The sequence below is a fragment of the Schistocerca americana genome, chromosome X, assembly GCF_021461395.2.
Source record: "Schistocerca americana isolate TAMUIC-IGC-003095 chromosome X, iqSchAmer2.1, whole genome shotgun sequence".
Taxonomy (NCBI): domain Eukaryota; kingdom Metazoa; phylum Arthropoda; class Insecta; order Orthoptera; family Acrididae; genus Schistocerca; species Schistocerca americana.
The window spans coordinates 338,143,005-338,215,093 of NC_060130.1; positions in this window are offsets into that span (position 1 = coordinate 338,143,005).

Here is a 72,089-nt window from a genome sequence, read left to right on the forward strand (position 1 = left end):
AACAGTAGAACAACCATAGACAATATTTTTGTTCACTCGTCATTATTAGAAGGGCATTCTGTTAGCAAAAAGGTGAATGGCCTTTCAGATCATGATGCACAAATTTTAAGTCTAAAAGATTTTTGTGCTGCAACACATGTTAAATATAGTTACCAACTTTTTAGGAAAGCTGATCCAGTTGCTGTACAGACTTTTGTAAACCTTATCAAGGAACAAGAGTGGCAAGATGTTTATAGTGCTGATACAGTGGACGATAAATATAATGCTTTCCTCAAGACTTTTCTCGTGCTCTTTGAAAGTTGCTTTCCGTTAGAACGTTCAAAACAGGGTACTAGCACAAACAGGCAGCCTGGGTGGCTGACTAAAGGTATAAGAATATCTTGTAGAACAAAGTGGCAATTATATAAAAACGTTAGAAACAGTCAAAATCTAAATGCAGCAGCCCATTACAAACAGTATTGTAAGGTGCTCAAAAAAGTTATTAGGAAGGCAAAAAGTATGTGGTATGCAGATAGAATAGCTAAGTCTCAGGACAAAATTAAAACCATATGGTCAGTCGTAAAGGAAGTGGCTGGTCTGCAGAGACAGGTCGAGAATATAGAATCAGTGCGTAGTGGGGATGTCCGTGTTCCTGATAAGTCGCATATATGTACAGTACTTAATAATCACTTTCTGAATATAGCAGGTGAACTAAATAGAAACTTAGTCCCAACAGGCAATCGTATAGCGCTCTTAGAACCATGATACTGACAAGAGGGAGATTGAGTTAATAATTAAATCTCTAAAGACCAAGAACTCTCATGGATATGACGGGGTATCTAGCAGAATACTGAAGTATTGTTCCACGTATGTTAGCTCAGTACTTAGCCATATCTGTAACTATTCCTTCAGGAGTGGTCGGTTTCCTGACCGATTAAAGTACTCGGTAGTAAACCCACTTTATAAAAAGGGAGACAGGGATAATGTTGATAATTATAGACCTATTTCTATGCTATCGGTGTTTGCTAAAGTTATCGAGAGGGTTGTATATACAAGGTTACTGCAGCATTTAAATTCACATAATTTGCTGTCAAATGTACAGTTTGGGTTTAGAAATGGCTTAACAACTGAAAATGCTATAGTCTCTTTTCTCTGTGAGGTTTTGGACGGATTAAATAAAAGGTTGCGAACGTTAGGTGTTTTCTTTGATTTAACGAAGGCTTTTGACTGTGTTGACCACAAAATATTACTGCAGAAGTTGGAACATTATGGAGTAAGGGGAGTAGCTTACAAATGGTTCGCCTCCTACTTTAAGAACAGAAAGCAGAAGGTAATCCTCCGCAATATTGAGAGTGGTAATGATGTTCAGTCCCAATGGGGCACTGTTAAATGCGGCATTCCCGAAGGGTCGGTGCTGGGGCCACTGCTGTTTCTTATTCATGTAAATGATATGCCTTCTAGTATTACAGGTGATTCAAAAATATTTCTGTTTGCTGATGACACCACCTTGGTAGTGAAGGATCTTGTGTGTAATATTGAAACATTATCAAATAATGTAGTTCATGACGTAAGTTCGTGGCTTGTGGAAAATAATTTGATGCTAAATCACAGTAAGACTCAGTTTTTACAGTTTCTAACCCACAATTCAACAAGAACTGACATTTTAATCAGACAGAATGGGCATGTTATAAGCGAGACGGAACAGTTAAAGTTCCTAGGCGTACGGATAGATAGTAAGCTGTTGTGGAAAGCCCATGTTCAGGATCTTGTTCAGAAACTAAATGCCGCTTTATTTACCATTAGAACAGTATGTGAAATAAGTGACATTTCAACACGAAAAGTAGTATACTTCGCATATTTTCATACGCTTATGTCGTATGGTATTATTTTTTGGGGTAATTCTTCTGATTCAAAAAGGGTATTTTTGGCTCAAAAACGGGCTGTGCGAGCTATGTATGGTGTAAGTTCGAAAACCTCTTGTCGACCCCTATTCAATAGTCTGGGAATTGACATTGCCCTCACAGTATGTATTTTCTTTAATGTCGTTTGTTGTTAGCAATATTAGCTAATTCCCAAGAGTTAGCAGCTTTCACTCAGTTAATACTAGGCAGAAATCAAATCTGCATGTGGAATACACTTCCTTGACTCTTTTGCAGAAAGGAGTGCAGTATTCTGCTGCATCCATTTTCAATAAGCTACCACAAGAACTCAAAAATCTTAGCAGTAGCCCAAACACTTTTAAGCCTAAACTGAAGAGTTTCCTCATGGCTCACTCCTATTCTGTCGAGGAGCTCCTGGAAGAGCCAAAAAATTAAGCAAATTCCAGTGTTACATTCTTTATTTTCTTTATTTAAACTAACGACTCGTCGCCTGAATATGTTTCTTATATTTCATTTTATCTGTTTCTACAATCGTGTTATAATTTCATGTATTGACTCGTTCCATGACCATGGAGACTTCTAAATGTGGTCCCACGGAACAATAAATAAATAAATAAATAAAATAAACGTCCGTACATGTAGGAACGACTGTGTACTGCACCCTGACTGGGTGACCACAAGCGGTCTACATTGTTCAGTAGACTTTACACTGTGACACCTCTTCCCCAAAATGAATCAAGGTGAAGGGACGAAGCATTGATGCAGTAGAGCAGAGTGCAGTTGACATCTGAGGATAACAAGAACCGCACCAAAGAGACTCATGATGCAATTAAAGTGGTAGGAGCGTTGGGATCGTCATATTCGTTTTAAGTGGACTAGTTTCTACGCTATTTTACATAGTAAGAACTGAGTAACACGCATATTTTGGATTCCATCTCATCTGACAACGATGTGTGGCAAATCTATGTACACATTTGGAGGCAGCAGTTCTTTGTGTTACGTCTGCTGATCGGTTACTGAGGAGCGTGTTGATGCACTATACCCAGTGTATCCGCTCTTTCAAGCACTGGTTGGCCTAGCCGTTTATTGGCGGCTGTTGTCTCCCTTTAATCAAGGTATGGTGCAACCATGGCGATTGTGTGTGAATCTCTCATTACCCGTATGCCATTAGCCATGTAGCTACGGCCTCGCCATGAACAAATGCGCTACCATCTTGCGCATTGTGATTCCTGCGCTGGACTCTTACGCCGACGGTCAGTTCAAGATCTGACGACCCTTGTCTTGTTACTTGCTAAACTCTTGCAATCTAAGTAACGACAGAAACGCCCTCCTACCACCAATTTAGTCGCCCACGGATGGAACTGTAGTTACGATATTTGACCTTTTTAGACTGAGCGTGTTTATTTTGCACTACACAACGCCTGTAGAAGAAATTAGTCCACATAGAAAATATAGCATTTTTGCAACTAGAATAAAAACTTTGTAGCCGGCAGAGAGTCTCCGGTTATTCAGGGTGCAGAATAGTACTAACGTTGTGTTCCAGGTAAACGTTACACAACCATTAGTAATACGCAGTGATTTAGGGTGCAATATCAGTTGCCATTCCTGCATTTTCATAGATTCAGACTATCATGACATGGTTTACAGATCTTAACAGTATCCAGACTGAGGCACAGTGGCAATTATCTTCAGATAAGCAGAATATTTCTGCAATTTATGGAATTTAGTCATTCAGTAGAGGAAAAAATGACTTCAGTCATGTAATAGGAAGGTTCGAGTGTGAGTGCCAAAATCGTGACGGGAGTAACTGATCAAATAGTGTGAACGGAGGATCCATCAAGGAGGCTTCTGGGAAACTGCCGCTCGCCTATTAATGTTTTTACGAAACTATTTCCACTAATACTGAACTACTGCTGTTGGTTGGGACTTCTATTAGGAGTAGAATGAGCGTATACATGGAAGTGTAGTATATATACTCGATGGTTCGACTGGGATAGCCTAGCTAATATTTAAATCTTTACTGTAAGACAGTAAGGCATGTACCGGCTTGTTATAACTGAAGCTCATCTACTCGCCGAGGTCCAGTGTGGGCTTTAATTTCCTTACGTCAGTGAAACTTCAAAGATATTCTAACTCTTAAATGAGGAACAGATGTACGCTGTAAAAAGATTATTTCCAATTAGGCCCATGGCCACCCAAATGCAAATATGGCGTTTTGAATGGAACAAAGACATATAGAAATGTTTCGATATGTAATGGATTAGAAACGGGACGTGAGAATTAAAGGTCGAACAAGAAGAGAGGCAAAAGGTTTTATTATTAACCGTCGTTTACACAATTTGTTCAGTAGTGGCACCTCAGACAAGATGCTGCACAGCGCCCATCTTGCATCTTTCGGCCAAAATCTGAACTAATTTTTTCCATGGTAAATTGTTTCCGTATTAACGCATTAGCATATATACTAAGTTTCTCTGTCGTAACAATTACAGCCCACACTGAACTTCCGTAAGTAGCTGCACTTTATTACCACCTTGCAATATGTACACTCTTTGACATAAAACTCGCCTGGCGGCCGGCCGCTTCAGAGGCTAAGTCCGCGCCGATCGCGACATGGGACAAATAAACTGGCCACCTCGCTAATTCTCTAAGTACGGTTATCTGCACAATCTGGCAACACTGTAGACTGCGGCACTTCCTGGAGGAAAACTTGTCCCATGATAGAGAAACCATAGGCTGATTACGCCTGTGGTCTAGCGGTAGCGTGCGCTGTTTCTGTTCATAATGTCAGTGGATCGAGAGCAGCTGGCATAAAATATTTTTATAGCCTCTTCTGTCTGAATGCTGAAGACGTGAATGTAATAGTAGCGCAGATTCAATCTATTTCGCTTTCTGACACACCGATATCAAAATTTTGTCCAGTAACCATTTTGCGGCAGATTTCCTGCAGACTGTCCTCCTCTGGACGCCGTAATCGGCAAAGCTCCGGGATCCACTTGCTGGCTACCGGCAGTGGCCGTTGCGACAGCTGCGGCGCTGCACTCCCCCGTTCTTTATCGAAAGCGCCTGCTACCGCTCATCGCTTCTGATGATTTAAAACGCTTTATTATTAAATGTTGCTCCACAGATAATTTCTACGATTTCCATTCACACTCAAAAGCAACGGAGACAGACGCCGTGATTAGTAAACGGGTATTATATTACATTAATCGGCGAGAGCGGAGTATGGCCCGAAATTGTTTATAGACTGGGACGAAATTAAACCACGTCATTACATTAGATCAATTAATAACTGCTTCATACCTCGTTTCTTTTCCTTTCAAAGTCAATTATTTGTGCAACTTTTGGCCAATATTCGGATGTTTTCGTCAAGCCAGAGTGAGCGTCTGTGGTGTAAAGTGTATTACAGTCTTGTTTCATTCCTTATGGTAAGACTATGTGATAAATTGTGTGAATACCTTGCAACGCATGCTCTGTAGCAGTGCAGGAACACTGCACATTTGGTGTTCCATATATGGTTTCATGAACTATTTAACGTTGATCGGAAGTGATATATGACGAACAAAGCTCAAATTCGTACCGTTGACAGTCAATTTGAATCTTTTCAGGAACCATTTTACAGTGAAGCATCTTGGCATTCGGAAAGCAGACATCCATGATATTAACATAATTTACTAAGTTGAAATTGCACGAAGATTGATGTGTAAAGGCATTGTTCAGATTTCGTATAAGGAATTTTTACTAGCAGTTTGCAACTCCATTAATTAAAATTGAAAAGTTGTACTCAGCGGCTTTCATCGAGATTGGAACTGCAATCTCATATAGCCCAAGCATCGCAGCACACAAGGGAACCATTTTTTTTTTTTCCCCCACTGAGCTAACGACACACTGCCGGCAACAAGCCCACGATAGTCATTGCGATATTGCCTGAGCCTCAAAACGCAACCTTAAACCCACAAACAGGTGTTATGTATGTGAAGAACGCCGTTCTTGGAGTCCAGAAATTAAATACACTTTATAGGTGTCTCATCTTACAGTGAATTATATCGTATGAATCTTCGATGTGGAAAACGAATGTCAAGTGAATTTAGCGAAGTAATGCCGGGCTACACCCGGAAGTAAATGCTCTATCACAGTGTTGACAAATACTTGCTACGACGGTGCCAATTCTCGCCTCTCTTACGAGGCAGCTCTTCAGCGAAATGCTTGCCGTGATTCTCCGATACGGTTCTTCAAAGGGGAGACGCGCGTGCACGTTCGGTTTTCCTGCGGCGTTCTCCCCTGACAGTTTCTGACGTCGCCTTGTGGGCTATGTATACATTTGAGGCTTTCAATCATCATTAATCCAGAATGATACACGTTTCACCCTCCGGCGTGGAAGAAGGCTGTTGACGCTGACATATCATTTCAACGTTGGGAAAGCAAAACGGATGGTTCAGTGTTCCTCATTCAGCGTAAAGCATGTGAGATAATTTTCCGTAACGTTCGTAATCACCTCAAAATTCAATCGAAGTAAAAATACATCGGAAGCTTATTTGAACGGAATATAATGTAAGATATTAAACGCTTTGCACCTCGATGTCGAATGTATCCACGTGCAATCTTTTGCAGCAACGTATAGAATGTCATGATTACCACGACAATGAAGAAATATGTTGGTAGGGATGGAAGCAAGATGAGACTCGGTCAACAAATATTCGATTCCTCATGGCATTCATTTCATTTGACACGTAAGAAAAGGTAAAACGGGATATTACTTTCGTCAACGCGAAAGATATACCAGACACATGGATAACGAGAAAGTATGCGTCTTCATACGTTTCCTCCTTGAAATCTGTATGCTCTATTATATACTAAGTAGCTTGATTATTGTTTCCGTAATGTTACGCTCTCGTTTGGCCCCTTAAAGATGAACAGGTTCCAAATGCGTGTCTCTGAATGAAAGTAGTTGTTTGAACCCTTCCTGTATTGTTTGTGTTTTTTGCTTGGAATTCATGAGGCAGACCACTGTGCCTTCTCCCCTCGAGGGTTAGGTCTCAAAACTAAACCGTTTTTTATCCAATGGCATAATTTATTCAGACAACATCAGCACAAGACTATCAGTCAGTCATCCATTTACAGTTGCAACACTCTAACCAGCAGCTGACCGAAGGGTAATCCACGGTCATGGTCCGAAATTAGCAGCTCTCTGCCACTGTGGCAAAGTCCGTAATACATTTTCGATTCCGCAGCACCTGTTTATCTGGTAACGCTGTGTTAAAACAACAGGAATAGTTGCAGAGTTGTGCCAGCATATCTGTCCTCCATTGTCAACTTTATGTATCTCTTTTCTCCTGTAGCGTTGATCACGAGAAGTAGAAGTAAATGAGTGTATTCTGCATAACGTAACAGTCAGTATTCCCTTCTTTCATAGCCACTCTTCATGTGAAAACTCTTGCGAGTGAGAGAATGACAATAATAATCGTAACAAGAACAAGCAAATAATGAATGATGTTTATTCCAACGCAGAACGAGAATGGCTTTAAATATAAGAATCTATATCTATATCCATATCTATTGATCTTTGAGTTGGCTCAATGCAAATATATTCTTAGCATTTAGTTACTGAATTTAGTTCTGGATGTTTGCAGAGAAAAGGGAAAGTCGGTACTTCTCGCTAGTGTAATATAATGTGAACCAGCAACTACCCTTTCCTTAGAACACGACTCAAGCAGGTCCTCAAGTAGGTACCAAGGCACTGCTGCATTCTGTTCCCTGACATTGCTCTGATGACGGTTAATGCAGATAGTACCGATTATGAAATACAAAACGTGTTGCAGGTTAGTTCCTAGGATAGTAACATTAAAATTGCGTTGTAGACGGCACATGAACGTGACGACTATCCATATTACTCATCAATATAAAAAGACAATATTTTGGGAATTTAGCAGGATTACTCAAAATGAATTCTGAAATTGGGTGACTGACCGCACAGGTGCTAAACGTCGTCAAGAGTATACGATGTCCTAATCGCATTAGGAATATGAAGATCGTCTTCGACAGCTCGTAACTTTCACATTGTTATCTCCACCCTACTCCAGACAGCCCTCGGTGGAGTTGCACTACGTTGCCGATGTTATGGAAGGCCTTCAAACCGACAACAGACCACATATTCAAAAATACAGGTGAATTCTCTTGCAGCGTAAGCTTATTGTAACTAATCTAAAAATTATTGGAGAGGCACATTGTCCTATTCAAAAAAAGTAAAATGTTACACACTGTTGACGTCAAACGGACATTATGTCCTGTCCTGTGTCCTACTCATCTATAATATCAAGTGCACTATGAAAATGATTATATATAATGGATTATAAGGTAATGCATTGATACCAGATGGTGGGGGCAGGCCGGTGTGGCCGTGCGGTTCTAGGCGCTTCAGTCTCGAACCGCGTGACCGCTACGGTCGCAGGTTTGAATCCTGCCTCGGGCATGGATGTGTGTGATGTCCTTAGGTTAGTTAGGTTTAAGTAGTTCTAAGTTCTAGGGGGCTGATGACCTTAGAAGTTAAGTCCCATAGTGCTCAGAGCCAATTGAACTATTTAACACAAAATGACATTAAAAATTTAAGTTATTCACAAGCAGCTAGTTGAGAATATGTATTAACATTAAATGACACGACGAACCGTCTTGTTCTGCATATGGATTCAAACCCAGCGCATGCAGACTAAGCAAAGATTTCGTGACTGACGGAAACTAACCGTCATTCCTGATAAGGCATACAGAGAGTGATATACCTCGATTTTAGACAGTATCAGTTAGCAAATATCAACTTTAAATTGCATAACGCAAACATTTTTAACAGACGCGAATTCCTACCCAGCATCTATTGTCCCTGTTAACGAACGACGAGAGATGTTAAATATTGCTTCTTCACAAGTAACTTACTTGAAATGCCGTGAGGTGGACACGGATTCGAACCCGGAACCTAATCGGATTGCTATCGAAGCACAGTCAAATGTGACATATCAGAATTTTGCGGCAGTAGCTAGATGTTTTAACTGAAATGACGAGACGAAACATTAATTTTTTTCCTTCCCAGGACTCCAACCCGGCACCTATCGCTGTTATATTCTAGAGAAAACGAACGTTAAATATGGGTTTGTTGCACCAGCAGTGACATGTGAGCATGTTTGAACTGAAATAATATGACGAAGAGTTCAGCGCTCACTGGGAATAGAGCCCCACACATGTCGTTGTTGACTACACACAAAGAGAAGTCAGCTACCGAATTTTTCTCCACCAGTTGCTCAGAATAGCATCTTGAACTTACAGTCATTTCGCAAATAGTTCTGTGTCTCACTGGGAGTTAAGAACGTCAGATATCGTTAGTGTTGACAGCGAATGAAAATACATTAAAAATCAAAAGTATTATCCACCAGCAGGTAGGTGTTCTCATGATAGAGCTTGATAATACATAATTAAATCTTTAGTGCCGGGCCATGATTCGATCCCATTCACGCGTAATATGTGAAGGTGTTGAGGAATCTGCAGTTTTGAACAAACAACAAATTGTAGCCGAGCTGTATTGCCACGAAGGGATCAAATTCCGCGTTAAGGGCGGTCTGAGTTGCATTCCCAGTTCAGAACCAATTTTATCGACATACAGAAGCTCAAATAAAAGATGGAATAAGTGTCCTGTGACCATACATAGCGTTTGTGTCGTCACTTGAAATAAATAACTAGTATAAGAAAGGTTACTGGTGAGAGTTTCTACATGTCGCCACTCCAGACTTTATTGTGGTTCAACCTACCGTCTACTTGGTAAAGAAGGAATATCATCTTTAATGTGAATTTTCAGAACACGCAGCCATTATATCTCCTTCACTTGGTGTAGCCAGGAGAGAATGGAATCTGTCTCTCCCTATCTAAAATCATTGACAGAAGTGGGAATCGAACCCAGACCATAGGTATAACAACCTACCATCCGTCCAACAGACCACGAAATCCTCTTCTCTGCGAGTCATTTTTCTATCGTAACGCAGTTGCGCCACACTGGATTCATTTATTTGGTTGACCGAATCACCGTGAACTAGCTGCCTCGGCTACCCAGTGCATACATTCGACTATTTTGTAATCACAGAAATAAAATCACGTAACTGCCACCTACACAAAACTGCCAACAGTGTAGGATGGAGAAGTTTAAATAGGAAGTGTTCCTTTCCACTTGAGCTATTCTATTGCGCTATCTGTTACTAGAAAACGTCGCTCAGTCCACAAGAAAAGCTGTAACTGTGTCTCTCAGAAGTCAAGACCTGGCCATATGCATAATCTCTGTGCTGTGGAATCCAAAAGTTCTGGAGGAATAGTTGCCGAGCTCTGGAGCTGTTGTAGCTACGTGTCAGCTTGTAGCATAGATAAGATGTCGCGAGTTCGAATACATTCAGTGCTACATTTAATAAAACGCCATTCTGCTCTCTGCTGAAGTTATCAATCTAATGGAACTTCGAACATAATTCCCTTCACTTCTCAACCCAAAGTAGTCGCATGTGGAAAAAGGACTAACTACTGTGACATTTTGTTCTATTCAGGTTTAATAGACAGCAGGCAGCAGATGCATCTCGAAGATGTGCAGGGAGAGCGCATCGTGCCATAATATGTCAGAAAAGTATTTTCTACATTAGCCGTCGTGTGGTAGTGATATTCTTCTTCAAACTTTGACAGCTTTAACTCGGAACAAGTTTTCTACATGCATGTAATCAATAAACTGCATGTGCATTGTCAGACTGTCATAGGTAACATCAGAGAATTCGCATATATCGTTGATGATTAATTTCTCTCATGTTTACTATTGTTTTAACAACACTAATGGAAACCTTACGAAAATTGTGCACTGTATTATAAGAAATGAAATAAAACTAACCATGATAGCCTTACGACGAAAGTATCTGTGCACAAGCATGCCTCTATCGACACGAATTAGTAAAATACTACTCACTTAGATTTTGATTGGGTCTGTGTTTAATTGGTATGCTGTGTCATACTCAAGAGGTATGCACATGTGGCATTTCAGAAATATAGTTACGTATTCCTAGAAACCCAAAATTCGCTTGTCAGCAGCGGAAAGAGGCGTTACCTGTTGTGCAGCATTGTAAGTTTTTCAACATTGCACTATGAGCTGAAAGCGTTTTCTTGCGATTTCCTTATTGATGTTCGATCTGACTGCTTGTAGCTCTTTCACAGAAGGGATAAAAACGTTACAGTCAGTGAGACTGGAACTGTGAACCGTAACAGACGCTGTTTCACAGGTCAGCACGTTACCACAGAGCTGGCGAGGAGGTATGGGTCTCAGCTTCCTATTTCGAGGGCAGTAGGAACTAGAACTCGTAAACCGCTATTTAAAGGTCGAGATTAGTTGCGATTTCCACCTGCAACGACTTTCCTGGGCTGAAAACCGTACATTTTCAATCTTTTGTTACCCTTCAAGCGATAATAACTCAGATTATTCAATGGAAATGACAGGTAAAAATCAAGTGAACTTTGAGGCTTAATTCCGTGCACACCAGGAAGTAACTCGTCGATCACAGAGTTGCCAAACATACGTTGCCTTGTTGCCAAATCTCGGTTACAGTACCAGCAGGAAGACGAAGAACCGATGTGATCCTACAGCGGTCTGGGAAGTGACCATAGCTGGTGTCTCCAAGTCGCGGCCGTATTACGAAATGTCGTATTCATGATCTATGGAACAAGAGGTAATCTAATGTAATCTAATCTCATGTAATGTAATCTAATCTCATGTAATGTAATCTAATCTCATGTAATGTAATCTAATCTCATGTAATGTAATCTAATCTCATGTAATGTAATCTAATCTCATGTAATGTAATCTAATCTCATGTAATGTAATCTAATCTCATGTAATGTAATCTAATCTCATGTAATGTAATCTAATCTCATGTAATGTAATCTAATCTCATGTAATGTAATCTAATCTCATGTAATGTAATCTAATCTCATGTAATGTAATCTAATCTCATGTAATGTAATCTAATCTCATGTAATGTAATCTAATCTCATGTAATGTAATCTAATCTCATGTAATGTAATCTAATCTCATGTAATGTAATCTAATCTCATGTAATGTAATCTAATCTCATGTAATGTAATCTAATCTCATGTAATGTAATCTAATCTCATGTAATGTAATCTAATCTCATGTAATGTAATCTAATCTCATGTAATGTAATCTAATCTCATGTAATGTAATCTAATCTCATGTAATGTAATCTAATCTCATGTAATGTAATCTAATCTCATGTAATGTAATCTAATCTCATGTAATGTAATCTAATCTCATGTAATGTAATGTAATCTCATGTAATGTAATGTAATCTCATGTAATGTAATGTAATGTAATCTAATATAATGATGATTAGCCATGAAGAGTCATGAATTACCGAAATTTTTGCCAATACCAGTAACCAAATGTAGACTTGAAAATAAAAGACGACAATTTTTGTAATAAACCGTTACTCCTATCGAGACCCTTTCATCCCTGTTATCTAACCGCGAAAGATGTCTGATATACCTCCATTCTGAAGTAACAAAGTGTGCATGCATTTAAAGATGAAGTGCATGATGTGAAGTTCTGTGACGGAGATACGAACCCAACACGTAATCCGATGTTAACTAAGAAAAATCAAATGTTATGTATCTGTTTTTCTTACGAGCCGCTAGGTGTCTGAATCTAAAATAAGGATACAAACTTTTGTGCCTAAGCGACAATCGAACTGCACACCTACCGTGCATCCACGAATATAGCTTAAGTATCAGTTGCTTACTCATGAACAGTAAGATGTGTGCGTGTTTGACTAGAAATAACGACACCTGTTGCGATTGTTGGCAACACATGAACAGACATTGAAATTGCGCGTTAATTTTCACTAGCAGGTCGGTGTGCACTTGACAAAGCTAGAAATGAAATTATGAATATTTTTGTACTGGATCAGGTTTCAGACCCACATACTTACCTTTGGAGGAGACCTAGAGAAGATTGCAGTCTTGGGAAAAGGAACGAAATGACTGAACTATACTGTTCCGAGAGATTCAGATCCTCGAAAGAGGAGATACGAATTCGAATCACAGTCCAGCACCAAATTTTTAAACGTCTCTAGTTCAATCAAGTACAAGTAAAATAAGAGCCCTGGCCCTGTAAATGGCTATCGGTTCATCAAATAAAATAAAATTTGCTGATGTAAGTAAGCTTACTGGCGACTGTATTTCTGTTTACCATGACTTCTGCTGTGTCATTTCCCAACGTAAACCGGCTCTGCCCAGTTGGTAATGAAGGAACGTGATGTTTAATGCGGATTCTGGATTATAAGGTCTTTCTCTTTAGGTTACCAGAGGTAAAATAAATGTTTGTGCCTCTTAAAAGTAAATGCCTGAACCCACGCATTGCACCTGTGATAGCTCGTTCCACCAGACCATTGTGGTCACATTACCCAGCCCCAGGTGTGTGCTGTAACGGATGATGTGCTTAGCTTACAAAATTAGTCACGGTGGAAGAAATGCGAGTCTATTAAATGGTCAAGTAGAAGCAAGCTTCTGACGCAGAGATTATGCTATTCTCATGTCAGCAGGATGTAAAGACTCTTCTAGGCATCATAGGCAGGATGTGAAGCCATTTTGATTTTTCACAAATTCAGCAAATTTCTTAGTTCGAGAAAATCCACTGTGAAGTGTGAAGTTGCCGGATATTCGATTATTACTGTTATTAATATCATTTTATTCATACCGCTGCTGTAACGCAAGTGCTTGAACATCATTTAATGCCTTTTGGTCACTATAGAAGTAGTTTCCCAAGAACAGTTTCTTTCCCTGTCTACGGAATCCTTTTCATGTTAATATCAAACACCAGCAATTAGTCTTAGATTACATTAAAACTAAAGTAATTGACCAAGACGTTACTTAGTAACAAAATCGCACTGCCTTTCTTCATTTACTTTCGCCTAGAAATGGCTATCGAGTACTGACAAACCAAAAGGCAAGTGATCTTACTGCCTTCCGATATACGTTGCTGTTAGTTCTTCCACATGATTTGTTCGACATGACCTGTTTCAAGTAGTGTATGACACAGTGTTTTAGAAAATCTATTGTTTCCCTTTGCAATAAACAGAAGTATTTTCATTCTAAGCTGTCCAAGTACAAAATTTTCGCAATATTTGTTCAAATTTAATATTCGCTTCTATAATGTAGGGAAGTATTTAATAGTCGCAAACTCGCATCCGAAACGTTGACCTTACACTTAGTCGCTGACCATAAATTCTAGCTCAGAGTGACACCAGTTTAAATAACCTAATGTAGCGTAGACTGTTTGCCAGTGCTCTTTCTTACCGGAAAATACGCAATTCACTCATTTGGCTCCATAAGTACACTGTAACAGTAATTTCTGTGTGAAATTTGTCAGTAAGCTTTCGCCTTCCAACCGGCAAAATACGGAAGAGTACGGCCGGTAAACAATTCACAAACCACGATTTAGTGCCGATAAGACGATTTCTTTAAACATTGTCGAAGCTGAGGGAATTTAGTTTCTGCTTAAATCGTCTTAAGCAGCAACGTTCACAGATATCTCAAATAGGAAAAAGCTGAATATCCAGGTACGAAGGTTGTAAAACAAACTTCCCACAGATTTTGTCAGGTTGATCTTTTCGTCTGATAACACTGCTTAAGTATTCTGTGTAAGAGGTATTACAAGTAGTATCCCTGTAGCTGTGGGAATCATTGGTTGAAAACGAGTTTAACACCAATGGGTACAGGGCTGCTAAATTTTCAAAATTATTATCAACGTAAGTCTGAGTTCATCCACAAACTGAAGCGTATTCATAATATTGAAGCTATACTGTGTATCCTTGTCTTTCTTGAGTGGTCATTGGAAGGAGTTTACACAGACGTATACAATACTATGAATACTTCGAACGTTATGGTTAACGTTGCTCTCTTAAAAAATACTTCTTTTTTAAATTCTTCTGGGTCTTAAGCGTACAATATGTGTTGTAGATACAGTCTCAGACCAAAAAATTGACCGCCGAGTCGTTCACGTAAGTTGGACAATAGTCATGCTCCTCTCAGAATTCTATGTCTGGCAATATGCTCGATCTGGCAACATGTAGACTGCGGCACTTCCCAGAGGAAGTCTTGACTCCAGTCTTAGTACATTACTCTTGACAACGACCGTAGTCGTGAGGTAAAGCGCGAGACCAGCTAATATGATATTGTAGATTCGCTTGAATTACACTCATAGCTTCAGCACCGGGAGGAAAGGGGCGATAACAATTTTGTCGGTATGTGCTTTTGGTCGCCAGACGTCATATTAGCTGGTCTCGCGTTTTACCTCAAGACTACGGTCGTGTTCCAGCAGCGGTATGAATAAAATAATATTAATAATAACAGTAATAATCGAATTATCCGGCAACTTCACACTTCACAGTGGATTTTCGCGAACTAAGACATTTGCTGAATTTGTGAAAAATCAAATGGCTTCACATCCAGCCTTTGATGCCTAGAAGAGTCTTTACATCCTGCTGACATGAGAGTAGCATAATCTCTGCGTCTGAAGCTTGCTTCTACTCGACCATTTAATAGACTCGCATTTTTTCCACCGTGACTAATTTTGTAAGCTAAGCACATCATCCGTTACAGCACACACCTGGGGCTGGGTAATGTGACCACAATGGTCTGGTGGAACGAACTATCACAAGTGCAATGTTTGGGTTCAGGCATTTACTTTTAACAGGCACAAACAGATTTCCTTTACCTGTGGTAACCTGAAGAGAAAGACGTAATAATCCAGAATCCGTATCAAACTTAACGTTCCTTCATTCCCAACTGGACAGAGCCGGGTTATTTTGCGTAATGACATAGGTGGCGGTCATGATAAACAGATATACTGTCGCCAGTAAGCTTACTTACATTATAAAATTTTATTTTATTTGATGAACGGATAGCCATTTAAAGGAATAGGGCTCTTATTTTACTTGTACTTGATTAAACTAGAGACGTTGAATCATTTGGTGCTGGATTGTGATTCGAATTCGTATCTCCTCTTTCGAGGATCTGAATCTCTCGGAACAGTATAGTTCAGTCATTTCGTTCCTTTTCCCAAGACTGCAATCTTCTCTAGGTCTCCTCCAAAGGTAAGTATGTGGGTCTGAAACCTGATCCAGTACAAAAATATTCATAATTTCATTTCTAGCATTATCAAGTGCACACCGACCTGCTAGTGAAAATTAACGCGCAATTTCAATGTCTGTTCATGTGTTGCCAACAATCGCAACAGGTGTCGTTATTTCTGGTCAAACACGCACACATCTTACTGTTCATGAGTAAGCAACTGATACTTAAGCTATATTCGTGGATGCACGGTAGGTGTGCAGTTCGATTGTCGCTTAGGCACAAAAGTTTGTATCCTTATTTTAGATTCAGACACCTAGCGGCTCGTAAGAAAAACCGATACGTAACATTTGATTTTGCTTAGTTAACAATCGGATTACGTGTTGGGTTCGTATCTCCGTCACAGAACTTCACATCATGCACTTCACCTTTAAATGCATGCACACTGTTACTTCAGAATGGAGGTATATCAGACATCTTACGTGGTTAGATAACAGGGACGAAAGGGTCTTGACAGGAGTCACGGTTTATTACAAAAATTCTTATTTTCAAGTTTAGATTTGGTTACTCGTATTGGCAAAAATTTTGGTAATTCATGACCCTTCATGGCTAATCATCAATATGATGTCATTAGATTAGATTTGATTACATTATTTTACCTCTTGTTCCATAGATCATGAATACGACATTTCGTAATGATGTGTAACGTGTCATTTTAATGAAAGATTTCTTTAAATACGATGATTCAATTTCTTTACAACACACACCCACACCCACACCCACACCCACACCCACACCCACACCCACACCCACACCCACACCCACACCCACACCCACACCCACACCCACACCCACACCCACACCCACACCCACACCCACACCCACACCCACACCCACACCCACACCCACACCCACACCCACACCCACACCCACACCCACACCCACACCCACACTCACACTCACACTCACACTCACACTCACACTCACACTCACACTCACACTCACACTCACACTCACACTCACACTCACACTCACACTCACACTCACACACACACACACACACACACACACACTCACACACACACACACACTCACACACACTCACACACTTTTTTTTTATTTTGTTTGTTGTGCTCGACTATCGGCGAGGCACGAAAACGCCTGTGAATGACTTTTAGTTTTGAGTACACTTACGAAAGAAATATAACAACAACAATGATAGTTACTGATTTATGATGCTCAGTTTGCAGTCAGTTGTGAGTATTATTAGTAACTACGCTCCAGTCCCTAAACCTAGTTACAGAAAGCGAATTAGACGCATTACGTATTCCAGGCCGTAGCAGCCGCGACTTGGAGACACCACCTATGGTCACTTCCCAGACCGCTGTAGGATCACATCGGTTCTTCGTCTTCCTGCTGGTACTGTAACCGAGATTTGGCAACAAGGCAACGTATGTTTGGCAACTCTGTGATCGACGAGTTACTTCCTGGTGTGCACGGAATTAAGCCTCAAAGTTCACTTGATTTTTACCTGTCATTTCCATTGAATAATCTGAGTTATTATCGCTTGAAGGGTAACAAAAGATTGAAAATGTACGGTTTTCAGCCCAGGAAAGTCGTTGCAGGTGGAAATCACAACTAATCTCGACCTTTAAATAGCGGTTTACGAGTTCTAGTTCCTACTGCCCTCGAAATAGGAAGCTGAGACCCATACCTCCTCGCCAGCTCTGTGGTAACGTGCTGACCTGTGAAACAGCGTCTGTTACGGTTCACAGTTCCAGTCTCACTGACTGTAACGTTTTTATCCCTTCTGTGAAAGAGCTACAAGCAGTCAGATCGAACATCAATAAGGAAATCGCAAGAAAACGCTTTCAGCTCATAGTGCAATGTTGAAAAACTTACAATGCTGCACAACAGGTAACGCCTCTTTCCGCTGCTGACAAGCGAATTTTGGGTTTCTAGGAATACGTAACTATATTTCTGAAATGCCACATGTGCATACCTCTTGAGTATGACACAGCATACCAATTAAACACAGACCCAATCAAAATCTAAGTGAGTAGTATTTTACTAATTCGTGTCGATAGAGGCATGCTTGTGCACAGATACTTTCGTCGTAAGGCTATCATGGTTAGTTTTATTTCATTTCTTATAATACAGTGCACAATTTTCGTAAGGTTTCCATTAGTGTTGTTAAAACAATAGTAAACATGAGAGAAATTAATCATCAACGATATATGCGAATTCTCTGATGTTACCTATGACAGTCTGACAATGCACATGCAGTTTATTGATTACATGCATGTAGAAAACTTGTTCCGAGTTAAAGCTGTCAAAGTTTGAAGAAGAATATCACTACCACACGACGGCTAATGTAGAAAATACTTTTCTGACATATTATGGCACGATGCGCTCTCCCTGCACATCTTCGAGATGCATCTGCTGCCTGCTGTCTATTAAACCTGAATAGAACAAAATGTCACAGTAGTTAGTCCTTTTTCCACATGCGACTACTTTGGGTTGAGAAGTGAAGGGAATTATGTTCGAAGTTCCATTAGATTGATAACTTCAGCAGAGAGCAGAATGGCGTTTTATTAAATGTAGCACTGAATGTATTCGAACTCGCGACATCTTATCTATGCTACAAGCTGACACGTAGCTACAACAGCTCCAGAGCTCGGCAACTATTCCTCCAGAACTTTTGGATTCCACAGCACAGAGATTATGCATATGGCCAGGTCTTGACTTCTGAGAGACACAGTTACAGCTTTTCTTGTGGACTGAGCGACGTTTTCTAGTAACAGATAGCGCAATAGAATAGCTCAAGTGGAAAGGAACACTTCCTATTTAAACTTCTCCATCCTACACTGTTGGCAGTTTTGTGTAGGTGGCAGTTACGTGATTTTATTTCTGTGATTACAAAATAGTCGAATGTATGCACTGGGTAGCCGAGGCAGCTAGTTCACGGTGATTCGGTCAACCAAATAAATGAATCCAGTGTGGCGCAACTGCGTTACGATAGAAAAATGACTCGCAGAGAAGAGGATTTCGTGGTCTGTTGGACGGATGGTAGGTTGTTATACCTATGGTCTGGGTTCGATTCCCACTTCTGTCAATGATTTTAGATAGGGAGAGACAGATTCCATTCTCTCCTGGCTACACCAAGTGAAGGAGATATAATGGCTGCGTGTTCTGAAAATTCACATTAAAGATGATATTCCTTCTTTACCAAGTAGACGGTAGGTTGAACCACAATAAAGTCTGGAGTGGCGACATGTAGAAACTCTCACCAGTAACCTTTCTTATACTAGTTATTTATTTCAAGTGACGACACAAACGCTATGTATGGTCACAGGACACTTATTCCATCTTTTATTTGAGCTTCTGTATGTCGATAAAATTGGTTCTGAACTGGGAATGCAACTCAGACCGCCCTTAACGCGGAATTTGATCCCTTCGTGGCAATACAGCTCGGCTACAATTTGTTGTTTGTTCAAAACTGCAGATTCCTCAACACCTTCACATATTACGCGTGAATGGGATCGAATCATGGCCCGGCACTAAAGATTTAATTATGTATTATCAAGCTCTATCATGAGAACACCTACCTGCTGGTGGATAATACTTTTGATTTTTAATGTATTTTCATTCGCTGTCAACACTAACGATATCTGACGTTCTTAACTCCCAGTGAGACACAGAACTATTTGCGAAATGACTGTAAGTTCAAGATGCTATTCTGAGCAACTGGTGGAGAAAAATTCGGTAGCTGACTTCTCTTTGTGTGTAGTCAACAACGACATGTGTGGGGCTCTATTCCCAGTGAGCGCTGAACTCTTCGTCATATTATTTCAGTTCAAACATGCTCACATGTCACTGCTGGTGCAACAAACCCATATTTAACGTTCGTTTTCTCTAGAATATAACAGCGATAGGTGCCGGGTTGGAGTCCTGGGAAGGAAAAAAATTAATGTTTCGTCTCGTCATTTCAGTTAAAACATCTAGCTACTGCCGCAAAATTCTGATATGTCACATTTGACTGTGCTTCGATAGCAATCCGATTAGGTTCCGGGTTCGAATCCGTGTCCACCTCACGGCATTTCAAGTAAGTTACTTGTGAAGAAGCAATATTTAACATCTCTCGTCGTTCGTTAACAGGGACAATAGATGCTGGGTAGGAATTCGCGTCTGTTAAAAATGTTTGCGTTATGCAATTTAAAGTTGATATTTGCTAACTGATACTGTCTAAAATCGAGGTATATCACTCTCTGTATGCCTTATCAGGAATGACGGTTAGTTTCCGTCAGTCACGAAATCTTTGCTTAGTCTGCATGCGCTGGGTTTGAATCCATATGCAGAACAAGACGGTTCGTCGTGTCATTTAATGTTAATACATATTCTCAACTAGCTGCTTGTGAATAACTTAAATTTTTAATGTCATTTTGTGTTAAATAGTTCAATTGGCTCTGAGCACTATGGGACTTAACTTCTAAGGTCATCAGCCCCCTAGAACTTAGAACTACTTAAACCTAACTAACCTAAGGACATCACACACATCCATGCCCGAGGCAGGATTCAAACCTGCGACCGTAGCGGTCACGCGGTTCGAGACTGAAGCGCCTAGAACCGCACGGCCACACCGGCCTGCCCCCACCATCTGGTATCAATGCATTACCTTATAATCCATTATATATAATCATTTTCATAGTGCACTTGATATTATAGATGAGTAGGACACAGGACAGGACATAATGTCCGTTTGACGTCAACAGTGTGTAACATTTTACTTTTTTTGAATAGGACAATGTGCCTCTCCAATAATTTTTAGATTAGTTACAATAAGCTTACGCTGCAAGAGAATTCACCTGTATTTTTGAATATGTGGTCTGTTGTCGGTTTGAAGGCCTTCCATAACATCGGCAACGTAGTGCAACTCCACCGAGGGCTGTCTGGAGTAGGGTGGAGATAACAATGTGAAAGTTACGAGCTGTCGAAGACGATCTTCATATTCCTAATGCGATTAGGACATCGTATACTCTTGACGACGTGTAGCACCTGTGCGGTCAGTCACCCAATTTCAGAATTCATTTTGAGTAATCCTGCTAAATTCCCAAAATATTGTCTTTTTATATTGATGAGTAATATGGATAGTCGTCACGTTCATGTGCCGTCTACAACGCAATTTTAATGTTACTATCCTAGGAACTAACCTGCAACACGTTTTGTATTTCATAATCGGTACTATCTGCATTAACCGTCATCAGAGCAATGTCAGGGAACAGAATGCAGCAGTGCCTTGGTACCTACTTGAGGACCTGCTTGAGTCGTGTTCTAAGGAAAGGGTAGTTGCTGGTTCACATTATATTACACTAGCGAGAAGTACCGACTTTCCCTTTTCTCTGCAAACATCCAGAACTAAATTCAGTAACTAAATGCTAAGAATATATTTGCATTGAGCCAACTCAAAGATCAATAGATATGGATATAGATATAGATTTTTATATTTAAAGCCATTCTCGTTCTGCGTTGGAATAAACATCATTATTTGCTTGTTCTTGTTACGATTATTATTGTCATTCTCTCACTCGCAAGAGTTTTCACATGAAGAGTGGCTATGAAAGAAGGGAATACTGACTGTTACGTTATGCAGAATACACTCATTTACTTCTACTTCTCGTGATCAACGCTACAGGAGAAAAGAGATACATAAAGTTGACAATGGAGGACAGATATGCTGGCACAACTCTGCAACTATTCCTGTTGTTTTAACACAGCGTTACCAGATAAACAGGTGCTGCGGAATCGAAAATGTATTACGGACTTTGCCACAGTGGCAGAGAGCTGCTAATTTCGGACCATGACCGTGGATTACCCTCGGTCAGCTGCTGGTTAGAGTGTTGCAACTGTAAATGGATGACTGACTGATAGTCTTGTGCTGATGTTGTCTGAATAAATTATGCCATTGGATAAAAAACGGTTTAGTTTTGAGACCTAACCCTCGAGGGGAGAAGGCACAGTGGTCTGCCTCATGAATTCCAAGCAAAAAACACAAACAATACAGGAAGGGTTCAAACAACTACTTTCATTCAGAGACACGCATTTGGAACCTGTTCATCTTTAAGGGGCCAAACGAGAGCGTAACATTACGGAAACAATAATCAAGCTACTTAGTATATAATAGAGCATACAGATTTCAAGGAGGAAACGTATGAAGACGCATACTTTCTCGTTATCCATATGTCTGGTATATCTTTCGCGTTGACGAAAGTAATATCCCGTTTTACCTTTTCTTACGTGTCAAATGAAATGAATGCCATGAGGAATCGAATATTTGTTGACCGAGTCTCATCTTGCTTCCATCCCTACCAACATATTTCTTCATTGTCGTGGTAATCATGACATTCTATACGTTGCTGCAAAAGATTGCACGTGGATACATTCGACATCGAGGTGCAAAGCGTTTAATATCTTACATTATATTCCGTTCAAATAAGCTTCCGATGTATTTTTACTTCGATTGAATTTTGAGGTGATTACGAACGTTACGGAAAATTATCTCACATGCTTTACGCTGAATGAGGAACACTGAACCATCCGTTTTGCTTTCCCAACGTTGAAATGATATGTCAGCGTCAACAGCCTTCTTCCACGCCGGAGGGTGAAACGTGTATCATTCTGGATTAATGATGATTGAAAGCCTCAAATGTATACATAGCCCACAAGGCGACGTCAGAAACTGTCAGGGGAGAACGCCGCAGGAAAACCGAACGTGCACGCGCGTCTCCCCTTTGAAGAACCGTATCGGAGAATCACGGCAAGCATTTCGCTGAAGAGCTGCCTCGTAAGAGAGGCGAGAATTGGCACCGTCGTAGCAAGTATTTGTCAACACTGTGATAGAGCATTTACTTCCGGGTGTAGCCCGGCATTACTTCGCTAAATTCACTTGACATTCGTTTTCCACATCGAAGATTCATACGATATAATTCACTGTAAGATGAGACACCTATAAAGTGTATTTAATTTCTGGACTCCAAGAACGGCGTTCTTCACATACATAACACCTGTTTGTGGGTTTAAGGTTGCGTTTTGAGGCTCAGGCAATATCGCAATGACTATCGTGGGCTTGTTGCCGGCAGTGTGTCGTTAGCTCAGTGGGGAAAAAAAAAAAAAATGGTTCCCTTGTGTGCTGCGATGCTTGGGCTATATGAGATTGCAGTTCCAATCTCGATGAAAGCCGCTGAGTACAACTTTTCAATTTTAATTAATGGAGTTGCAAACTGCTAGTAAAAATTCCTTATACGAAATCTGAACAATGCCTTTACACATCAATCTTCGTGCAATTTCAACTTAGTAAATTATGTTAATATCATGGATGTCTGCTTTCCGAATGCCAAGATGCTTCACTGTAAAATGGTTCCTGAAAAGATTCAAATTGACTGTCAACGGTACGAATTTAAGCTTTGTTCGTCATATATCACTTCCGATCAACGTTAAATAGTTCATGAAACCATACATGGAACACCAAATGTGCAGTGTTCCTGCACTGCTACAGAGCATGCGTTGCAAGGTATTCACACAATTTATCACATAGTCTTACCATAAGGAATGAAACAAGACTGTAATACACTTTACACCACAGACGCTCACTCTGGCTTGACGAAAACATCCGAATATTGGCCAAAAGTTGCACAAATAATTGACTTTGAAAGGAAAAGAAACGAGGTATGAAGCAGTTATTAATTGATCTAATGTAATGACGTGGTTTAATTTCGTCCCAGTCTATAAACAATTTCGGGCCATACTCCGCTCTCGCCGATTAATGTAATATAATACCCGTTTACTAATCACGGCGTCTGTCTCCGTTGCTTTTGAGTGTGAATGGAAATCGTAGAAATTATCTGTGGAGCAACATTTAATAATAAAGCGTTTTAAATCATCAGAAGCGATGAGCGGTAGCAGGCGCTTTCGTAAAGAACGGGGGAGTGCAGCGCCGCAGCTGTCGCAACGGCCACTGCCGGTAGCCAGCAAGTGGATCCCGGAGCTTTGCCGATTACGGCGTCCAGAGGAGGACAGTCTGCAGGAAATCTGCCGCAAAATGGTTACTGGACAAAATTTTGATATCGGTGTGTCAGAAAGCGAAATAGATTGAATCTGCGCTACTATTACATTCACGTCTTCAGCATTCAGACAGAAGAGGCTATAAAAATATTTTATGCCAGCTGCTCTCGATCCACTGACATTATGAACAGAAACAGCGCACGCTACCGCTAGACCACAGGCGTAATCAGCCTATGGTTTCTCTATCATGGGACAAGTTTTCCTCCAGGAAGTGCCGCAGTCTACAGTGTTGCCAGATTGTGCAGATAACCGTACTTAGAGAATTAGCGAGGTGGCCAGTTTATTTGTCCCATGTCGCGATCGGCGCGGACTTAGCCTCTGAAGCGGCCGGCCGCCAGGCGAGTTTTATGTCAAAGAGTGTACATATTGCAAGGTGGTAATAAAGTGCAGCTACTTACGGAAGTTCAGTGTGGGCTGTAATTGTTACGACAGAGAAACTTAGTATATATGCTAATGCGTTAATACGGAAACAATTTACCATGGAAAAAATTAGTTCAGATTTTGGCCGAAAGATGCAAGATGGGCGCTGTGCAGCATCTTGTCTGAGGTGCCACTACTGAACAAATTGTGTAAACGACGGTTAATAATAAAACATTTTGCCTCTCTTCTTGTTCGACCTTTAATTCTCACGTCCCGTTTCTAATCCATTACATATCGAAACATTTCTATATGTCTTTGTTCCATTCAAAACGCCATATTTGCATTTGGGTGGCCATGGGCCTAATTGGAAATAATCTTTTTACAGCGTACATCTGTTCCTCATTTAAGAGTTAGAATATCTTTGAAGTTTCACTGACGTAAGGAAATTAAAGCCCACACTGGACCTCGGCGAGTAGATGAGCTTCAGTTATAACAAGCCGGTACATGCCTTACTGTCTTACCTCGTGGTTATTACTAAATCCTGCTTTCTAAAGTAACTACGAACATTCTTCATTTCCTACGGATCACTTCCGTGGAGCTCCTGAAATTAAAATGTCAATATCAAAAGTGCGCTTTGGGACGCAAGCGACCATTCTTATATTTCGACTCAAGTCACTAACTTAATTCTGAAATTGGGAACCTCGTAATGGGGTATAATCCAGTTACTGCCTCGTTAACTGGGGTTCAGGAATAGGCCTACTACTGTATTTCAGCTATGATGACACGCCGATTAAATCAAATGTCAATCGATCCTACAAAATAAGCAGCTACAACATTTGGTGGAAAGGAATAATGTGATCAGCGATGTGTAATTTCTCACCAATTTAAAGACAGGTGAAGGAGCCCTATATTACCATTGTTTCACCGTTTTAAATCTCTAGGAGTAAAAGCTGTAGCAGAAGACTAATACATCCAGCAAATACTTGACGTAGGTTGCAACTACAACTGAGATGAAAATATTGGCGCAGAAAAGTAATACGTTGCGGGTCGCAATGGAACCAGTCTGGATATTAATTACTAAAAAGAAAGCAAGATGTGACGAACGAGACAACGTTGAGGCATTTGGAGTACAGGTTTCTGTGCTTCTGTAAAATACGAAGCCATATTTCTTCAGACAGTATTTTCATACTTTCATCCAAAATTAGAATCGAGCAAAAAATTATGAAGCTGCCTAAACACTAAGGTAACATTTTTAATAAATCAAAACTATTGTCTGAAGAGTTATCTGACAATGGGTTTGGAACTCTACTATTCTGTTAGTAAACAGTGATCGCGAATTTTCACCTAATAATGTTACTCAACATTACTTACTACACTGGTTACTGCGTTTTTAGTAGTGAACACATGATTCACTAAGAAATCCAACTCCCGACCATCTAACAGCTTCATACATCTGATTACGTTACAAATCAGTTACTGACTATTCTCAGACTAAGCATGTAAGCTACAAAAAAATTTAGAAAGGTTTGGAATTATGCCTGAAGTTTGTATGAAGTCGTTAAGGGCTGTTATTTTCAAATGCTGGATAGATATTCTTATGATCTGGGTATTTGCACGCCGTCAGTTACACTGCCTCAAATGGTTTAAAATGGATCTGAGCACTATCGGACTTAACATCTTAGGTCATCAGTCCCGTAGAACGTAAAACTACTTAAACCGAACTAACGTAAGGACATCGCACAAATCCATACCCGAGCCAGGATTCGAACCTGCGACCGTAGCGGTCGCACGGTTCCAGAGAAGCGCCTAAAACCGCTCGGTCACAGCGGCCGGCTACGCTGCCTCAAACAGGCGGTTTCTGTCCATTACTTACTGCATTGTGTTGAATTTGTAACACATGATTAAGCTACTAACTGAACTGATAGCAGCATCTTAAACTTTAAAATTCTGTCAATAATTATGCGAAAACTGTAAATTAAATATCTGTTGTCCCTTTAAGATGTAAAAACCTGCAACTGGGATGTCCGAGATAGTGATTTAGTAATACAGATGAGCATCCAGTGGACAAATTTAAAAGTGGCAACTTTTCTTAGTAGTACTTTTAGTGTTTATTCTGTAAGGCGCTCGGTGTAAGTTTTATATCGGTTGTTTTTGATAAAGTCCAAGCCAACATTATAATAATTTGTCTGCACTCCGGTATAATCAAACTGCAGTAGGTGCTTGCCTGGATATTTTATAAAAATAGAAATTCTCACCACCTCTTGTTATTTCTCCTAAAATAGCCCCATAAGCGAGGCAGAAAATACTTTTGCTGTGAAGCAGTTAAAGTTAAGTTTCTAAAATTACTAGGATTTACCAAAACATCTTAGTTCTGTGCAAGGAATCAGGGGAATGGCATAATACAAGCTACGAACTCACTATGCATGCCCCAGTGTTTCGGTACACTCCGTTCAGCGCACATTGCTGAATATGGGACTTCCCAGCAGACGACTCATACGTTGAATCGACATCGCAAACTACAACTGTAGTTGGCACGGTCTCCTCGCGATTGGATCGTGGATCACAGTATCACCTAGTCGAATGATGCACGCTTCTTGTTAAACCAGGTTGATGGTCGTGTCCAAATACGCCGTCAGCCAGGCGAACAACTGCTCGAAACAACCACCGCGCCATGGACATAAGCCGGCTGCAGCAGTATTATACAGTGGTATAATTCACCTGGGCTTCCATGGTGTCTGGGATCCGTGGTAGTTATCTCTACAAGGGGATTGTGCCTATTTCTCACGGATTTCTCTTAAATTTATTGTACATGCAGGGCTTGGCCATAAAAGAAAGTGACAGAAGTGGAGCTCCAGATGCCCAAGCCTTTAGATAAAACGATTTTTTTTTTTGGCGTGAGTAGGGTGAGGCATGAACTATTAATGTTACGGTACCGTAGTTTCCAGGCACAGTTGGGCAACGGTAAGAGTTCAGACCGGTCGTCCAGAGGCCGAGTCGATCTGTGGAACCTTGTTTGTTTTCTGTTTTTACATTAAACTACAAGTAACCTGAAATAAAGGTTCAATTTATTGTATTTATTAAAATGTTCATACAAAACATGAAAAAGGCGAACGAAAATTTGGAACTGGAAATAAATTTTCAGGATGGGATAAAGTGAATACTAGAAATTCGTTTATAAAATGACATGTGCTGGTGTAATGTATAGTAGAAAGCAGAGCAATCATCTTGCACGTGTTATAAACGCCGCACGTTTTCAAGTGCATAGCTCTTTCGAAGACTGTTCGCTCTCATGGCACAGTCTGGCAGTAAACTGCAAGCACCTCATTTCTGTAAATATTGGTGAGGATAGTTGGTGGTGTAAAATGGACTTCAGTTTGATGTAGTCTTCTCGGTATGTGATTTTCTCTTATGTAATAAGAGCAGTTTTGAAGTTATTTCGTCGAACTCTCTGCCTGACGATAAAAGTACACATCGCAGAGTTTCTGTACCCGAGTGCATTTGGTAGGAATCATCTTAATACCACATGACGGCAATCCATCGTTAAAAACTTCAAATAATTGTGGACTTCTCTACCCTACGAGTTTTAACGGAAGAACTAGTTTAACATGACGTTTTGCAGTTTCTGGCGAAGTAATAACATTCCCATATTTTACTGCGCAAGCCTCCAGTGTTTTTTGAATCTTCAGTCCAAAAGCGCCAGCACTCTTGCAGGCATATGTAGACCCTTTGCAGTCTTCCAGAAAAGGTTACAGAATATATATTATATGTTACACACTTTATACAACTATTTGTTTTTCCCTGTGTAAGTAACGGTAACGTAATAATTGAAAGCATAGATATTGTAAAAAAATATGTTCCACATCTAAAACAACGGACCGATTTCAACGAAACACTACACCTTTCACTTATTGCCTAATGTATCTGTTACTCCCACTTCTGTCTTTAATTTGTTGCCAAGCCCTCCCTCCACTATAATTTCGGACAAAATCGGCGATGAGGAAGCGCGTTCTCCTTGTAAGGCAACGTGAGCACTGTGGACTATGAACACTGTGGTCCACTTGCATTCATTTCTGTCTCATGCCTTCCCGGACGGGGTTGGCGTAGTTCAGTAGGATAACTTTTCGTGTCTATGGCTATGATCATGCTGTAGTAGTCTGAGGAACATGATACTTAACTCACGTTTGTATTCGCCACTACATATACCTGAATCTAAACCGATGGAACACAGCTGGGACGTTATCGGGCAACATCTTCGTGCCCATATATATAGATCCGTCACGCGACTTGTGTGACCTGTGCGTAGACATTAGTATCATACCTCCGCAAACCTGATGATTTATCGAATCCGTATCATGCAGAATTGGTGGTGCATTGCTTTGGGGGTTTGATCTGTACGCTTTTGAACAGTTAGAATGTTTTGCTGCATCAGTATCTAGCAAAGTTCTCCAGCATTGCTTTAAGTTTTTAAGTCAATTACTTTATCACGTCTGTAATGGATTATGAACTCAAGGAACTGACCGTGACAAATATGGCATAGAATTATTCTTAAACTTTAACCACTATATACCTAAAGCAAGTTCGGATTTAAGCATTGTCATTTAACAGGCTATTTTTAATTGCGAAACAAGTTCATTACAACAGTGCGCATATGAATTTTGTAACACCCGAAAGCATTGCACTATTACCCACAAAACTTATGGCTAATTCTATTTACCTTTAAGAAAAAGTAGTTCTAAGCAGTTCGGATCCAATACCAGCCGACTGTTTCCTCCATGTTTCTACGAAACCTTCCACCTAATTTTAAAATGTTTTCGATGTTGCTGAGCGAGTCATGTAACACTTTTTAAAAGAACACACCGCCAGTTAACTATTTCTGTATTTCTGTACTACCTAGATTTCGACTTTTATGCCGTTATGAAGTACAATGCTGAAAGTTGTTAGAGAATAATAATGTTCAAAAACTTTTAGCACTGTACTTGATAATAGCATAAAATCCGAAATTCAGAGGGTACAGAACATAAATGCAGTTAAAAATGGCGGTTTACTCTTTTAAAAAGACTAGTTTCGCGGTAAGCTACAGAACAGGTTTGAGATTTCGTGACCAATGACTCGAGGTGCAATGTCTTGCATTTTCTGAAAGCGCGCGCAGGTGCACAATTCGCTGGATACGACTAAACTTTCAACAGCCAAAACCAATCTAATTAGTGTGGCAGTATTCAACTACGGACTACTATATTTATACTGTGCGCTTTAACGCAGAGACGGCTTGTAAAGATGATTTCGTTAAAAAGGGCTTAGTAGCTTTGACCTTACCGAAAGATAGGCACAAATATAATTCGATTTGAATTACTCTGGTGAAATTTCGCTTCGTCCTGCGTACCTAGGTGAAAATAAAAGTCTTCAAATGCTAAAGAAACATTTTCGTTTTTATATTGAGACCACAAACACATGGAGGCTTTGCGGGATAGCAATCTAATCCCATAAAAAGCACCAATAGCTTCACTATCTGCAAATTAATTGTAGTCATTATGAAAAAGATTTGGGAAAGTGAAAACTACAAATATAGTTTGCTTAAAAGTTATCAAATAGCTTCCCTTTTCACTTTCCGTAATTTATATACAATACTTTTACATAATACGAATCAACAGATTTTTCCATTATCTGATATAGGTTTGAGTCTACCTTGCAGTTTTAGTTTATTACTATGAAGAGCGGCAAATATCGCGCGAACTTAGATATTAGGCTAAGCTACAGATTGGTGTGTTACCGCATGATTCACATTAGTTAACTTTGCCAACTCACAACTATACCATCGCCTTCCAACCTAAACTAATATTTGCTGAAGGCTATGGATCAGTTTTACCGCACCAAAGATTACCAGGGCGATCCACTTTCACTTTCCAGCCATCCCGTTGTACAACAGCAAACAGAACTATTTTAGTCAAAATATTACTTTGATGCAGCTCTCCACTCTAATATCTCTCATACAAACCTTTATCTTCGATTAACTACCGCAACCTATATCAATTTGAACTTACGGTATTCATCTCTTTGTTTCCCTCTACACTTTTTAGCCCCACACTTCCCTCCCACTCCAAATTAACAAATTCTTGATGTTAATGTGTTATTAATCGATCTCTTCTGAGACAAGTCTGACAGTTTCTCCTCTCCTCAGTCCGTCTCAGTATCATTCGTTATGCGATCTACCCATCTAATCTTAAACATTTTTCTGCAGTACCGTATTTTAAAACCTATTCCTTTTTTGTGCTGGTTATCGGTCACATTGCTCTTCCGGGCAAGGCCACGCTCCAGACAAATGCCTTCAAAGTAGTGTCTAAAAAGTTTACATTTGGTGTTAACCAAATCCTGTTTCAGGTTTTATTTTTTGCTGCTTCCAGTCTACATTTTACATCCTCTACTTCAATTTTTTACTCCAAAAGTAGCAAAACTCTTAATGTCATCTCCTAATATTCTCAGCAGCTCCCAATTTAACTACATTTCATTAGCATTGTTTTATTTTGGTTGACTTCTCTTTTTCAAGACACTATCCATTTCGTTCAACTACTCTTCCAAATCACCCACCGCCTCTGAATTTCAATGTCCTCGGCAAACAATTTTTTTGTCTCCCTGAACCTTAATTCCCTTTCGAAATTTCTCCGTAGTTTCCTTTACTGCATTCTCAAAGTTCAGGTTGAAGGAAATCGGACAGACTACAGCCGTGCCTCACTCCCTTCTCAATTACCGCATCCCTTTCATATCGTTTGACTTTTATAACTATAGTTGCGTTTCTATACGTGATTTATACACACGACGATAATTGACGCTTTTACTGTAACCACGGCAATCACTATACATTTTTACATTAAATCCAAATCCTTTCACGACACAGCCAAATCCAGTTTTCATACTTACTACCTAGCGAACATACGTGCATATAAATATCGTTAGCTGCTCATATTAATCTTCAATTGTTTCCAGTTAAAGTTTAATATTGTATGAATATTTCGAAATTATCGCGTTGGATCCATTGCCGATGTACAAACCAAATATGATTATTTATTGCCCGCACGAATAAATATTCCGTACGACTTAAATATACAAAGTTAACGAAAACAGTAGCAAGGCATTAGCTTTAGTAACATCGGGGCTCACCAGCAACAGGTAAACAGCAAAAACAGCCATATCGCCGCCACCCGTTCGACAGAGCAACACGGACGGCCACCTGATGCCCACTCGGCCTCTCGCGACGTGCCGCTACTCACAGATATTACTAAACCCCACCACACAACCAGCGTTGCATCCTTGAACACAAACACACAGCAGTTAAGCGAGTTTATGGCATATTCACGACCTTCTGCAGGAGATGATTGTAGCTAAGGGTTTTAGTTTTACATCTTGAGAATCATAACTCAAAAAGCATGGACATCTTTAGCAGCAGCTGTTAAAAAAATTATTATTAGTTTCTCCGTCTTAAGCTTACTGCAATTTAATTAAATAGAATTTTATTCCAGACACGCTTCGCTTTTATTTATAAATAATCTTCTGTGGTTGTTCTGCCAACTGGATGCATACATTTGTACATTTTTGGTTGTTTTGGATCAAACAAAATATTGTTTTTAATTTAAAACAACCAAAAAATGTACAGACGTAGGTACCCAGTTTAAGACTAAGCACAGTGGACGCTTTATCATTAAAAGCGAAATGCGTCTGGTGTAAAATTCTCTTTAATTAAATTACAGTAAGCTTAAGACAGAGAAACAAAGCAAGTACTCCTTCTTCTCTCTGTTCAGGTGCGTGTTATTTTCGATACTCGTTCCGAAGTGCGTAGTTTAGTTTTATTTTTTTATCCCTAAGGTTTCTCTCTTCGTATTCGCCTTCACTATTGTTTAATACTTTTCCTGGTTACATAAATCAGTTCCACATAAAATACATGATACAGTACGCTGGACGTTGCCTTTCATCTGAAATATGGGGCGACACGCGCAGGAGGCAAAAACAGCTTTAATGCAGAATTAATTTTAGGTCCGCAGCGGGGACTGAGCTGACCTGAAACTTCTTGGCAGATTAAAATTGTGTGCCAGAGCGGGAATCCAACACGTGACTTTTGGCGTTTGCAAAACGTCTCTGAGCACTATGGGACTTAACTTCTGAGGTCATCAGTCCCCTAGAACTTAGAACTACTTAAACCTAACTAACCTAAGGACATCACACACATCCATGCCCGAGGCAGGATTCGAACCTCCGACCGTAGCGGTCTCGCGGTTCCAGACTGAAGCGCCTAGAACCGCACGGCCACACCGGCCGGCTGGCGTTTGCAGCCAAGTGCTCTACCGACTGAGTCATCCAGCCTTGGAAAGTAGCAGACGGGCTGCTGGTGGAAGTAAGGCTGTGAAGTAGTGACCTAAGTCGTGTTTGTACACTCAGCTGGTAGAGCACCTGACTTCGAAAAGCAAGTCCGAGAGCCAATCCAGCACTCGGTATTAATCTGCCAGGAAGTTTCATATAAAATTTGTTGATCTGCTATTACATATGCGGTCCTCTCTGTTACAGCGATCTGAATCTTCTAATAAGGGGAGGCGACGACGTTGGGATCATGGATTTACTTCAAACTTCGTACACCTTTAGAACGCCATTAAAACAACATACTGTGCAAGAAGTAAGGTCCACTAGTCTGGCCATTTTTTCATCACTGGTCACTTTATTTAATTTATATTACATTTGAGAGGTAACATAATGAAAAAAACCACGTGCATTTTCATGATGTTGTAGTGAATTTCACATGTTTTTTTCTTATTTACTATTTGTAATTAAATTTTCAAGGACGAGGGACAAGCTTGGGAAGCCCAACTCAAACCTCGATAAATAACGATGTGAATAACATTGTTCCCCATTAGTAATATTGTATGTCACAATGTGCCAGACCACAAGAGTAATGTAAAATTACTCGTCGGATGTGCTCTCAACATCACACGTTGCAGCATGGTATTTGTCATACAGACATGGAAAACATAAATTGAAACTTCACGCAGATAAAAGTTGTGCTTTTGCATTATATTACCTCTCAAATGTCATATAAATTAAATAATGTGACCAGTGACGAAAAAAACTGGATTAATAATTAAGTGTAAGTGGCAGTGAACTGTCGCCTGATAGACATTCGTCTTATGAAACTCGAACGCTAATCATTTGACCACTATGAACTACAACGTCTGTTACCTACGCAGGGATACATAACTCACATTGTAGACGCGTTATACTTCTCTCGCGATTTTTTTTTTTTTCGGAATCGCTAGAGTAGTACACCTTATTCCCTGCACATTATGTTGTTTTAGTGGCCTACTAAAGATGTACAACGTTAGAAATAAATGTCATCCCAACGTCGTGGCCTCCCCTTGTGAGTGTGATAACAAAAATAAAATTTAGAGAACCTCACAGAGAAATACTACGGTCTTCTTTACCTTTTCGTAGTCCGGAGGGCTATCGTTTTCTCCTATGGGATACTTAGAAATCCTCTGCGCCCCATATCAATCGTATGGACACTGTACGTCCAATCGGGAGAAAAGCTGTTCAGACATTTATCTGGCTACCCAAGCTCCGATTTTAAGTGGTTTCCCGAAGCCGCTTAAGGCATATACTGGGGAGGCCCATTTTAAACAAGATATAGCCGATTTTCTTCCCCAATTCGAGATGGTGTTCGATCTCTATCGACCTCGTCGTTGACAGGAGCTTAAACATTAATCTTCTTTCCTTCTTTACTGCTCCTGGCAGTGTGATTCAGTATTGGCTACCGCCTCGGCGTGCCACTGGCAGCGCCCAAATTTCTAGTTTAACTGACAGTAATACAAAAAAATAGTGTTTATTAACCGTATTATCATTTTAAGTATTATAAGGCGATGACTAAGTGATTTATACAAAAATATGGAATGTATGTGCTCGCGCCACGACAATAATGTGTTTGTATGTATACGTCTGAAAATCTACTCATTCGAGCGTAAAGTGCCGTCCCACCGTCTAATATTACGACGTCAGTACCGTTGAGTCAGCGGTGAAATATGATTACGTATTTTCTTTCCTTGATATCGTATGGGATAATATCATGGGCAACTAATGTAAGGCATAATGAATGATTTTAACCCAAAAGGAGCTACACGTGCCATATGAGGTGTTTTTCACAAAGCTCTGAGTATTCATTTACTTACCGAGCTGGGGATTCTTACAGAGATGTCACATCGCATCTGCTTGTTTTTATGACATACGTGATTGACTACATGAAAGTGTTTAAAAGGAACACTACCACGTATTTACTGCTTTCACAAAATCTGAAGATCGTTAATGACGTGGGGCAGAATTTCAGTCCTAGATTGAAGTATTTCATTTTGGCACACTTTTGCTCTCCGCAGGAACACTTTAGTTTCACTTAATTGTATTCTCGTTATTCTATCTCACAGAAACGGGCTGAAACCTAGGAAATTACAATTCATTTGTGAGTATCATCGGCCTGCAAGATCGCATTATGAATAAATCCTGTCGATGAAGTCTTTGGAAACTTCAGTATTCAAACAAATCTGACGCGCTGTGTAAACATTTATCTAAGATTGTCACCATGAAAATTTACTTTAGCTGACCGCCAACATTCCACTGAGTAAAGTCTTGGATTGGTTGATTTGGGGGAGGAGACCAAGCACCGAGATCATCGGTCCTATCGGATTATGGAATGATGGGGAATGAAGTCGGCCGTGCTCTTGCACAGGAATCTGAAGCGATTTAGGGAAATCACGGAAAACCTGAATCAGGGTGGCCGGAAGCGGATTTGAACCGCAAAGTCGTGGAGCAATGAGAGGTTGGTGAAATGGTGGCAACAGGTCGTTAATTTTTGTCAATTTTTGTTTTCGTAAATTTTAACTAGAAGTTTCTCAGTCACTCCCTTTTGCTTAACGAAATTAATTTTCTTCCTTTTAATGGCGACGACAACATTTTTTCTTCGGTTTGTGTCAGGGCCTTGTCGTACACGACCAAAACGTCTAACCGGTTCAAAATAGCTCTGAGCACTATGGGACTTAACTTCTGGAGTCATCAGTCCCCTAGAACCTAGAACTAATTAAACCTAACTAAGCTAAGGACATCACACACATCCATGCTCTAAGCAGGATTCGAACCTGCGACCGTAGCGGTCTCGCGGTTCCAGACTGCAGCGCCTAGAACCGCACGGCCACTTCGACTGGCGATTCAGTTCCGTTCAGAATTAACGCAAGTACTTATAACAAACGATATAAATTAAACTAAAATAAAGTACAGAGCGTAATCTTACAAAGAACCATCCCAGCAACCTCTGGGAATGATTTAGTAATTCACAAAAGGCCTAAATCTAGATAACTGGGTAGAAATTTAAACCCTGTTGCTGTTTAGTATTAATTCAGTATACCAGTCTTCTTGTTGAACATTACTGGAAATGTACGCATTACGAAAGGCATACGCGATTTCATTTGTAGATAGCAGAGCTGCTGAATCGATCACTTATTGAGTTGTTGCATAAATTGTTGATCTGTTTACAATTACAACGTTTCTGAAGTACACATATAATCACAACGTTTCTCTACAACTGAACACTGTTGCACCTTAATGTGTGTAGCAACCTCTCATTTATGCTTACGTAGCTAGTTATTCAATACCATACATTAAAAAGGTAACTACATTTCAGTTTTATCAAAATGCGTCAAATGAAAAGTTGTTCAGAGTATTATTTTCTTAATTGTATTCGCGAATAGAGGCTTTGCTTAAGTAAGTTAATTAGAAGTCGTCTGCGAGACACGCAATCGCCAATATGTGATCTGAATCGGGCCAATCGGATTGAAGCACAGTGGTTTGACAGAAAAGTCGCCTTAACCGGTGTAATCTAACGGCTCGTATTATGGATATCCCTGTAACGGTTATTCTGCGAAGGAATAGGTGAAATAAAACAGCGGAAAATTGCTAAGGGAGGAAGAAAGAAATATCCCATCCCATTACAAGAAAATTACCACACTCAAAAAGACACAACAGAAACATATGAATGGTTAGACATAGACATGAGAAAATACTTTTCACGGTTGTAAACTCTACGCAACAGTTAACGTGGATGTGCAGTTTTTATTCTGCGCTGAAAACTGTTTTCAGCTTTGCAAGTGGAACAACAGCATCAGTACAGCAAGAGCACATGTAGAGCTTATCAACACACGTAGCCTCTGATGATGCCCGCCTATATGTGTCTGCCAATAAAAATTCGTTGAACCTATGGTCGAGAGTCATCACTATGAGCATTTACAGTTGCTATAACAGTGTGTTTCCTTAACATTATTTGGTTTTCATTTATGATTGTCTCCTTGAAACACGCTTCTTTTCAAGCTCACTGCAGGGAGCAAGATACGTCATTTTTTCTAAGAGAAGGTTCATCTGTTCAAATAAAAACTGTAATAATTTAAATTCTCAGAACTATATCATGGATGCAGAGAGCGTCATTGGGCTCCGTGAGTCTGCTGCAGCACATTTGTAGCATGTGTGTTGGTCCGGAGAATAGTGGTATCTATGGCTGTGTTCTCATCATCTCTCCTCTTGTGAGTCTGAATTAACTGTACCAATTATCATTGTTCTCTAGCAGATCACTCATATGCTGACCTTCTGTCCCAGGCGTCGGATTTCATTTCTTACAGCAGGTGTTCCGTCTCCTAGTAAAGGATTGATTAAAGGGACAGGAAGGAAGCTACAGACTAATGACTGTCTGACAACGCGTCTATTCAGAACTGGACACATAAATGAGAGGTAGACCTGTCACACGTTTCCTAAAGTGACACTGACAAGACGAGTGAAGAATTTGCTGTAGTACAAGTAAAAAGAAGAAAAATTCATACAAACAAATAATTTCTGCAGTATAAAGGCCAGTTTCTGGAGAGAGTGCCAAACGAATTAACATAAATCACTATAACAAAGAAGCTAGCCATGTGCCAAGAATGCCGTCACTGCAGCAGGGGTCGGAAAATAGAACTACGCTCCGTTGCATGTCGATTTTCATCGCCGGTATGTCGCGGTGCAAACATAACGAGAGTACAGACGCAACCATCGTAGTTGCACGGAGATTCGCAACTATAAACATCACGAGCAACTGGCTAACGCGAGGCTGCTCCCAAGGTAGCGAAATGAATGCGATTTCTATTGCGCCTGCATGGCAGTCGAGTGCCTTAACCATTGTACCACATATCACCTCTCTCTCAGTTCTGCGTCGAGATTATAATGGAGATTACTGCTGCATGACGAACCTCTCCATGTCGACACATTTAGTAAGTGTAACGGAATGTGATCTGCTCTCCGAACTATTTAAGGACTTATAAAATATATCCGCAGTAGCGAATATGGACAACAGTCAGCTGTATAATGGAATGACGACAATGAAACTTTGTGCCGGACCAGGACTCAAACCCAGATATCCCGCTTATTACTGTTTATCCCCATTATATTCGCCACGCAAACCCGAGAGAGAGGTGATACGTGGTATAGTGATTAAGACACCCGACTGCTATGGAGGCGACATGGAAATAATATTCATTTCACAGTTAAATTTCCGATTCCTTATGTTTCCTCCAAGCCGCTCTAGGTGAACATCAAAACAGTTTATTTGTAAGGGAAGTTGCCATTTTTATTTATTACCTTACGTTCGACTCAAGCTTGTTACCGACTATACCGGCCTCATCGTCAACGCCATCTCAGATACTAATTTCTTTCCTTCGTTCGTTCATCACGACAGCAGTGTTGCAAGAAATGGCTGCTTATACTCCTCTTCTGTGCCTTCTGCAGTCACTGCAGCTGTATCTTCAAGAACGAGGAGTGACCCGTTTCCTCGAGGGATCGCTTTGAAGATGCTTAACATATTCCAGTGGTAAACGCTGCGAGAGGGGTATTGTGTATCATGGAGAAGTTTACTGATGCAAATATCAGAGGGAATACGTTACGGGTATTACGTCCGCTCACATACGTTCCACGAAATGACTGCAATGAGAAATTTGTGCCAATACTGCGGATTACAGATTGACATTCTTTCCATCCTCGTTGCAAAGTCACGTGGATGTGACAAGTAAGTAAGGTTGATGGTAGAAATGGTGACGATTCAAGCAATGTGTCGTTTATCTACAATGTACGAGAAATCATGGTTTGTGCACAAGCATATAGATAGTAATTTTTTCGCTCTCGTCATTAGCAAGTGGCTAATTTTAAATGATAGTAGATATTCCGTCATAAGGGCTGTTTCTAAGTAATCGGTGTTGCCGAAATTAATTGTTTTTCTTTCTACCGATGTTCGTGATATGTCTTTCGTCTGAAAGACAAATCCAATATTAGTGACCTCCAGTATGCGTTTAGATGCATTTAACCAGACAAAAAAATGTGTGTGAAATCTTATGGGACTTAACTGCTAAGGTCATCAGTCCCTAAGCTTACACACTACTTATCCAAAATTATCCCAAGGACAAACACAAACACCCATGCCCGAGGAAGGACTCGAACCTCCACCGGGATCAGCTGCACAGTCCATGACTGCAGCACCTAAGACCGCTCAGCTAATCCCGCGCGGCTTTAACCAGACAGCGTGATGTAATGGTATTAACGCTTTTTTGTTCAGGGAATATTCCTATTCCTATTACTCGTATCACAGGCGGTTACGTCGATACGTGCCACAGAGTTGTGCCCACATCTAGATTCCACTGCATGTGTGTAGGCGTAACTTCTTGCCATTTTAAAAACCAGGAAGGTTTATAAACCATGGACACTGCCACATGTGTCTCGGGGGTTGACCTTGGCGCGTGTTACAGAGGTATGTTCGCATCTAGTTTCTCTGTGTAAGCATAACTTCCCAACGTTTTTGCATACCAATAAAACATCATTATTCTGGATACTTTGTATTAGGTGTGTAAGTTGTGTGGGCAGCCAGTGTGCGTACCGGTCACAAACTGCCTGTAATCATATGCATGGGTTGCTGTTTCCGCTCACTGGAGGAAGTGACAATACTTGAGTAAGTTGCAGGCGCAAAGACGCGTCGCAAAGTTGCATCTCCCCAGAAGCGCAGCTGCCACAGACGTGAGTACGACCTTCTGGAGTGTGCAGCACGGCAGCGGCGATGACAACGGGCTAGAAAGACGTGAAATTTGGCTTATTCTGCAGAAGTCTCATGACACACTGGGCGACGTTGGCAGCATTCGCTGATCGCTGTGAATGTTTTTAATAATGAATACATCGACATTGCTCCTGTCTTATGTGTTATTTACTGAGTGTGTAAATACCTGTCTGCAGTAAATGTGCCTGTAGTAAATGATCCTAGTAGCATTCTCCGCTGTTTTTCCATCACAGTAACTTCATGGTGTTAAGACTCGTCTTAGGTGCCCTGATAGAGATGTCACTGCTTTTGTAATGCAATAGTCATGCAAGGGGGGAGTTCCTTACAGTTAAACATAGAATTAGTATGCACTATTTCTTAAAATAATACTCTGTGGTATTGTTAAACATTAAACTACTGGGATATCAATGTACTTGATTCAATATTCCACTATATTGTTAACTGGTAAACAATTAAATCTCGCCTTTCTGTCTGTCTTTCGATGATGATACTGTAAAGTGGGAATTTTTGGCATACTGTAAAGAAATCGGTTAAATTGTTGCAAATTGTCCCAAAACTTGAAATAGCAATTACAGCTGGTCATATGTTGCAAAAAATTCTATTGTCCAAACTACTCTGCTGCAAACTGCGAAATCGAGATTGCAAATATCACATCATCTGTGGTGTTAAAGCATATGATGTCATTTTTGTGTTATAAATTATCTTAATTACAAATATTCAGCACACAACCTAGATGACTATGCCTCACCAACCTGTTTTCTTTTCCCGACCAATTTTGGGTCATACAATTGCCCCAGAGCCATGGGTGTGGTCTTGCCATGTGCCAGTTTCGTTTTCCCGCCAATTTGAGGTCATACAATTACCGCCGAGGTATGGGCCTGATCTTGGCACATGCCAGCTTCATTTTCTTGTCATTCTCAAGTTATACTACTACCCTACAGGCAGTGGCCTCGCCACATGCCATTTCATTTTTCCACCAAATTCATATGCTAAGAGGTCGTGCTAAAAGTGATGGCGCCAAAGTTTTCATGTGAAATTCTTAAAGCTTTTAAAATAAAACAAACTGTAATAACACTCTACATATTTATTCTTCATGTCTACGTATTTATTTCTCAACATAGTCATCCTGGGGACGAGTACATTTCTCCAAACGAGAGACCAATTTGTTGATACTCTCTCTGTGGAATGTTTGACTTCGTCGAAAGAGCCAAGACCTTAACTAATAGTACCCTGGTAAGTATAATTAACATTTAAAATAATAGGTATCTAATCCTAGTTTATTATTCAAATTTCACAGATTCATAAAAAGAGCCATAAATAAATTTTAACATTTCATCTTACAAGTGATGGGACCAAATGGTATCGAGGACGATCAATGACAGTATAACCAAGGCGTCAGATTGTTGCATATGTCACAGCACTCTTGTGAAGTCTGGTATTGTCATGTTGAAGCAGAGGGTGCTCCACGTGTGGATGAACTCTTCGAATCCGAAATTCTATTACAGCAAGCTGTGTATGACGCACCGGCATAGTTATGTTGCGCACCACCATATTACACGATACATTTTGGAGCCCTCTGGTGGAAAATGACTGCAAAGAAGTAGAAATAAGAAATAAAGATTTACAATATTAATAACTTATATTTAATTAAAAAAATCCTTAAAAGTTTTCACATAAATATTTCGGAGGAATTACTTTCCAGCACACTCTCATACAATTGCTCCAGCAGTGTGGGCGTGTCCTTCTTACAGGCCAGCTTCGTTTTCGTACGAATTTTAAGTCACACAATTTCCATACAGTCAGTGACCTTGACAAGTTTCACTTTTCGGTGACCCTTATTTTCCAGCCATTTTTAAGTGATACAGTTGCAGCGCAGATAACTTGACACGCCCTAGGGGAAGAGACGAGGGTCTTGTATTTTCAGTGAGCTTGAGATAAAATCGTTGTCTTTTGAGTAGAACCAGCACTTCTCCACTAGTCACAGGGTTGCACACTGTCAAAGGTTTCCTTCCCTAATCACGGAAGGTTATGTTCGGTTGAATGACCCTTCCGAAATCTGAACTGCTCATCAGGTAGTATCGCCTCTGAAGCAGCGTGAAATTAAAGCCTCTTCAGAGACATCCTCTTGAAGACTTTGGATTGGGCTGCTAATAAGTTTATAGCTCTATAATCCAGGGTAAGACGTAGATCTTTGCTAATCTTAGGTATGGCCCCTATTTTTTTATGTTCGAATGCTTATGGATAGTGATTAGCCTCGAAAATCTAATTGAATGTGCTGATTACAGATGCGACAACAGCTGGTGGAAGCTGGTACATGAGGGCATTTTGACGTCATCGTGGTTTCCAACCTTCGTGATTTTGAGGTTGTGGACTACCTACATGACCAGTACAGCTGATACGATATGTTATCAAAACTATCCGGACACCTGGCTGAAAATGACATACAAGTTCGTGGCGCCTTCCATCGGTAATGCTGGAATTCAGTATGGTGTTGGCCCACCCTTGGCCTTGATGACAGCTTCCACTCTCGCAGGCATACATTCAGTCAGAAGCTGGAAGGTTTCTTGGGGAATGGCCTAAAGATAACGCATTGCGTGTTAAGGCGTGAATCTATTGTGGTATACCTTCAATGATAACGACATCCATGGCATAAAGTTGCCCTCTATTGGAAAATGTGTTGGAGCGTATGACCCCACCACTAAAGCCCTATGTCGTTCCGTTCGCTGGAATTTGTAAGTATTAGAGTGCCATGCCACATGCTTGAAGTTTAGGTCGTCTGTGATTAGAATCCTTCCACATAGGTTCAGAAAGGCTTGGAAATCAGTTGAGATGCAGGCGACGAGGCAACGGCCCGTACGTTGCGATAAACGTCACACGTCCCATTCACATATGATCGATGATGCTCATGGCTTCCAGCTCTGTCAGTGGCGACTCCAGATGCTGGCACACGCGTATACTGCTATACCGCCATCTGCCGTGTGACTGTCCATTCGTATAATTGTTCCACGCAGCTATTGTCACGCCATTCATGCTATCCGCCGGTCGGAGTGGCCGTGCGGTTCTAGGCGCTACAGTCTGGAGCCGAGCGAGCGACCGCTACGGTCGCAGGTTCGAATCCTGCCTCGGGCATGGATGTGTGTGATCTCCTTAGGTTAGTTAGGTTTAAGTAGTTCTAAGTTCTAGGCGACTGATGACCTCAGAAGTTAAGTCGCATGGTGCTCAGAGCCATCATGCTATCCATAGTGCGGCTTTTGTGGCTGAAATATGGTGGCTGCTTGCATAGCTGACATCACTGCAACAGTAATCTGCAGTGCAAAAAGCTCTATCTGGTATTTTATGCTGTTCACCAGAGCAGCAACATGCCAAATTAAGGTGCTGAGATCATCGTCTGGGGCAGCTGCTATGACACTCGTGCTGGGTCCAGTTCCCTGCTCTGCTTCAATTGGAGTTGCTTCAATGGCGGTGCTCGTGTATGGGTTTACTTCTGTTTTGTGTTGATTCATGTCTTCATCCTTCTTTCAGCCCCAGTTACGTTGTGACGTAGCACTCGGCCACATCGGTGGAGTATCAAAAGTAAACTGCTGAACCGTTTAGAGTGGCTGCTGCAAAGAGGTGTCAGCATCTTTATTCCTGTGTGTGGTTTCTGTGGTGTTTCCCTCCTGCGTCGTTCTTCGACGGATGCTTCTCCCTGACTGGCTCAGTCAACGTGACAGTTGCGGTGTAGGATACGCCACGGTATGCCGTGGTCGTCTTCCTTTGCTGCAGATCGTTGGTTTGATCACGCTGGCGAGCTCTATCGCACATCCAAATGGTGCAGCCGCAGTGGCCAGCCACATTTCCCTCCTTGCCACAATATGTACATGTCAGCCTCGAACCATGGGAGAGAGTGCAGGCACGACTTGTGTGGTTACCAGCATACTTCACATCGATAGTGGGTCCGTGGTCATACTGTTCTGGCTGATCAGTGTATACGGATGGCGCATGGCGGTAGTATCGTGTGCACAAGGCATAAAAGGGCAGTACGTTGGTGGAGCTGTCATTTGTACTCCGGTGATTCATGTGAAAAGGTTTCAGAGGTGATTATGCCTGCACGACAGGAGTTAGCATACTTTGATTGCAGAATTGTAGTTGGAGCTAGACGCATGGGACATTCTATTTCGGATATCGTTAGGGAATTCAATATTGCGAGATCCGCAGTGTCAAGACTGTGTCGATAATACCATATTTCAGGCATTATCTCTCACCACGGACGACGGTCTTCACTTAACGACCGCGAGTACCGGCGTAGAGTTACCGCTGCTAAAAGACAAGCAACACTGAGTGAAATAACCACAGAAATCAATGTTGAACATACGACGAATGTGTCCGTTAGGACAGTGGAGCGAAATTCGGTGTTATTGGGCTTTGGCTGCAGACCGATGAAAGTGGATTTGTTAACAGCACATTGCCTGCAGCGCCTTTCCCAGGCTCGTGACCATATTGGTTGAACTCTAGGCGACAGTAAAACCATGGCCTGGTCGGACGAGACCCATTTTCAGTTGTTAAGAGCTGATGGTAGGGTTCGAGTGTGGTGCAGACCCCACGAAACCATTGAACCAAGTTTACAAGGCACTGTGCAAGCTGGTGGTGGCTCCATAATGGTGTGGGCTGTGTTCGCATGGGATGGACTGCGTCCTCTCGTCCAACTGAATGACCCCTGACTGGAAATGGTTACGTTCTGACACTTGGAGGGCATTTGCCGCGATTCGTGCACTACATGTTCTCAAACAACGATGTCATGTCACGGGGCCACGATTGCTCGCAATTGGTTTGCAGCTCATTCTGGGCAGTTCGAGCGAATAATTTGACGCCCAAAACGCCCAACTGCAGTTCCATATAACATTTATGGAGCGTAAGCGAGAGGTCAGTTCGTGCACAACATCCTGCGCCGGCAACACTTCCGCAATTATGGACAGCTATAGAGGCAGCATGGCTGAATATTTCTGCATTGGACGTCCAGTGACTTGTTGAGTCCATGCCACATCGAGTTGCTGAACTACACTGGGTGAAAGGAGGTTCGACACGATACTATGGGGTATATTACGAGTGCACCGGCAGACGCCGAGCCGAGCGAACGCGTCAGCAGCGGTAGCAGCAGCAGCGATTACCTGATACACAGTAATTTAGTTTACTTGCTGTTTTTTTTTTAATGTGCTTATGAAAATTAGTGAACTGTACCTGTGTATTAGCAGATTAATGCAAGTTTTTCTTTTTGCGTGCATATCCTTGTGCAAAGCGGCTTCCTAGTGTAATTTTCCCGCCGTCAGACCGTCACGACAAGCCAATAAGTTTAAATCTCGTGCTGGTACATAACATACAGTTTAGATCAGTGTATTTTAGTTTGCATACTTATCTCCTGCAGTAGCTTTGGGGTAAGCAGAGTTTCTAGTAACAGGTAACTGTAGATACATCCACTTCAGTAGAGATACGAGGTTTGGAACTTAGATAGTGGCAGCTATTCATTCACAACCAATACAAAACAGTTACATGTTTTCACCTGTTGCTGTCCTTCAGCCGGCCGGAGTGGCTGAGCCGTTCTAGGCGCTTCAGTCCTAACTAACCTAAGGACATCACACACATCCATGCCCGAGGCAGGATTCTCCTCGTTATGTTTTGCGTACATTTCAAACTCAGTAGTGCCATTTGAGGTCTTATATCTATTTTTACACACTAAGATATGCCTAAGGCGTGCTTGTTGTGAGCTGACACAAGAAGAATTGACTGCTGTCCGCAGACAGCTGGAAGCAGCGTTGGCTACCATCGAAATGCTTCATGGCTAATGTTCAAAGTTACGGTGGCATTGGGGTGCCGGGGACGAGACCTGCAACATCTTTGGTGCCTTTGGAGTCCCCTGGTGATCTGGATGTCGCTGCATCTTCTGGTTCGCAACATCTGACCGGTCCGCCCTCACTCGAGAGTGGGTGACAGACAGTAGTGGGTTGGCATGCCACTTTACAGAAGGCGAAAGAGGGAGCAGGTCACACAGCTGGCTCCCCTACGCCTTAGCAAAAGGTACGACGTGTATTGATGATAACTCTGAGCCAGCACGGGATGCATCTCTTTTTGGGCCAGTGGACGATTTTCTTGCCCAGTCCGAACAAGTGCAGACGGTGAGTGTACTGGTCATTGGGAGATTCAGTGTTAGGCGGGTGATGGAGCCCCTCAGGGAAATAGGCGGCAAGGCGGGAAAGAATACCAGCGGGCACTCGGCATGTTCTCTGGGGGTTTCGTCTGTGATGTTGAAGAGGCCTTGCCGGCAGCTGTCGAGCGCACTGTCTGCAGCTGGCTGCATATAGTGGCACGTGTCAGAGCGAATTGCGGCCCTCACACGGACGCTCCTAACCGCGCGACTGAGCGCGGCGGATCTGCGCGCGCGCCTGAACGCGCGCACAACTGTGGTGCTCAGTTGCGTGGAGGGAAGTTCAAGGACACGCTCTTGCGCGCGCTCAAGTCGACGTTCAGGAGTGTCCTGCACAGGCGTCTGCGTGTAAACTGTGAAACCCGCGCGCAAGTACGCGCGCAAGCGTGGCGCGTGGAGTTTCGTCAGTTCTAAAATCTTGCGTGGTGCGTGCGCAGCGAGTGCTCTAGTTGCAGCCATGTTTCGTGCGAAAGAGGAACGAAGAAGTATTGTTCTCGCTACTACAGCAGTAGGTATTGCAGCTATGCACATGACCACAAATAAAAAAAAGACGTGGAACTTGGGTTAAGGAATACAGGTACAGCCACAATCGCACTTCTTTGATTAAGGTACTACGAGAGAATTATCCAGATGACTTTCGAAACTATTTAAGACTGGACAGTGAATCATTTGATGCATTGCTGGACAGCGTCAAGGAGAAAATCAGCCGGAGGGACACTGATGAGAAAAAGCATTTCTGTAGAGGAACGCCTTACAGCTACTCTCCGATTTGCCACGGGAATTTCTCCACCGTCGTTGTCATATATAATTCCAGAGACATGCAAAGCACTTTATGAAACACTCCGGCCAGAGGTCATGAAGGTAAGCAATTAAAAATATTGACGATGTGTTAGTAATTATTATTTCAGAAGTACCCGTAGCTCATTATTACATGGTACAAAACTCACAAAAACATACTGGAACCATTGTTTAAAAAATTAGAAAAAAACCACCACTGTTACTAATCTCTGGTCATATAATGACCATATTGATCATAATAAGTGTTAATGGAAACAGTGCCTTGATCTGTAACAGAAGTTTGAGACCCTGCTGATGTAGAAGGAGGTGAAGGAGAAATAGGTGTAGAAGCTTGGGATGGTGCTGACAACAGCCTGACTTTACAGATGTCATTATCACACAAATCAGTGTGTGGAGTTAAAGTTTTCAGCAAACCTCGTGTTAACACTACATTAATTAATGATTCAGCATATATTTCTTGTATGGGCTCCATCCGTTCTAATTTCTTCGCCACGTTGATACCTGTAGCTTCATGTTCCTTCAGATCATCTCTTCTTATCTGCTGTAAAGCACTGGTGCACGTTTGCTTCATCTCAAATGTAGCCGATGCTATATTACGCTTGTTTCTTTTTTTTTTTTTTTTTTTTTTTTTGCATTTCCGGCAAAGACATACATGTAGGTTGTGTTTGTTCTTGTTCTCCCTGTAAGAGGAGAAATATTAAATTCCTGTTTTTTGTTTTGCTTCAGTTTCCTACAACAAAAGAAGAATGGATAGACATAGCGAAAGGATTTGAAGAAAAGTGGCAATTTATAAACTGCGGAGGAGCAATAGGTGGAAAACACATACGCATTCTGCCACCACCTCACTCTGGAGCCCATTACTTTAACTACAAGAACTTCTACAGTTTCGTTTTATTCGCTTTGGTAAATGCACATTACGAATTCGTATTTGTTGATGTGGGGGAAAATGGAAGAATGTCTGATGGAGGAATTCCTGAATACACAGAATTCTTTCATGCACTGCAGAACGAACATTTCAATTTGCCAGGTAATGATGAAATTATAAAGAATTTAAATTTTGTGTTTTTGGGTGATGAAGTTTTTCGTTGAAAGATAACTTCTTAGAACCTTATTCTCAAAGAGAATTAGATCACGACAGAAGAATTTTTAACTAAAGATTATGACGTGCTCGCAATGTTGTAGAAAATGTTTTTGGCATAATAACATCACGATTTAGAATTCTCTATGCACCAATCAACATGGAGATCGAAAAGATAAATTACGTTATTTTGACCATACGTAGACGAAGTAAAGGATAAATTACATTTGCAGCATTGGACACGGAAGATTTGGTAGACTGTACAGTCGTGGACAAAACGAGCGAGACCCCTCGCCTTTTCGTTATGCTGATCCGCACGGCTTTAAAGTCGGCTACACAGCGTAACAGGCAAGGCGACGAAGTGCTACCAACATACACTCATGGAAATTGAAATAAGAACATCGTGAATTCATTGTCCCAGGAAGGGGAAACTTTATTGACACATTCCTGGGGTCAGATACATCACATGATCACACTGACAGAACCACAGGCACATAGACACAGGCAACAGAGCATGCACAATGTCGGCACTAGTACAGTGTATATCCACCTTTCGCAGCAATGCAGGCTGCTATTCTCCCATGGAGACGATCGTAGAGATGCTGGATGTAGTCCTGTGGAACGGCTTGCCATGCCATTTCCACCTGGCGCCTCAGTTGGACCAGCGTTCGTGCTGGACGTGCAGACCGCGTGAGACGACGCTTCATCCAGTCCCAAACATGCTCAATGGGAGACAGATCCGGAGATCTTGCTGGCCAGGGTAGTTGACTTACACCTTCTAGAGCACGTTGGGTGGCACGGGATACATGCGGACGTGCATTGTCCTGTTGGAACAGCAAGTTCCCGTGCCGGTCTAGGAATGGTAGAACGATGGGTTCGATGACGGTTTGGATGTACCGCGCACTATTCAGTGTCCCCTCGACGATCACCAGTGGTGTACGGCCAGTGTAGGAGATCGCTCCCCACACCATGATGCCGGGTGTTGGCCCTGTGTGCCTCGGTCGTATGCAGTCCTGATTGTGGCGCTCACCTGCACGGCGCCAAACACGCATACGACCATCATTGGCACCAAGGCAGAAGCGACTCTCATCGCTGAAGACGACACGTCTCCATTCGTCCCTCCATTCACGCCTGTCGCGACACCACTGGAGGCGGGCTGCACGATGTTGGGGCGTGAGCGGAAGACGGCCTAACGGTGTGCGGGACCGTAGCCCAGCTTCATGGAGACGGTTGCAAATGGTCCTCGCCGATACCCCAGGAGCAACAGTGTCCCTAATTTGCTGGGAAGTGGCGGTGCGGTCCCCTACGGCACTGCGTAGGATCCTACGGTCTTGGCGTGCATCCGTGAGTCGCTGCGGTCCGGTCCCAGGTCGACGGGCACGTGCACCTTCCGCCGACCACTGGCGACAACATCGATGTACTGTGGAGACCTCACGCCCCACGTGTTGAGCAATTCGGCGGTACGTCCACCCGGCCTCCCGCATGCCCACTATACGCCCTCGCTCAAAGTCCGTCAACTGCACATACGGTTCACGTCCACGCTGTCGCGGCATGCTACCAGTGTTAAAGACTGCGATGGAGCTCCGTATGCCACGGCAAACTGGCTGACACTGACGGCGGCGGTGCACAAATGCTGCGCAGCTAGCGCCATTCGACGGCCAACACCGAAGTTCCTGGTGTGTCTGCTGTGCCGTGCGTGTGATCATTGCTTGTACAGCCCTTTCGCAGTGTCCGGAGCAAGTATGGTGGGTCTGACACACCGGTGTCAATGTGTTCTTTTTTCCATTTCCAGGAGTGTACTATGCACAGATGTGAAATTGACAAACTACCTGAACTATTTTAGACTGTTTTCAATAATTTGTATGACTATATTAATGCTGATTAGTGTGTTATATACAACACGTAAATATAAGACAGAACTGAAAGAAGAAACGCTAATTCGTATGAAACGGACCAATAAAAATGAATTTCAACTTATCCAGAAAACATAACTGATTCAGTAAGACAAAGAACCCCAGACCGTTACGAATTAGCAAAATATTATCCGCATTCGGCCGCGAAACGGTCTGTGTCAACGTTCTGACCACTCATACTGGATTACCGTTGCTGACCTACCATGAAAGTGTGCAAATTTAGCAATGCGTGAAGATTCATAACGAAATTCACTTAAAAATCATTCAGTACCACACTTAAGTCAATTCCATTATTGATAGAAGCGGAAAAAGGAGGCAGTAACATGTATGAAATTCTACAAGAGTGTCATATTGACATCCACAGGGCGCCAGTACAGAATAAAGGTAGCGATAAAACGTATTGGGGGCGCGAGAATTTCTTAAAATTGCTTTACTGATATTCTACCTGCCACCATCGACATTAGAACCGAAAACAAACCAGACCTTGCTTTCACGATGCTAGCAGACAACCCAGGCAAACAGCCCTCTATTATTACCCCAGACATGAACAAGCCGGCAATTTCACAATGAAAATCTGCAGTTTCTATTGCATAGAGCTTTCTGGACTCAAAAACATGAATTTTCTTCTTTTATGTCACCGCTTATGTGACAATCATTCGGGATGTTTATCGAAATAACAAAATACTGTTATTAGAGAGTAAATTTTGTAGGATAATTCTGCACCACCCTAGGAAATAAACGGCTACATAGCTGCCAAACGTATTCTACACTGTTTCGAAATCTCCACTAAACTCGCCACAGCCAGAAAACGTTTATTAGCCGAAGTGTTTCTTAAGCTAGCTAGCAATGGGAATGTTTGCACTTCTAAAACGCGGTGGCATTAATACTGGGATGTGAATTACCACGTGTATAGGCAAATGGATTCTATTTGCATTCCTGTAAACGTGATTTCGATCGAAAGCGTAGCTATGATTAATATGCTGATGTATCGACTGCAACTATAACATTTCGAATAAAGAGTAGCGGGTGTTATTTATGCGGTCCTCATCTTCAGTAGCTGTCGTAGCTGTTTTCGTTGTTAGGATTTCGTCACCTAAACCGGTAAAAAAGGAACCCTACTAGTCTCACTTTCTTGACCGTCTATCGGTCTACCCAACCCTTAAAACCCGTTTACCTCCAGAACGGGTGGACATAATAAGCGGAAATGTATCGCACTTCTTGCGGTAACCGGCCCCTTGGTGGTGTAAAAAAGTGAGCTTCTATGTCAACGCAATCTAAAGATATGAACGTTTATGTAAAGAAAATTTACGCGAAAGGTCAAAAAATGGCTTGAAGAACTATGCGACCTAACTGCTTAGGTCATCAGCCCCTAGACCTAGAACTACTTAAACCTAGCTAGCCTAAGGGCATCACAGACATCTATGCTCGAGGTAGGATTCCAACCTGGGACTGAAGCAGCCGTGCGGTTCGTGACTGAAGCGCCTGGAACCGCTCGGCCACCGCACCCGGCGAAACCCTATTCACCTCATGTATAATCTACATCTACATCTACATCTATACTCCGCGAGCCACCTTACGGTGTGTGGCGGAGGGTACTTATTGTACCACGATCTGATCCCCCCTTCCCTGTTCCATTCACGAATTGTGCGTGGGAAGAACGACTGCTTGTAAGTCTCCGTATTTGCTCTAATTTCTCGGATCTTTTCGTTGTGATCATTACGCGAGATATATGTGGGCGGTAGTAATATGTTGCCCATCTCTTCCCGGAATGTGCTCTCTCGTAATTTCGATAATAAACCTCTCCGTATTGCGTAACGCCTTTCTTGAAGTGTCCGCCACTGGAGCTTGTTCAGCATCTCCGTAATGCTCTCGCGCTGACTAAATGTCCCCATGACGAATCGCGCTGCTTTTCGCTGGATCATGTCTATCTCTTCTATTAATCCAACCTGGTAAGGGTCCCATACTGATGAGCAATACTCAAGAATCGGACGAACAAGCGTTTTGTAAGCTACTTCTTTCGTCGATGAGTCACATTTTCTTAGAATTCTTCCTATGAATCTCAACCTGGCGCCTGCTTTTCCCACTATTTGTTTTATGTGATCATTCCACTTCAGATCGCTCCGGATAGTAACTCCTAAGTATTTTACGGTCGTTACCGCTTCCAATGATTTACCACCTATGGCATAATCGTACTGGAATGGATTTCTGCCCCTATGTATGCGCATTATATTACATTTATCTACGTTTAGGGAAAGCTGCCAGCTGTCGCACCATGCATTAATCCTCTGCAGGTCCTCCTGGTGTACGTACGAGTCTTCTGATGTTGCTACTTTCTTGTAGACAACCGTGTCATCTGCAAATAGCCTCACGGAGCTACCGATGTTGTCAACTAAGTCATTTATGTATATTGTAAACAATAAAGGTCCTATCACGCTTCCCTGCGGTACTCCCGAAATTACCTCTACATCTGCAGATTTTGAACCGTTAAGAATGACATGTTGTGTTCTTTCTTCTAGGAAATCCTGAATCCAATCACAAACCTGGTCCGATATTCCGTAAGCTTGTATTTTTTTCACTAAACGTAAGTGCGGAACCGTATCAAATGCCTCCCTGAAGTCCAGGAATACGGCATCAATCTGCTCGCCAGTGTCTACGGCACTGTGAATTTCTTGGGCAAATAGGGCGAGCTGAGTTTCACATGATCTCTGTTTGCGGAATCCATGTTGGTTATGATGAAGGAGATTTGTATTATCTAAGAACGTCATAATACGAGAACACAAAACATGTTCCATTATTCTACAACAGATTGACGTAAGCGAAATAGGCCTATAATTATTCGCATCTGATTTATGACCCTTCTTGAAAATGGGAACGACCTGCGCTTTCTTCCAGTCGCTAGGTACTTTACGTTCTTCCAGCGATCTACGATAAATTGCTGATAGAAAGGGGGCAAGTTCTTTAGCATAATCACTGTAGAATCTTAAGGGTATCTCGTCTGGTCCGGATGCTTTTCCGCTACTAAGTGATAGCAGTTGTTTTTCAATTCCGATATCGTTTATTTCAATATTTTCCATTTTGGCGTCCGTGCGACGGCTGAAGTCAGGGACCATGTTACGATTTTCCGCAGTGAAACAGTTTCGGAACACTGAATTCAGTATTTCTGCCTTTCTTCGGTCGTCCTCTGTTTCGGTGCCATCGTGGTCAACGAGTGACTGAATAGGGGATTTAGATCCGCTTACCGATTTTACATATGACCAAAACTTTTTAGGGTTCTTGTTTAGATTGTTTGCCAATGTTTTATGTTCGAATTCGTTGAATGCTTCTCTCATTGCTCTCTTTACGCTCTATTTCGCTTCGTTCAGCTTTTCCTTATCAGCTATGATTCGACTACTCTTAAACCTATGATGAAGCTTTCTTTGTTTCCGTAGTACCTTTCGTACATGATTGTTATACCACGGTGGATCTTTCCCCTCGCTTTGGACCTTAGTCGGTACGAACTTATCTAAGGCGTACTGGACGATGTTCCTGAATTTTTTCCATTTTTGTTCCACATCCTCTTCCTCAGAAATGAACGTTTGATGGTGGTCACTCAGATATTCTGCGATTTGTGCCCTATCACTCTTGTTAAGCAAATATATTTTCCTTCCTTTCTTGGCATTTCTTATTACACTTGTAGTCATTGATGCAACCACTGACTTATGATCACTGATACCCTCTTCTACATTCACGGAGTCGAAAAGTTCCGGTCTATTTGTTGCTATGAGGTCTAAAACGTTAGCTTCACGAGTTGGTTCTCTAACTATCTGCTCGAAGTAATTCTCGGACAAGGCAGTCAGGATAATGTCACAAGAGTCTCTGTCCCTGGCTCCAGTTCTGATTGTGTGACTATCCCATTATATACCTGGTAGATTGAAGTCTCCCCCTATTACAATAGTATGATCACGAAACTTCTTCACGACGTTCTGCAGGTTCTCTCTGAGGCGCTCAACTACTACGGTTGCTGATGCAGGCGGTCTATAGAAGCATCCGACTATCATATCTGACCCACCTTTGATACTTAACTTAACCCAGATTATTTCACATTCGCATTCGCTAATAACTTCACTGGATATTATTGAATTCTTTACTGCTATAAATACTCCTCCACCATTGGCGTTTATCCTATCCTTGCGGTATATATTCCATTCTGTGTCTAGGATTTCGTTACTGTTCACTTCCGGTTTTAACCAACTTTCCGTTCCTAATACTATATGCGAACTATTTCCTTCAATAAGAGATACTAATTCAGGAACCTTGCCCTGGATACTCCTGCAGTTTACCAATATTACGTTAGCTTTTCCTGTTTTTGGTCTCTGAGGACGGACGTTCTTTATCAACGATGATAATGTCCTCTCTGGTAAGCCGTCAGGTATTTTATCGTTTCGCCCAAGGGGGGGTCCCTCTAACCTAAAAAACCCCCGTGTGCACGCCACACGTACTCTGCTACCCTAGTAGCTGCTTTCGGTGTGTAGTGCACGCCTGACTTGTCTAGGGGGGCCCTACAGTTCTCCACCCAATAAAGGAGGTCGATGAATTTGCAACCATTATAGTCGCAGAGTCGTCTGAGCCTCTGGTTTAGACCCTCCACACGGCTCCAAACCAGAGGACCGCGATCGACTCTGGGCACTATGCTGCAGATATTAAGCTCAGCTTGCACTCCGCGTGCGATGCTGGTTGTCTTCACCAAATCAGCCAGCCGCCGGAAGGAACCAAGGATGGCCTCAGAACCCAAGCGGCAGGCGTCATTCGTTCCGACATGTGCTACTATCTGCAGCCGGTCACACCCAGTTCGTTCAATAGCTGCCGAAAGGGCCTCCTCCACATTACGGACGAGACCCCCCGGCAAGCACATCGAGTGCACACTGGCATTCTTCCCCGACCTACCCGCTATTTTCCTAAGGGGCTCCATAATCCGCCTAACGTTGGAGCTCCCTATAACTAATAGGCCCGCCCTCTGTGACTGTCGGGACCTTGCCGGAGAATCGGCCACTGGCCCAACAGGCGAGGCATCCTGTGGTGGCTCGGAAACGATGTCATCACCACTAGGAAGCACCCCGTACCTGTTGGAAAGGGGTAAGGCAGCTGCCACGCGGCCAGATCCCACCTTCGCCTTTCGGCCAGGCACGCGCGAGCCCACCACTGTCCGCCATTCACCCTGGAGTGATGGCTGACCGGTAAGATGCTCACTGCCGGAAGACGCAGCGACATCAGGGGTTCCATGTGATTCCAAGGCCATGATAATATATACTGTCTAGTGAGGATAAACTGTATTCGCCAGCAACTCAGATCGTTTGATCACGGAACTTTTACGAAGCTACATTCAAACTTTGTTCGAAGTCGTCTGCAATATCCATTTTTAAACACCCTAGGAACGTCGTATGCGATATCCACTCCTGAAGCCGCTGGCAGATACTGCAGTACTATAACAAGTAGGTAAAAATTTATTGTTATTGGTCCATGTATGACGCTTTATTTCAATATCAATTTAACGCGCCTAGGTGTTGTTCGTATATGGCTGAAATTAATGAACAAAAAGTAAATAAACAGCAAACAACTTCTATGTTCAAATCAAATGAAAGTCACATGTCGTAATTACAACATAATTTCGTTGTTACATCTACATGACTACATGACAGGATTTCTTTGCAATCCGGACTTACGTGCCTGGCAGAAGGTTCGGATTATTTCTCTACCGTCCCATTCGTTAACAGTATGCGGGAAAAAGGACCACTTCAATCTTTTACATTATTACTGTGGTTTCTTCCTGTGTAAGTTCCCTAGGAAATAATGTTTTGGCATTCAGAACCGATGGTGGTGATTGAAATTTCGTGAAAAGATCTCGTGGCAACGAAAAACGCTTATGTTTTCATGAATGTTACCCCAATTCGATTATCAAATCTGGGATCTTCTCTCCCCTATTTCGTGACATTACAAATCGTGCTACCGTTCTTTGGACGTTTTTGCGTGCACAGTCAATCACGTCTGTCAAGGATATCATAGCAGTGGTCGGACAAACGTAGTGTAGGCAGTGTTTTCAGTTGGCCTGTTGCGTATTCTTAATGTGCGGCCAATAAAACGCAGTCATTCGTTTGCCTTCCCCACAAAAGTATGTTTTCGATCGTTCCAGTTTAAGTTTCACTGGGTACTGAGATGAACTGACAGTGCTTCGACTTACGTTTTGTCATGTAACCGAAAGTTAATTATTGTTATTGGACGCAGCTTTCGTGTTTAATGTATTCCTCATTCAACAGAGTACACTCCTCGTACACCACACATAACTGTTTCTAAGTATTAAATTGTTACTGATCCTTCCAAGTTGCAGTGGTTATCTTAACTTGGCGTTTTGAAACAAAGGAAAATATTTTAGCGAAATGTAGCAACTTAGAAGCGGAGTATCCAAACAAACAAACATTTCTGGTTTAAGTAGTTGCAGTAGGTCTACTACACAGGAACGTAAATTAGGAGCAAAGTCCATAAGTAGATCGTTATCAGGAAAACCAGCCCTCATAATGCAAAGTGCCACTACAAGAAAAACAGTTTCCAAACATGTCAATGAGTAGTCGAGGAAAGTGGACGCATTCTGTCTACTGAATCCCAACGCACGCCACTTACAAGGGGACACGGCAAGTGTCACACCCCGATCTTGCTGAAACTTCGCTCAGTGAAAGAGGCGACAAAATAAGTGAGCTCGTGTCTCGGCTTATCTGCTTACACTCTACCGCTTCTGAAAAAACGACGGTCAAAGTTTTCAATGCGTTGTTGCTATAGTGTAGATACCTCTTAGCAGTTAAGGATTCAACCGAAGCGGTGGCTCTGCGGCTACCATAGCGACTTCGGAACTTTGCGCTGCGAGTTCGAAACCCAGTTTTTCCTTTTTTCCCCCCTCACTCTCTGAATTATCTACGAATGTTTATTCCAATTTATGTTGAAACCTTGTTGTCGTTATTCGTCAGTTAATTTACCGTGTAAAGAAAAAAGTTAAAAAGGGAACACACAGTGCGTAGTGGGGAAATCACTCTGTTGTAGAAATACACTCCTGGAAATGGAAAAAAGAACACATTGACACCGGTGTGTCAGACCCACCATACTTGCTCCGGACACTGCGAGAGGGCTGTACAAGCAATGATCACACGCACGGCACAGCGGACACACCAGGAACCGCGGTGTTGGCCGTCGAATGGCGCTAGCTGCGCAGCATTTGTGCACCGCCGCCGTCAGTGTCAGCCAGTTTGCCGTGGCATACGGAGCTCCATCGCAGTCTTTAACACTGGTAGCATGCCGCGACAGCGTGGACGTGAACCGTATGTGCAGTTGACGGACTTTGAGCGAGGGCGTATAGTGGGCATGGGGGAGGCTGGGTGGACGTACCGCCGAATTGCTCAACACGTGGGGCGTGAGGTCTCCACAGTACATCGATGTTGTCGCCAGTGGTCGGCGGAAGGTGCACGTGCCCGTCGACCTGGGACCGGACCGCAGCGACGCACGGATGCACGCCAAGACCGTAGGATCCTACGCAGTGCCGTAGGGGACCGCACCGCCACTTCCCAGCAAATTAGGGACACTGTTGCTCCTGGGGTATCGGCGAGGACCATTCGCAACCGTCTCCATGAAGCTGGGCTACGGTCCCGCACACCGTTAGGCCGTCTTCCGCTCACGCCCCAACATCGTGCAGCCCGCCTCCAGTGGTGTCGCGACAGGCGTGAATGGAGGGACGAATGGAGACGTGTCGTCTTCAGCGATGAGAGTCGCTTCTGCCTTGGTGCCAATGATGGTCGTATGCGTGTTTGGCGCCGTGCAGGTGAGCGCCACAATCAGGACTGCATACGACCGAGGCACACAGGGCCAACACCCGGCTTCATGGTGTGGGGAGCGATCTCCTACACTGGCCGTACACCACTGGTGATCGTCGAGGGGACACTGAATAGTGCACGGTACATCCAAACCGTCATCGAACCCATCGTTCTACCATTCCTAGACCGGCACGGGAACTTGCTGTTCCAACAGGACAATACACGTCCGCATGTATCCCGCGCAACCCAACGCGCTCTAGAAGGTGTAAGTCAACTACCCTGGCCAGCAAGATCTCCGGATCTGTCCCCCATTGAGCATGTTTGGGACTGGATGAAGCGTCGTCTCACGCGGTCTGCACGTCCAGCACGAACGCTGGTCCAACTGAGGCGCCAGGTGGAAATGGCATGGCAAGCCGTTCCACAGGACTACATCCAGCATCTCTACGATCGTCTCCATGGGAGAATAGCAGCCTGCATTGCTGCGAAAGGTCACTGTACTAGTGCCGACATTGTGCATGCTCTGTTGCCTGTGTCTATGTGCCTGTGGTTCTGTCAGTGTGATCATGTGATGTATCTGACCCCAGGAATGTGTCAATAAAGTTTCCCCTTCCTGGGACAATGAATTCACGGTGTTCTTATTTCAATTTCCAGGAGTGTAATTCAGAAGCCAAGATCGCTTAAATACTGTCTACTGGATAACCGGTTTCAACACACTAAAGGTGCCATCATCGGAACTGAATGTAGATTAACATTTATAAACCATTTGGATATAACGATACATGAGGCAGACCAGATGATTTTAGATCAGCTTGTCTCATTAGTTTATTATTTTTTTAATTCATTAATTACACATAAAGTTAATTGGCGAATAATGACAACATTATTTCAACATAAATTAGAAAAAAACATTCGTAGATAATTCTGATAGAGAGGCAGGAAAAAAAAAAAAAATAAACCAATATGTTCTCGAACACGGGAATCAAAGTTAAGAAGGAACGACGGTAGCCACTGAGCCACCGCTTCAATTGCGTTCTCGGCTGCAGAAGGTATCTACACTAGGGCAGCAGCGCGTTGATAACTTTGACCGTCGTTTTCTCGGAAACGGTCGAGTGTCTGCACATAAGCCGAAACACATGTTCGCTTATTTTTTCCTCTCCTTCACTGAGCAAAGTTTCCGGACAATCAGCCTATGACACCTGGCGAGTTCCCCTCGTTAGTCGAGTCGCTTCTTACGCCCGGCGAGAATTATGTATGCCTCCACTTGGAAACACGGCGAGCGGGGATAAACACGTTTTCCTTCTTATAAGGCAACCTTTTACAGATGAAATTCACGAAGTGTTCTTCGGGTTGCCTCAGATATTTTAGAAATGTTTCTTGCGTTAGGCCTGCCGCATATGCAAAACGTAAACATTTCATTTCATGTAACATTTATCAGGATAAGACATGTCAAGAGTGGACCAGTCCCTTCTGAGAAAAATTACACATTCTAAGTTGCTCCACTATGTAATGACACGGGTACGGGCTTGCGATCTCTCGTTTATGCCATCGATTTCCGTGTTACACATACTTGGCACTTGGCCACTGCGTTGTGGCTGCCATCGTGGAGGAGGCAGTCTGTTTCCTGCCAGCGCTGTTTCCGCAACCGATATTAATCGCGACGAATCATTCAGTCAACGCTAAACGGTCCATCTGGCTGAGGCAGACAAGGGCGCTATAATAGCACTTCATGCACAGGGATTTTCAAATGGCTATATAGCAAGAACTATGGGTCTTCACAAGTCGACGGTAGCCAGGTGGATCAGACGAAAGGACGAGAGTGGTAACCTGAATGGGAGGCTTCATGGCCGTCGCCGCGAAACAACAGCATCTCAGGATCAGCAGATACGCCGTTTCAGTGAGAACCACCCATTTGTCAACGCACGACAAATTCAGCAAACTTTGGGTCTCAATGTTAGCAGTAAGACCGTCTCTCGTCGTGTAAGGGAAGGTGGACTGAGAGCAAGAAGCGCTGCTGTGAAAGAGACCTTGCCTGTTTCCCAAAGAGAAGCTTGCCTTGCTTTTGCTATTGAAAATGGCGACAAACATCTCCAGTTTTGGAGGCGAGTGTTTTTCACGCACGAAAAAGTTTTCACTACGGCATCAACCGAAAAAGTACTTGTTTGCCGGCCTAAAGGTGCTAGGTATAATCGAAAATATATTTACAGTTGCCGAGGGAGTGGCAGGCAGTCGGTGACGGTATAGGCATGGACATCGGCCGAAGTGTGTGGGCTCCTGTGGGAAGTGGAAGGAAGTTCCGATGCGCGCAATCACACATCAATTCTGGAGAACGTGATGTTGCCTTCTGTGGCAGCAAGATTTGGCGATGATCAGATCATGTTCCAACAAGATCGCTCGCCTATTCATATGGCACGTGTGGTTAAGAGGTGGTTCGACGACCATAGTAATATTACTATAATGGAATGGCCACCTAAAGGAGCTGACATGAAGCCCATTGAGAATATTTGGGCAGAAATGGTCAGAGTAATACGAGAAAAGGGGCAGTCACCGTCGACTCAAATGGTTCAAATGGCTCTGAGCACTATGGGACTCAACTGCTGTGGTCATAAGTCCCCTAGAACTTAGAACTACTTAAACCTAACTAACCTAAGGACAGCACACAACACCCAGCCATCACGAGGCAGAGAAAATCCCTGACCCCGCCGGGAATCGAACCCGGGAACCCGGGCGTGGGAAGCGAGAACGCTACCGCACGACCACGAGATGCGGGCACCGTCGACTCGCCGACAGCTTTCTGATGTGATTCATGACGCTTGGAATGAGTTACTTGAATCTCCTAGTTATGTGGCTCAAGTTGTGGGCTCAATGCCCAACAGACTTCCAGGTGTTGTGGAACCCAAAGGAGGCTATACGCGATACTAAGCAGCATCAGCAGAGGTGGTTTTTTTTTCAGCTCTTCACCAATCAGCTGCATCAGCTGTTTCAAGCTTTTTTTTTTCTTTTCTTTTACTTACAGACGTATATTTTGTATAATTTCAAGGAAACGCAGTAAGTGGAATGTGGACTGATTTTGAAGGCTTCATTTTGTGACGCCTAAACAGTGCTGCATCATGGGACGCGCTATTTGTCCACATATGGCTGAAGATCAGAGGTGTAAAAAATTTTGAGAGGTGCCGAAGTTCTCTGGAAGAGTAACGTGTTTTAGACAAGGAGATGGTTTTTAGTTCATTTCATTTTAAACATTCACACTATGCTTTGACATTCTAATCTTTTATTTCATTTTATTATTATGTATCTTTTCTCCAGTGAAAGTCAACGGTAGTAAGTTTCAAGACATGAAGAATAACTGGAAGTTTTTAATTTGTGGAATAGCGTATTTGGCCGGCCGCGGTGGTCTAGCGGTTCTAGGCGCTCAGTCCGGAACCGCGGCACTGCTACGGTCGCAGGTTCGAATCCTGCCTCGGGCAAGGATGTGTGTGATGTCCTTAGGTTAGTTAGGGTTAAGTAGTTCTAAGTTCTAGGGGACTGATGACCATAGATGTTAAGTCCCATAGTGCTCAGAGCCATTTGAGCATTTGAATAGCGTATTTAACAGTTAATATTTTCAACACATCTGTAGTTATAGGACATATTAAGGAGCAAGTCAAAAATGGCATTGTGGAAAGATCAGGTTGGTCTCTAAAGGGTAACAACGGTAAAATAGCAAATACGAAACTATGGGTAACAACTATTGTTGATGGTGAGTAGCCGTAATCGATATGCCACTTTTCTGTAATTGTATTTCTGAAGTTTATCGTCAGTCCTATGACTGAAACCGATACTCTGTTTTACGTAAAGAATATAACCTTCAAAATTTATTTAGCAGCGCAGAATATTAAATCACAATTTATGGATCAGGAACCTAGTCGAACTGCCTTTAATTTTATTTTCACGGATGACATTGAGACAGTAAATAACAAGAGAAATAACAAAACTCTCAGAATCAATATAGAGAATTCAAGTGTCAAGTGGATTCAAAAGTTTGCTATAATAGCGAATAATTACTTTTACAGACTCCTTCATGCCTACGTCAGACAATGTTTGAAACCAGGACTAACGAGGTAAACAATTTTTCCACAAATTGTCAAATTGGAAGTCGGAGAGCCAGTTACATAAATTACTATGACAACAAACGTTTTTCAAGTAAACTGATCACAGGAGGTATCCAACGCATTTATTGTGAGTTACATGCACATTATGTAAACTGGCAACGCCACCAACACACAATACCACTAACAGGGGAACATCCCCACCGCACCGCCCTCAGATTTTGTTATAAGTTGGCACAGTGGATAGGCCTTGAAAAACTGAACACAGATCAATCGAGAAAACAGGAAGAAGTCGTGTGGAACTATGAAAAAAATAAGCAAAATATACAAACTGCGTAGTCCATGCGCAAGATAAGCAACATCAAGGATAGGGTGAGCTCAGGAGCGCCGTGATCCCGTGGTAGCGTGAATAGCTACGGAACGAGAGGTCCTTCATTCAAATCTTCCCTGGAGTGAAAAGTTTAATTTTTTATTTTCAGACAATTATTATCTGTCCGTCCGTCCGTCCGATGCGAGGTAACTGCGCCGTAGTATGATGACGCTACACCTAAGCAAACATCGAAACACATGACGTCAGTCGACTACAGCGCACGGAAGAGAGAATATTCCTGCTAACGAGGCTCCCTGGCTGGCAGTTGACTGTTCGCTACTTTAGACGAGAGTGCATTAAATACGTGAGATGCATTGCGCGGGCAATATGAATCCAGCAAATACAGCTCGTGACTTCAATGACAATGTCAATGAATATTTTCCGAACTGTAAGGCATCGGAAAGTTCCTTAAGGGATCGAACGATTGTCAAACATTTGTATGATTATTTCCTACATTTGTTGATCAACAGTACGTGTGGTGATGGTTGTCTGAAAATAAAAAATCAAACTACTCACTCGAGGGAAGACTTGAACCAAGGACCCCTCGTTCGGCAGCTGATCACTCTAACCACGCGACCACGGCACCCCCGAGCGCACACTGTCCTTGATGTTGCTTATCATGGACTACTCAGTTTGTATATTTTGCTTATTTTTTTCATAGTTCCACACAACTTCTTCCTGTTTTCTCGATTGATCTGTGTTCAGTTTTTCAAGGCCTATCCACTGTGCCAACTTATAACCAAATCTGAGGAGGATGCGATGGGGAGGTGCCCTTGTTAGCTATGAAACAACTGTAGCAAAACGGAGCATCCTCATTATCCATGTGATGGATAAGACGACTAATTCGCAACATAAATGTCAATGTAAGCATCAGTTTCTGTTGGAACATGCTTCCTGGATCAAATAACATACATTTCCTACGTCTTCAATGCGAATCATGTAGCAAATGTAATTTAAAGGACATAAAAATACCGAGTGAATTTACTAACATAATTATGAACCACTCACAAACATAAATCGATGGTCACATAGTTGTCAAAAGTGTTCTACAGTATTGCCATTGTCCACTAGACTAGCAGCAGTAAGAAAACGTTCGCTCAGATGTGCTGAGATATCTTGCACTGACGAAGCTCGCGCTTCGAAGACGCCACAGCATCGTCTGCCACCATTTCATGGGAAACGCAATATCCCAAGTGTACAGTCTTAGACATAAAAACTGACCGCCGGCCGGCCGCCACAGAGACTAAGTCCGAGTCGTTCAATCAACATGGCCAATAAAACTGACCGCCCCTGACAACTCTAAGTCCGGCCATCTGCACAATCTGGCAACACTGTTAGATGCGGAAGTCTTAGGAGGAATTGTTGTTTACTTCCGAGATGTTCTCGGATTGTGGGAGCCCATGGCCTAGTGACAGAGCGGTCGCCCTATTTGTGAGCACATTAGTCAAACTATGGCACGGCCGTCCGGACAGTCTGACGAGTTTGTTAATAGAAGAACTAGCACCGCCCTCCCTGTTGCCACCTGTGCCGATACACCACGTCCCCTCCTCGCTCTTCTACATCTGTGTCTTTTACCTCGAACTCAGTTATGTTCGACTTGCCTTACCAGCAACCCAACTGGCGATGGCAAGGACGGTTTATCGGGTCCTACAACGTGGACGACCCGATAACCTCGTGGAGAGGAAGCACCCGAACGTCAACTGGCGAGTAGTGTGGAGGACAATTCACCACGTTACACTGGACACTGACGTCAAGGCGATGTGGTATATCACTGTCAACGGTAAGCAGGTGACCAGATCAAGGCTACATGCGATCCACGTGGTAGACCCTTCCCACGTGCACGAGCTGTGGCGTTCAAGACGACGATGAACACCGTCTTAGATGTGGTGAGTCGGCGGCAGTGTGACACTTAGTGAGGCAAATGTCAGCATACTTCCTTTGAGTAACGCCGAATCACCCTTCAGTTTTGTTTCATGGTTTCCTTAGCCCCGCACTTTGTTCTCTTTCTTTATGCCTTTTTCTCCAACCATTAGCATGTTTTTAGTTATGTGCGTCCCCAACTCTACGCAACGAGTGCACTTACTACTTTACAGTTCCTTACTGTTAAAAAAAAAAGAAGAAAAAAAGTGGTAATCTTCGTGCATTCTAAACTTATGGTCGCCTGTTCGCGTCCAACTGTTTTGGTTTTCTTTTTTTTGTTTTTTTTTTTTTTTTTTTTTTTTACCACGCTTCGGACTAATGTTATGAGTCTGATTGAGCGTCGAAGATAATTCGCTAAACATTCTACCCACCAGCAATAACAAGTATTCCAGAAACAACTCCGCAGGACAGCTCGTGGATGCGTTGCGATCGTAACAGCTTACGCTCGAGCGTTTCCTCGCGCTGCAGCGGCTACCGGCCACCGGCCAGACGCCACCCGCTACCCGCCGCCTGAAATCCGAGACCGCCCATGTGAACGCGGCGCCACGCTGTCGGTGTATGTATCAACTGTCATTTTCGAATTTGAAGTTCTAGCTTTGGACTTGCAGTTAAGCACTCGATTCTGCATACTTGACAATCATGAAATACAGTTAAGCATTGTAAAACTGAGTCGCAAGTGGAAGTTGGTGTAACTTCTGCAACACAACGTTTACTTTTGGTATAACAGAGGGGTGAATGCAGAGGAGGCAGCTAGAAAGATTTGAACTGTGTTTGGAGCGAGTGGTTTGGGAAAAATACGCCAGAAAAAAATATTCGTGTTTTAACAAAGATCGTTCTGGCATGAATGATTTTCCACATTAAGGAAGTCTCGACTACTGATATATGTGATAGATTACCATTTTACCATCATGCGACATTTGCATTCAACAGGCAAAGTTCAGAAGTCTGGTGTAGGAGTACTGCATGCTCTAATTCGAAACAACAAAAATCAACGAAGTGACTATTATTGAACATCATCAGGTCACTCATCGAGCATTCCTATGCAGTACTGTTACTGGTGACGTGATATGATTCCTTTATCGTTAACTTCCTAAGAAGAAATGAAAGGCTGAGGCCCACCAAAAGACGTAAACTCGAGGAAAGAGTAGTGTGAACATAATATCTTACATCTGATAAATCCAAAACGGTGTTTTGGGCTACGAATTCTGCCCCCAGGGTGTGTGCAACACAGCTGGAATTTGTTGCCAACAACTGAGACACCTTTCGGTCGCAGTGTAAGAAAATCGAGAAACAAAACTACATCACCTGTGCTACTGCATGATAACGCACTATGTTGATTTGAGAAACAAAACTATCCAGGAGATTGATAGGAAAGTCGTCTCTCAGGCACTTGTATTGATAGAGAAGTCCTCTCTCAGGAACTTGTCCCTCTCGTCGTATATTTGTAAAATTTCACCTTTCTTACTCTTGATCGATCAACCGTCAAGGCAATTCATTTCTAGACGAAAATACTCTTAAAACTACTCTGGTTTAATGACATCGTTAGAACCAGTAGGTTTCTACAGGCGTAGAATTTGTAAACAACTTTAGCATTGTCATATCGTTTTAGATATCGTGAAAGAAAATTCTGCTGCTGATTACTTTCTCCTTGATAATTACTGTTGCGTTTAGTAAACTAATGGAAAATGCAATTAAAATATTCACTGTACTAATACAAATTAAATTCAGCTTACTACAGAAACATCACGACGGCAGTCTATCTTAATAAAGCATTAAGTTTCTGTGAGACGATTGAGCCTGTTTTAACACGAATTAGTAGGATATTACCGACTTTTGACTTCGAAAAGATCTGTATTATTTCATTTCCTGTACCATTCGTAAGTATTATGAAAATGTGACATTTCATAGATAATATTATGTATTCACAACAACAACAAAAATGTCGGCAGAAAACAAAAGTGGCATTATGAATCTGGCAGTACCGTAAGGTTTTCACTTTCACACTAAGAGTTACTGAAAGAAGCAAGACGAATTTTGCTCGATCGTTGTCTTACGACTCCCTTATTGAGTTTTTATCTGCTTGCTTGTAGCTGTGCTACAAAAGAATTAAAAATCTGGCTTTCAGCAAGTCTCGAAAGGAGAACGAAAGCAGCTTGCACCTGGTTACTAAGCAAGTTACCAGGGAACTGGTTTTTTCCTAAAGTGGGAAGACATCCTTTTGTGGTTCAATTGGCAAATGTCAGTCAGACGCCGGCCAGAGTGGTCGAGCGGTTCTAGGCGCTACAGTCTGGAACCGCGCGACCGCTACGGTCGCAGGTTCGAATCCTGCATCGGGCATGGATGTGTGTGATGTCCTTAGGTTAGTTAGGTTTAAGGAGAAGTTCTAGGGGACTGATGACCTGAGAAGTTAAGTCCCATAGTGCTCACATACATTTGAACATTTTTTCAGTCAGACCTGTGCCGTTAGTCTAACCGTTTCGGTGTGTTGAATTTGTACCAATGATTTTTCTACAGGTTTTATCTGTCCCAAATAGAGAGCTTAAGTCTCCCATTAGTATTTTCACGTCATCTTGGTGAATTTTGCTCATCGTATTTTCGAGTGTGTTCCAGAATTTTCGACATTTTCGGTGCTTTACTTATTTTCGATGTTGGTGGGGACACGTGCATTGACGAGTGTATATTTTTTACTTGGGCTCTGAATGACCATAGTCATAAGTCGCTTGTTGATGGGCTGGCCGCGGTGGCCGAGCGGTACTTCAGTCCGGAACCGCGCGACTGCTACGGTCGCAGGTTCGAATCCAGCCTCGGGCATGAATGTGTGGGATGTCCTTAGGTTAGTTAGGTATAAGTAGTTCTAAGTCCTAGGGGACTGATGACCTCCACTGTTAAGTCCCATAGTGCTCAGAGCCATTGGAACCTTTTGATTGTTGATGGGTGTGATTTCTTTAACAGAGTTGATAGATCTGTGTTCGAGAAATGCAATGCCGAAGATTGGTACGCCTTTCGCTACCTTTTGTTGTATTTTGATCTTGAAGATGCAATGGTTTCTCTAATGCAAGGTTTCATTGTCAGTTAGTCGTGGTTCTTGAAGAGCAAGGATGAGAATATTTTGTCGGTCGATTTCTTTTGTGAGATTATTTAGTTTTCGTGTTTGGATCAAGGTATCGATGTTTACTTTTAAATGCATGTTTTCTGCTTGTAAGGAAATTTACCAGAGATCTTCGACATTCTCTGTCGTGCTAGCCTGGACTCCCCACAATCCGAAAATGCAACTGCCGCTTGTCGACAGCCGGTTTGTGTACCACCTGGGACAAAGTTGACTTTGCTTTGCATAGTTCATGTGTGCTTGTGTTTCATTGGTTGTGCTTGGGTGATACCAGGACCGGACAGGACCAGAGGATGTTGAAGCCTTTGAAAGCAAATATTTTCAGCCAAGTTCATTGAGCTAACAGACGGTGACCAGAGAAGTGGTGATTTTCACTCAGACGTATCTGGATTTTGGGTTCAACGGATTGAGTAGCCGTTCAGGATTGTGTTAGTATTTGATTCACACCCAGTATTTAATTTCCTCGGTACCACCCATATGGGGGAGGGTTTCCCCTATCCGCCACACGCGATTATTATTATTATTATTGTCATTATGTCTCAGCAAATCCGATATGGTGTATCTCCCCATCACTGAAATAGATGTGTATTGTTCGATTCAGTATTTCCATCACATAAATGTGGGTTATAATTACGTTACATTGCTACTAGTAGACATATTTCTCACTTTTTCTTAGACTGTTGCTACCTGTTACTCCATCATAAGAATTTATGTGCGGATCATTGTTGCAATACAGACGTTCAAATTATCCGATTTCTGTAATTTCATTTCGATACCAGATCGTTCTAGTCGGATTCAGCCAGGCAGTCTTGATGTGGATATCCGACTACGACTCTAATCCTATGATAGACTGTGTAAACCACATTCTTAATCGGACTGTTGAATATAGATCACTTATCTATGACAGGGCCTGAATTCTTAAACACTGTGGAAAATAATAATCCAATGTGCTTATTACAAATACGTTATTTCAATATAAATATATGAACTAACGAGATAACAGTTTATTTACAGAAGCAGAACAAATGTTCAAATGTGTGTGAAATCTTATGGGACTTAACTGCTAAGGTCATCAGTACCTAAGCTTACACACTACTTAACCTAAATTATCCTAAGGACAAACACACACACACCCATGCCCGAGGGAGGACTCGAACCTCCGCCGGGATCAGCCACGCAGCCCATGACAGCAACGCCCCTGACCTCTCGGCTAATCCCGCGCGGCTACTATAAGTATACTCGTCCACAAAACCCATGTGGACAATTATCTGATAATCGGTCAAGCTTTGCTTTGTCGCAGCTCTTTAGGATACAAGTCCATTTACTTTCAGGCTCCTCCTTACAATTCTTGCAATGCAAGGTAATTGAAAAAACTCATCCACTCGACGCCAACTGAGGAACTGACTGGTGCATGTGTTGTTCAACACACAGTAGTTGTCACCCTCACTGGAATCAATGACTGTGTGCGATTGTGTGTTTGTGTGTGTGTGTGAGTTTTCGTGTTCATGCACAATCTGAATCAATACTATTAACATTAGAGAGACAACCGGCAATAAATATTGCATCAAATATGACTGTAAAGTATGTTAATGCGATGGGAAGTTACAAACTGAATTTTCAGCCAACCCACGTCCTGCATATTACGTTAAGTAAGATGTGTTAACTCCATAGTATCGTTAGCAGAAACAGTGCGCGCCGGCCGAAGTGGTCGTGCGGTTAAAGGTGCTGCAGTCTGGAACCGCAAGACCGCTGCGGTCGCAGGTTCGAATCCTGCCTCGGGCGTGGATATTTGTGATGTCCTTAGGTTAGTTAGGTTTAACTAGTTCTAAGTTCTAGGGGACTAATGACCTCAGCAGTTGAGTCCCATAGTGCTCAGAGCCATTTGAACCAGAGACAGTGCGCTCTCGTTGTCGAGGCCTGCGACAAGCGCAGCGATCAGCAGTACCCAATGCCGCCGCGATTTGTTTATGTTGGCTGAACGTGGACACTGCAGCAGACACTTCGCCATAAACAGAAAGAAATCACTTGGCTCTTACTGCAGTGAGCGGGTGTCACTGCCTGCGTGTTCTTATAATAACCAACGTGAGACTCTACACACAGGTGCCATGGAGCAATTGCAACGGGTATCATGCCATTAGTCATCAGAATATTAACCAGTGATGAAATGTCCACTCTATTTGAATCCCAAGAAAATAGGAACCTTCTCACAAAGGAATGTGAGGTGATATCAAAATTTATCCAACATACAAAAATTAACTGCAGGGCATTCATGTATGCAGTAGTAGCACACAAGGAAATATTATGTCTTGGAAGCGTATATTTCATTTCCTCTTCTCATATTAACGCCCTTGATTTAGAATGAAGTGAGAAAATTAACACGAAAAACGTAAATTGCTGAGAAGCATATAAGTCATTTCCTGTTCTCATATAATAGCTTTTGTTTTAGTATGAGGTAAAAAAATAAACAGTTTAGGGTTCTGAAACATAATATGACACCAGATTCTTATCGTAGGTGCTATCGGAAACGCAAAAATCAGGGAGTTGTCCATTCTTTTGTCCAAAAGTCTGTTTCCTTTCATACATTACTCACGCTAGGAGATTCTTATATAAGGACTTGTGGGCATCAAGTTCTTCAGCAGAACAAGCCTTATGTTATTGTGCTAATTACGGTATGGAAGAAATGCAACAAAGACGAGTTCCCCTAGAGCAGTGAGGATATTTGCACATGTCTGTATTCAGCAATGACTGCCAGCTGCCACAACACTTCACAGATCCTTGCGGCAGGCAACGTAACTGTGCGTGCACTTCAGACTTCATTCAGTAAGACATCAGGAGATGGTTGGAAACATCAAATTAACGTTGCTTTCCGAGTCGTATTCAGTCCAGAATGAGGTGTTATTAAGGCAGTTGAACGTTCTAGCAATTACACTTCCATAATTCCCATACGAGTATTCCGATAGCCAAAAGAAACCGTTAGTGTGAAAACATCTGGAACTGCATTAACATCAAACTGCAAGAACTTGAGACAATACGTGGACTCTTCTCTTCGCTAGGTGACCTATTACTGATATTTAGGATTCTACCCGTCCTAGGCGTAATGGAAATGGAACTTCAGAGGCGCTTTCCGCTATTCTTGACAAACATGACAAACTTGTAATCACTGCGAGTTACAACTGCGTGATGATAATGGTTCAGGTTGTCAGTAGTTGTGGTGGTGTTATGCTGTCAAACTGCTTACAGCAACGTTAATGGTGGCGCACATAATTTAGCGCTGACTACCTACTTAAGTAAAGATAGTGTTGTGGCGTTGTCGCTTGTCTTTATTTGGCCTCAGCTTGAGTAATCCGACTTAACGAACATAGTACTACATTCGCGAGCTGCTAATGATACAGTATGACTACAGAGATCATCGTGCGGGTATTACATTAATTCTGCAATGAATTGCTTAAAAAATATTACCCTCAGCTATGCAGCTGGAATGACTCATTACACAGGTACTCTATGTTGCACTTGCTTAAGTGATCAGTTCGCTGCAAACCTGCTTCTACTGTTTGTAAATACTTGTATACTTCAAAAATGGTTCAAATGGCTCTGGCCGCTATGGGACTTAACGTCTGAGGTCATCAGTCCGCTAGAAGTTAGAACTACTTAAACCTAGCTAACCTAAGGACATCAGTCACATCCATGCCCGAGACTGGAGTCGAACCTGAGACCGTAGCTGTCGCGCGGTTCCAAACTGTAGCGCCTAGGACCACTCGGCCACCCTGGCCGGCATACTTGTATACTGACCATTCGTTATTTGACTAAATATGAACTACAATCTAATTCGCATGAATATAACATGGGTTAGCGCCGGCACAAAGTTATGACTAAGGATTGGATGCCGTTGGAGTCCCGTTATTTTGATGGCACGACAAATGTTCGCAAATCACCTCTATCGCCTCAAAAAATACCGAAGGACCGACGTCCACACTGTCACAGCGCGTTGAAATACAGCAACGACGGCAGATGAAAATTTGTGACCGACTGAGCTTCGAACCTAGACCTCCTGCTTACTAGACATACGTGCTGACCACTGCATTATTATTTTTTTTTAAAAAGTTTGAGAAGACTTTCAGCACCAGGTAGGCGGAGGCAAAGAGGGCAGGGATCGAAAATCCGAGGCCTGGCCACAATGCCTGCCCCATACCTGTCACTGAGCAGCTGCATTATTCACATGTATTCCATGTTTGCAACTCATATATTCCTTTAAATTGTAGAACAAAATTGAAGTAGTAATTAAGGTAAAATAAATTACAGATTGTCGCCTCCAGTGGCGTGCGTTCCTTGTGGATCATAACTTATAACAGTGAACAGGGTGACGGAAAAATAAATAACAAACATTCATTCAGAAATAGATTCACAATTTAAGTTATTATGCAATGGATGCATATGAGGTCTGTAACGAAGCCATTTATTTTTCAACAGACGGAAGAAGTTTTGGAGCCGGAGGGGTTATGCCAAATTAGAACAATTCTGATTTTAGGACCAACGTAAAAGAATATTCCAGGAATGAAAAAAAGTGGAAGAATGGTATTCTGCTTCTAATCAATAAAACTGTCCACCTCTTTGTAGCCCACATAAAGCCATACATAAAAAAATTTTAAACCATTGCTGATATTTGTTATTCTTCTTCAGCTTATAATTTTTGTATGTTGGATAAATTTTGATATCACCTCACATTCCTTTGTGAGAAGGTTCCTATTTTCTTGGGATTCAAATAGAGTGGACGTTTCATCACTGGTTAATATTCTGATGACTAATGACATGATACCCGTTGCAAGAGCTCCATGGCACCTGAGAGTAGAGTCTCACGTTGGTTATTTATAAGAACACGCAGGCAGTGATATCCGCTCACTGCAGTCAGAGCCAAGGTGATTTCTTTCTGTTTATGGCGAAGCGTCTGCTGCAGTGTCCACGCTCAGCCAACATAAACAAATCGCGGCGGCATTGGGCACTGCTGATCGCTGCGCTTGTCGCAGGCCTCGACAACGAGAGCGCACTGTCTCTGCTAACGATACTGTGGAGTTAATACATCTTACTTAACGTAATATGCAGGACGTGGGTTGGCTGAAAATTCAGTTTGTAATTTCCCATCGCATTAACATACTTTACAGTCATATTTGATGCAATATTTATTGCCGGTTGTCTCTCT